Source organism: Phaethon aethereus (genome assembly GCF_964289735.1).
Source record: "Phaethon aethereus genome assembly, chromosome: 7".
Classification (NCBI taxonomy): Eukaryota; Metazoa; Chordata; class Aves; order Phaethontiformes; family Phaethontidae; genus Phaethon; species Phaethon aethereus.
The window spans coordinates 29,629,412-29,700,522 of record NC_138583.1 but is presented as its reverse complement, the minus strand read 5'-3'; the positions used below and the strand labels follow the sequence as shown (position 1 = coordinate 29,700,522).

Here is a 71,111-nt window from a genome sequence, read left to right as displayed (position 1 = left end):
TAGCTCTGTCTACTCTGCTATCAGTAGCTATCTTGATGACACACTGTCCTGGCTCCACGTTGCTTCCCTGCTCTCTGGAGGTGGCTCTTGCGTGACTAAATAGGTGCAGAGCAGGGAAGAGGGGTAGAAGGCAGAAGAAAGCAGAGGGGGATGGCCTTGGTTCGTGCCCCTGTGTTTTGGAGTGCATGCCAAGGTGCACTTAGCTGCAGTGCGATTCAGCCACAGTTTCTTCTGGGGGGGGTCTGAGCTTCCTCTATGCATCCCATCTGTCCTGGAGGAGACATCACACAACATGCTCGGGGTGGTAAAGATGGTCTAGAAACCTTCCAAGAAGGGTCCTACTGTCACAGGCATCAAGGGCAGATGGGACCTGCAGAGAGGAGAGCCAGGTCTTGGAAATGCTCTGGGATCCTGCCGATCAAGTAAGTGTCGATGTTGCTGTGTGACCTGCCCAGATGGTTTTGCCTTTTTACTAGCCAGACTTCTGTGTACGCATCTCTTCAGAAAAAGGAAAGATATTCCCAAAGAGGGCTTTGAAACCTTCTCCTGGATATATTAAGGAGTAACGCCATGTGTGGAATCACCAGCAGAGAAATTCAACTAAGACTAAAAATAGAGTTTCCTTTTGCTTTCTTATTCAAAAAAATGCTAATGCCCAGTGCTAGGTTTCTCACATTTCTTTATGTAATGGATGGTCTTCAAATGAAAGCATCCTCTGGGGCAATGTCATGTTCCCTTCACAATTGCCTGAACCAGGATTTCTCTTCTTTCTGGTCATATAATATCTCACAGCTAGCTATGGCGACTGTGGGAAAATGCCAGTAACAGTAGTAAGTTTGCAAGTAACACACTGCTAGCCTCTTTGAATATAATTTAGCTGCTGAAAAACAAATGATGGTTACAAGCATATGACCAGTCACCTGCCTGCTTCCTAGCCCAATGGCTTAAGAACTTCAAATTAGTACAAAAATATTTCACAGTTAATTAAAAGCCTTACTTTTACGAAGGTCAATAGAGATGGCTCTGCCCATGATTACACACAAAAAATTTCCGGTACAATTGGCAAATCACTTCCCGCATCTCAGTTTCCCATTTTTAAATAGTACGAAGAACTCACAGACCTGACTTTTCCACAATCCACAGCAGCTACCAGGAGAACAAACTTCCCCATAGGGCATTTGGTGGTCTCAGGTACACTACTGTACACTGTTGCTGTACTGCAAGATGCACATGATGAAATAGTCCTTCAACAGGAAAACATGAGGTCGTTTTTAGCTATTGATAGTCCATGAAAATGTAAAATGCATGGGATGTAAGTAGGAGTGGATCAGAATGCTGCTGTAGTAATCGTTTAAGAAATAGTATGCTTTTACTCACAAATCAACAGACAAGTCAACAAGTTCATCTGAGATCGTTGCATATCTATTTGAGGCACTTCAGTAGTATGTGCATTTCAAGACCCTAGTATCCCATAGCATATGTCAAAATATTGTATTGGTAGCTGAAATTAACTTAATTACCTGACTTCTTTGGCATTGATCATCTATTTTGACTCTGTGGTCCTTTGAGTAGTACTCTCTCTCCAACTCAGACCACACTGTCAACATTAACAGTGAATCATAGTCAGGAGAGAATAATCAACTTGCAGCCTCATCTCTTTTCCAGCTAACATTTTGCCATGAAGCATGTTTAAGAAGGCTGGAAATGAACATAAAATTTAAAATTAACAGAGCTACTTCATGGCTTTTACTACAGCAGCAACAATACCCGCCTCACAGAACAAATTTACCGAGAAAATGATTTTTGCTGTCAACACCATTGGGAAAAAGCCAAAGTTCCCATCCAAGCAGTACTTCCCAAGTTAAACAAATGTAAAAAAAAAGAATTTTGTGATTTTTTTTTTTTTACTCCCTCCAAAAATGTGGTGCATTTCTTGCATTACAGGCTAAGACACCCTCTTCAGCCACATTGCTTTTTAACTGAATGCTTTCCTTTACCTGCTGCTTGACCTCCTGCTCCTCCTCTGGCTCTTCTCCTCCACCTCCGTGCTCCCCTCTCCCTTCTGCTGCTGCTGCGCTGTTTAAGTTAACATTACTTTCAAAAGTTCCCTTTTAATCAGACCGCGCCTGCTGGCACGAGCTGCCAGCGGTATTCATTCCTCTAGGCTCTTGTCTTATGTTGCATTGCCTTGGCAACAAGATTTAGCAGCAAGGCAACAGCCTTGAACTTGTCAGAGTCTGTTGCAACGCGCCGAGCGTGTATTACTCTCTGGCACCTCGGGTTGCTATAACGACTGCTAACAATAAAACTCATCTCCCGGCGTTAAATACAGGAACTTTTACAGTCTGTTTCCCGGCAGGGCTGCAGCAATATTAGGTGAATCCTGGCTGCGCTTGTTTTGCCGCCTTCTTCCTTTGTGCACGGGACCGCAGCAGGAGCGAGGTGCGGAGGCACGGGAAGCAGCTCGGCAGCGGGCAGCGCGGCCCGTGGGCGCCGGCGTGGGCGCTGCCGGCGCCGGGAGTGGGGCTGGGCGAACAAAAGGCCGAGGGACCGCAGGGACAATGCGGGGCACAGAGCCCCAGCAGCAAACCCCAGGCGCTCCGGGCTGCGGCCTGCGCCCGGTGATGCTCGGCGCCTGCCTGCGCCAGGCCTTTGGCTGCGGCATTTTGTTTTTTCCCCTTCTCCAGCAAAGTACACCCTGCATGGCTGGTAACGGCGTCCGGGGGAGGCGGCTGCAGCCATCAGAGAGGCACTTTTGGTCCCTATCAGCACAAGTGTTTTCTCCCACTCCTGCAAATACTCAGCTGGCATTACTGATGAGAATAAGTGCTAGTGTGGAGAGACGTGCACGGGACTAGTGATTGTCCTCATGTCGTCCAGCCCCGCTCAGCACAGGCTGTCACGACACAAATGTCACAAATTCAGTCTGAATCATTGGTGTTAGGTATTAAAAATAACCCCTTAGCAGAGACGAGGCTTTCAGTGCCAGAGGAGCCCTTTACGAGGAACATTTTCAGTCAATGGAAATGCAGGGTGAGGATGTGAATTGAGCCAGTGCAGCATCAAGAACCGTGGAAATTTCCCAGCAGCTCACCTGCTGCCCTGTCACACCTCCTTCCTGGCTTCATTCACGAGGACAGTGCAAAGCACTCATCCTTTTCCTGTATGTCACAGCCATGAGTATATCGTGCAGACTTAACATCATTCTCACTTTTCCATAGCACAGGCCATAATTCTTCAAAGGGACAGAATTCATAACCTGCGACTCGAACAATGGGAGGGCTTGTTTAAGAATATCTCAGGATACAGCACATTTCAAGTGCGGGGAGGGATGCAAACAGGAACAGGAAAGAAGCAGCAGATCTTTCCTCCTTTATGAGCTAGGCTCAGCTCCTGCAGGCAGGAAGCCTGGTGGTGATATGGCGCGTGGTGAGAGGCGGGAGGAGGCAGAGGTCTGTCTGAGCGAAGGTCTGTTTAGACAGATTTTAAAAGGTGAAATTGGTGCTTTTCATTTTCCACAATTGATGGCAGCCAAAGGACAGTGGTTGCAGGTGGCGGGAGTGGCTGGAGGTCTGGTCTCACGCTGCTTTCCCGTGACTGTCACCCTGTGGGGCCAGAGGCTGCGATCTCTCAAGGACCCCAAGCACAGAACAGCGCCTGGACCCACAGGTCTTCCAGAAATGACCCCAAACAGGACCCACGAGGGCAATGATTTCTTGCTGACGAGAACAGAATTAAGTGTATGGCAGAAAAGTTGCAGGCAAGGAGCGTCCCTGGATATGCATCCTCTTTCGACAGGGACCCTTTTCATTGCTTCATTTGCTTTTTCAGGATCATGCTTTCTCCCGCATGGAGTTTTGAGTAAACATTCCCTGTACGGAGTTGCTAAGGGCCAAGGATCTGACAGGGATGCCCCAGCCCCCAAACTTCTCTGGAGCTCCTCACATTTCATATTTCAATCGGAAAAAAAAAGTCAGCCCAGTTTTTCTGACTCCTCATCTAGAGTTTCTGTTTCACAGATAAAACAACTAATCAAACATAACGAGCCTTTATTTTAAGGAAAACAGCTCATATGAAAAGCCCAGGGCTCAGTTCTGCAGGTAGATCTCAGGATGGCAGTGTCCCAAGACCTGAAATATCATAGATGGGGTCTCAGATGGACCCAAACCTCTCACGGATATGGGCTACAGACCCTTGGGCATGGGAATTAAAAAAATGTGGCCAGGCACCGAACTAAAGCACCCTAACAGCCTCAGAGCTCGGTGTGACGTGCAGGGCATGTGCCAGCGCCCCGGTTTGTGCCTGAGTGCTGACCACAGCCTGGGACTGCCGCACGGCAGCTGCAGGGTTTGCTCCGTAAGGCCAGCTATGGGGCCTGGGCTACATTTTTAAGGCTTACAGTTTCTACGTGGGACACACGTAGAATGTTTAATCCCAACTTTTCCTTGTTCCGTTATCTGAGACAGACAGTAACCCAATACTTTGTGTCTGGGTTCCTGCACCCACTGGAATAAACATCTGTTTCTTGCACTGATTCGTCTAATATATTGCACAGCACGGGACACCAAATTATTTCAACACGTTCAGGCCCAAGGGATTTTTCGCCAGGTGAGTGGGACTCGCTCACAAAGGCGGTGACTTCAGGTGGGAGTTGGGGCTTGTAAAATGTGGCCCTTATATATATATTTGCAAATAAATTTCTACTACACTGCAAATATTAATTAGAAACAAAACCCATGGCTGGTCCCTCACTGGCAACCCCAGATCCAGAGACTTGGGCTAGCGTTGCCCAGAGGAGATGTGCCACTAACCCAAGTCCTGGCAGGAGCACACAGGAGGGCTCCTGCTTGCCCCCTGAGCAGACGGGGAGAGGATCGGGACCTAGCAGCGTTACAGGAGGTGAAGTCACCCAGCTCCATTAATTTTATTGCTGGAGCAGATAAGGAAACCTTGTGTAATCAAAATGCTTCCCAGGTGTCGGGCAAAAACACAGGCAGGTCATTGCACCCCGTTAACGTTTGTGCTAGTGAAGACTCTGAGGAAGAATGGCATCATATGAACTGAATAAAAGTCTCTGTTGTGCAATAAGCATGATTTTAATATTTAAATATGGAATATATCCATAAATACATCCAATTCATCAGGATATACTTCCTTAGCAGAATGGATTTATGCAAGCTGAACAAATGATCTCCTAAAGCACTTAAGAGGGCACCAATGACCACCATGGTCTCTTCTGCATGCATCAGATCTAGCTTTTCTCATCTTTTCTCCTGCTAGAACAGACAAGGGAAAACGAAGAAGTCCTGGAAATGGCCATGAGGCTCACGTTTCACTTGCAAACAGGCGAGTGCAGGTGAGCAGGGGTGCGTGCGCGCTGTTTGGTGTTGAAACAGAGCCAGGCAGAGAACTCAGCAAACAGTTCATTTTCATCCTTGTCGGTAAAGGTTTACAGGCGAAGTCCTAACATCTGGTATTTAACTGAAAAGAGCAGACATGGAAGTACTCAGCTATCTACCTGGCCTGCTGCTGCCTCCTTTTCCTTTCCAAATGCAGCTGCTGGGAACCACCCAACCATGATCAACTTCCAGTGCTGGCTGGATAAATTGTCCTCCCAAGAAAAACTAAGATAAGATCTCTAGATAGGCTTACTTCTTCTCTCCCTGCTATCTTTTCCCCCAAACACACCATTTGTTGTTGCAGTTTCTAGTTTCACTGTTTCCAAACATACAAAATTTATTTTAAACCTGATCCAAAAGGACTCATGCCACATGTTTGGAACCTCCATTTAACTCAGAGCTGAGAGCTTAAAATACAGGCAATTTTCTGCTGAACCATTCTCAGGCCCTTCCTTACCCTGGCACATTACGGCGCTGCTGTTATATACTATGAAAACACCGGCATTAATTGGTGTTAGGTAATTTTCTAGAGTGGAAATAGGAAGAAAACCGGACTTAAAACATGTGTGCCTTCGTCTGGGAGGATGTGACCTTGCCGAGCCAGCACAGTGGCCAAACTCACTGCCGGGCTTTTGTGAGTTAAACAACTTGCACATGACAGTTTGCAGGACAGCCCCTGCGAAACACAGGTACAAGCGGGTCGGTTGCTGTCCTGGCAATCCCAGCGCTGTCACACGGCAGGGGGGCTCTTCGGCCATCTGGGCAACCTCCTAACAGCGTGTTTTGGCCCCGTGGTGGTGGTGAGGAAGTGATCACCCTTTCCACCTCCAGCCCCCTGCAGGTCTCCTAAGATGCTTCCCAGCTTGGAAGTGGTCCCGAGGCTTTGTCACTGTGGGACCAGGGCAATGGGAGAGCCCAACGGTGCTGGTGGCCCTGGCCCCCACAGCGGGAAGGAAGGGCTGAGAGTATCCTTTCACCTCTCCGGTGTCCAGGAGGTGGCCCAAGCCACTGGCAGGATGCCATGGTCCAACAGCCAGGCTCAGCGTGAGCTGAGCTGTAGCATCCCCCTGTCCTGGGTGAGACCTGTGCCGGTGCTCAGCCCCCTACTACAGGTCCCTGTTCCCTACTGCTGTCACCCACGGCACCCTGCACTGCAACCGGTGCTCTGGGGCAGAAGAGATGTGTCCCAGTTGCAGACCTGTCACTGGGTCAGCCTCTGACACCATGGTCTCACCAAGGCTTGCCAACAGCTCCTGCCATGAAAAGGCTGTGGACTTGCTTGAGGTGGGCAGGGGTCATCTTGGGCGATTAGATTGTTGTATTGGGTTTGCGTGGCAAGGTTTTGGTAGCAGGGGGGCTACAGGGGTGGCTTCTGGGAGAAGCTGCTAGAAGCCTCCCCCATGTCCAATAGAGCCAGTGCCAGCCGGCTCCAAGATGGACCCACCACTGGCCAAGGCCAAGCCCATCAGCAATGGTGGCAGCGCCTCTGGGAGAACAGATTTAAGAAGGGGAGAAAAAAACCAGCACAGCAATTGCAGCAGGAGAGAGAAGTGAGAATATGTGAAACAACTCTGCAGTCCCCCAGCTCAGAGCAGCAGGAGGGGCAGGAGGGCTCCAGGCGCCGGAGCAGAGGGTCCCCGGCAGCCCCTGGGGAAGCCCACGGGGAGGCCGGCTGTGCCCCTGCGGCCATGGAGCTCCACGGGGGAGCAGATCTCCACCCACACCTGGGGAGGGCCCCACGCCGGAGCAGCGGGATGCCCGAAGGAGGCTGGGACCCCGTGGGCAGCCCGCGCTGGGGCCGGCTCCTGGCAGGGCCTGTGGGGACCCGTGGGGAGAGGAGCCCAGGCTGGAGCAGGGTTGCGGGCAGGACTTGTCACCCCTTGGGGGACCCGGGCTGGAGCAGTTGGTGAAGAACTGCAGCCCGTGGGAAGGACTCACGTTGGAGAAGTTTGTGGGGAACTGTCTCCGGTGGGAGGGACCCACGGTGGGAGGGACCCCAGGCTGGAGCAAGGCAGAGTGTGAGGAGTCCTCCCCTGAGGAGGAAGGAGCGGCAGAGACCAGGTGTGATGGACTGACCACAGCCCCCATTCCCCGTCCCCCTGCGCCACTGGTGGAAAGGAGGTAGAGAAATCGGGAGTGACATTGAGACCAGGAAGAAGGGAGGGGTGGGGGAAAGGTGTTTTAAGATTTGGTTTTAGTTCTTATTATCCTGTTATGATTTTGATTGTCAATAAATTAAATTAATTTTTCCCAAGTCCGTTTTGCCCGTGACGGTAATTGGTGAGTGATCTCTCCCTGCCCTTACCTTCGACCCACAGGCCTTTCATTATATTTTCTCTCCCGTGCCCAGCTGAGGGGGGCACTGACAGAGTGGCTTCGGTGGGCACCTGGCATCTGGCCGGTGTCAACCCACCACAGTTGCAAAGCAGGAGTCTAAATTTCACAGGTGCCCAACAGGACAAGGTGAATGAAATCAAAGTTACAACCATAATAAAGGTATCATGGGTATAGGAGGGTTGATAAGATAAAGGGAGTTCTTTTACAGCTTTTTTCTTTGATCACTTGATACAGATCAAGATTACAACAGAGTTAATGGCTCTGTCACTTGGTGAGGCTGGTCTCAGGCAATTTTGGTTGCTACTTCATCAGGTCATTCTCCCTTGTCCCTCTCTTTCGTAATCTGATGCAAATACAACATTGTAAGAACATAAAAGATAGCCCAATTAGGACAATTTAATTAAAAGCAAGGTAGATGGAAGTGCTTTCATAAAACACCTTTGCAACAGAACTTGCACCGTTTTAGTTGAGATCAAACAGCCGCTTAGAAAGGACAGTTTCATCTCTTTAAACATTTCAGACTATATATCATAGACAGAACTGCCTGATAAATTAATTATTAAAGTATTTTACATTATCTACATTGGCAAGTTCATTAAGGCCACTTCAAAGCTTCCCAGAGACCCAAAATGCGCAGGAAACAAGCATCAAACATTTTGGCTTTAACCGGAAAGCTCATTTTGCTTTCTCTTATTTAACTTATTAGTCATGTATTATTCAAACGAAATGAATAGTGCTGCCTCCCATGCTCATCCAGGCAAAGCCTTTAGCAGCAATCCGCTGGCTCGTTCAGCCTGGGCATCCGCAGCCTCCACATGGGCCATGGGTCAGGCCACTGGTGGTACTGGGATGCTCGCGGTTTTTTAGACCTAGGTCTCTGCAGACAGGCAGGACACAGCCCATGTGGCACAGTCATGCTTCCACCTGTAAAATGGCTGTTTAATGCAGAGGAGTTGTCATGAGCATAATCAGGAGATGGCTGCAAAATGCCTTCTGGCCTAAATACATCTTTTCTTACAAGCCCACTCCTTTTCTGGAATGAGGTTCCTGCGTAGAATACCCATCAGTTTGTCATTATTAATTCTACCAGGAAGGGAAGGGAAGGAGAGGGAAGGGAAGGGAAATAAGTCTAAATTTTAGTGCTCAATGAGTCAGAACCGGTTAGAAGTCACCTTTGGGTGCAGAAGCCTTTACAACATGGCTCTGCAATACCAGGTGCTCAGTAGCAACTAAGAAGCCCTTGCAGACATCAATATTTTCCCTTCTATTTTCTGCTTGCTTTAGCACGTTTTTAGGAGATGGGAATGCAGCCTTTTTTTTAACCTTTATTAAATCAAGATCTTGATCAGAAAGACAGAATGGGGACACATTTTGGTCACCACACAGTGCAGTAGGGTGTTTCCAGTGGTGGCTTAATTTATTTCATTTTAAATTATGGAGAGACATCAATATCACATTGATAGTCTGCCTACAGTGGTGCTTGTTATTTCTGCCCTGAGCTGGGTCCAAAGAAGAGAAAGTTAATCAAATCCAATACTCCTGGTTTGCTCTGCTCTTGCTCCAGGGCTGTAGGGTAGCTAGAGGAGGCAGGACAGACCTGCTCTCGCGCTGTAGCTGCTCTCCTCGGACTTGCTGCAGACAGGCAGGGTGGCATCTCCAGACCTGGAGGAATTAATCAGGCAAGTTCAATGGAAATGCTGAGCTTTCCCGTGCCCTGTCCTTCCTGTGGTATGCTGGGGTCTGTGAGCAGCCTGGTTATTTCATGCTGTGGACAGTCCCCAAGTCACACTCCCACACAGGAGACGTATTTTCTTTCCTCCCTGTATTTGATTGCTGTTGCTCCCATAGTCCGTTAGCTAACCCAAACTGATTTAATAATGATTCACTGGCAAAAAATAATCAAACAAACAGTTTCACTGGCACAGGCGTTAAGATTACCTTGTGTTTAGCCACCGTCCTAAATTCAGCCAAGCCAAAAGCTCTGCAGAGCAGGAAGGGAATAGGCCAGACACCCTCAGCTCTGCCCCAGGAAGTGAGCGTGGAGCACGTGGACCATACCAAGGGGGGTTCGGAGTCTCCTGTTCCCTGGGGTACAACGTGCACAAGCTGGGAAGCACAGGGGAGGAAAAGGCATCCCTGCGGTGCAGCACTACGTGGTGAGCTGGAAAGGCACGTGACAAACATTTGAAATGTTTCGGGCTGATCCATCCCCCTTCCCTGGGCCAGTGCAGGGCTCCGGCAGGTGCAGCTCTCCACAACCCTGTATTAAGATCTGCAGCCAAATGCGAAATCTAACCCCGAATCATTATTATGAGTCAGAGGAGGCTGAAAGGACCATTTCACAACCCTGATTGGATTCAGCTGCAGAGTTTGCCATCGGCAAATGATGTCCGTGATCGTCGTGCCAATGTTGCAGTGCTTTTAAAATGTCCTGACATGTGCTTTAGTATGAGCATTGCTGGATTCTGGCTGCTTTCCAAGAAATGAATCTTCTCAGCAAGTATTCTGCAGGGTGAGCATAACGTGGTCTGTAACACAAACGCAAAACTTGGCTGTAGTTTACCCTGAGGGGGACACTGATGTGATGATCTAAACGTGCCTTTCTGTCCCGGAGTGCCAGGACTGTTTAAATCCCTTGTGGGCAAGGCTGGAAGATGGGGTGAGAATAATCGGGAAATGTCAATTGGCTTCACCCAAGGAGATTAACGAGGACAAAAAACTCTTCCTGCTGCAGCAGTCGTGGTCACCAGCCTCCCCCTCACATGTCTCCCGTCCCTCCTCAGGGACAGGCTTGCAGTCCCAGCCCCATCCAATGACCCTTCCCAATGCTGGGATGCTGGTTGCAGGACAGAACTTTTCTTCTCTTCTGTTGGATTGCAAGTTTTGCTGTGCTGTGTTATGCCCTATATTTTACTCCAGAGATGTAGGAGACAGACTCCGCAGCGTGGAGTGAGCCGCAGAGGGCAGCAGTTGCTGGCTGGGTCTGGCTGCAGGATTCGGTGCTGCAGGGGAGCTGGAATTGCTCAGCCTGGAGAATGGTGAGGGAGAAGAGGGAGCCAGACCCTTTCCAGATGTGCACAGTGAAAGAGCAAGGGGCAAACTGCAATGAGGAAATTCTGCTTGGATATCATGAATAAACCTTTCAGCTCCGGGGTGGTCAGCACTAGCACAGACTGCCCAGGAAGGCTGTGCTGCTTCTTTCTTGGAGATACTCAAAACCCAGCGGGACATTACCTAAGCAAGCTGCTCTAGCTTTGAAGCTGGACTTGCTTTTGGCAGGGGGTTGGACTAGAGACCTCCAAAAGCCTCTTCCCCCCCTGAATTATTCTACATTTCTCTCATCCTGTTTTTGCTTCATGCTTCCCCTGGAAATACATGAATAGTGTGGGAGACCCAGGTGGTTTAGTAAAAGCCTGGCTCATGTTTGCTTGTTACACACAGCAGCAAATATTTGGCAATTTGTGGGTAAAGCTCTGTGGGCCACGGCCCTGGTGTGGACTGAGGGAGAGGAAGGAGGAGGGGCAGCGTAGCTGCTGGCTGCAGTTTTTTTCCTCTGGAAAAATGCATGCAGACTGAGGCCCAGGGACTGGCTTCATGAGCTGGCCACGTGCCCACATAGTTCTCCCTTACCAGCGGGATGTGGCTGTAGGGCCCAGCCTGTGCATCTTTAGGGGCCCGATCCTGAGCACCCTGCAGCCAGCCGAGCATCTTCTCTCCTGCGGAGTCCCCAGCATGTGCAGGAGGCCTTGAACTAAGATGGCTCCCACTGAGCACCACATTTTCCTCCTCTCTGCATCCTCTGCAGAGTCACAGTTACACTGGGTGCAGTGATGAAACCCATGGGACGGGGGTGGCTGCAGCACTGCTCACAGTGTGGGGGCCGGAGGGTCCCCAGGGTTACCGACGGCTGCAAGCAAACCCCTCCAGCCTGGATGCAGTTACAAAGCAGATTTTTTTGCTTTTGTTGTAGCCTTTCTTGCTAGTGACCTCATTTCTGCATTTTTGTAACAGCCTCCTGTTTTGGCAATGGGGTTGACTTATAGCCCACCTGTAAAAAACTGCCAGGGGCAGAGGAGAGTGGTGGAAGGTATTTTCATTACGGAGCACGCACGGCAAACGGCCAGATTTTACAACAGTTGCACTCACTGTGGTTACAAATACGACCCCCTGCCCTTGCAAGCAGAAAAGTGACGGTAATTTATCTGGAAAAGTAGCTGGTGCCTTTCCTGCTGCGGCTTTAAGCGAAGTAATGGGACGTGTTCCCGGAGCTGCTCTCAGCCCCCGAGAGCAAGCTGTGGGGTGCCTAACGCCCGCCGGTTCGGTGCTGGGGGGGCTGGTGGGAGCCGAGGCGTTACCCGAGCTGTGCTTTTGGACCTCTGCGCAGATTTGTAATAAAAGCGAGTAGCTCGACTTTGTGCGTTTTTCGGCTCTCTGCACACCGGCTGGAAGAGCCCGTATTTGGGACAACACCCCGGGCCTGCCCCGGCTCCGCACCGCCCCCCCGCCTTGGTCGAAGCGGGGAGGGGGGAGGCAGCGCCTTCGCTGGGCGGCGCAGGGTCCCCTCGAGTGTTTTTGGCAGTTTACGAGCGAAGCGGATCAAAGGGCCAAGCGCAGACCCAGCTTTTGGGGATGGGGCCCCGAGGCGGTGCCAAGACGACTCGCTCTGGTTTTCCTCCTGTGCAGCCGGGCAGCCGCCCAACGCCGGCGCTTCCCGTCGGTTGCGACACACTCGGCCCGCCCCGGGTTTCACACCGGCCCACCGATCCCCCCCGGGCTCCCCCCGCGGGGGCGGCGCCGAGCACCGCGCCTGGGGCGCCCGAGGCGGGAGGACGGCGCAGCGCAGGGGCCGGCCGGCCCCGCCGCGGGCCTCAGGCGGACGGCCCCGCCGGGCAGCGCGGCTGTCGCGGGGAGCGGTGCCGAGAGCCGGTGCCGGCCCGGCAGGAGCAGGGCGGGCAATCCCGCTCTTCATCCGGCTCCGCGCGCCCCTCGCCTCGCGCCGCCGGCTCCCCCGTGACGTCCGCCGCTACGTCAGCGGCGGGTGGCCGCGATGGCCCACGTGGGCACTGACGTCGCGGCGGCGGACGGCGGGCGGGACGGCGGCAGGTGAGGAGCGGCGGGGCGGGGGCAGACCCGGGTGGGTGCTTCAGGGGTAATGGCAGAGAACGTAAATGTACGTGGGGGCGCGGCCGCGGGGGCCTCGGCACGGCCTGGGCCCGGCCTCCTCCGCCAGCCCTTTCAGGCGGGCCTGGCCGGGTGTCCACGCCCAGTCGGGGTGTCCAGGCCCGCGTCCAGGCCCTGTCCGGGTATCCCGTCGGGGTGTCCAGGCCCTGCCTGGGTGTCCAGGCCAGGTATCCAGGCGCAGTCGGGATGTCCAGGCCCAAGAGTCCCTGTCAGCCCTGTCTGGGGCTTTGGCTCAGCAGAGCAGGCCGGGCCGGGGATTTCAATGAGTTTGGGTGAGTGCTTGGGCTGCCCTGCATGTGGCCAGCCCAGGCCAGAGGCCTGGTTTTGAGGCGGTGTCACTGGTTCCTGGCAATGCAAGCCTTACAAGCTTATTTTGAACAAGTTTATTCATAAAAACGAAAACGAAGAGGAAATTATCAGAAGGACGAGTGTATCTGAAGCAAACAGGACACAAACACTCAGGGTGGTCTAAAACAGCAACCACAGGCAGACCCAGGTGCAGCCTGACCTCCTGGCCTCGCCTCCCTTCCCCGCTGTGGCACTGACGCACACCCTGACACGGTGGGCCTGGTGTCCCCAACCCTCACCATCACGGGCGCCAGGGGTTGCAGTAGCCCATCACTCTCTGTGCATGTGGGAGTCAGGAGGAGGTGTCTGGTTGCTCCAGCAGCATTTTCATGGTTGCTTTTTGCCCCGTGTGTCTGATGGAGATGCTCTCTGGTCTAGGCTCTTGGAGAACTGACTCCTGTGGTCTGAGTGAGGTGTAGATAATGTATGTCTAGACAGTGACAGATTTTGGGATCCAACTCTGTCATCATGCTGCAGTGATGCTTTGCACGTTACTTCTGCTCTGCCTTAGTTTCCCCATCTGTAAAATGGCCTCTGACAGAATGATTGCGAAACCAAATTGGCATAAAACAGCACACGCTTGCAAGATTTAATCATAAGTCTTGACAAGAAAATGCTTGGCCCTTGACGTTCCCTGCTCGCCCATGGTTCACCCTCAGTGCATCTCTAATCTTGCCAGTGGAACATAGTGTTAATGCATTTTCAGCTCTTTACTGGGGAATGAGAATGTTTTATGGGGGGCAAAGTTTGTTATCCATTTCAGTTTTGCCCTTTGCTTTCTCAGGCACAGTGGAGCTTAAGAAGGCCGAGCAAAGAGCTGAATGGTATTTTGCGTGAGCAGAGGCAAGAGGCGTCCATACGTGGGGAACTACAGAGGCAGGTAACATGGCAGTCTGATACCTTTGAAAAAGTTACGGCAGGGAATGGGACTGTTTCTTGCACTGGTAAATCCGCTACCTTCGTTTTGGCTGTGTTTGGTTTTAATCACTTGAGTGATTAAATAATGGTAGAGAAGCTATTTTAACTTTGTAGAGGTTTATAATTATGGCCAAGAAAGGAAAGGTCACCTGTTAAAAATTGTAAGGGGATCAGAGTAAATGAGTACCAAAGATCTGGGAGAAAATAGCTTCTCTTGCTCTGGAAATTGAAGACAATTTTATTAGACAGTTTGCGGAGGTTTTTTTTAAAGTGATTTACTGTAGGTGTTATCTAAAATAGATGTTCTCCTTAATATGGGTTTTCTTGCTAATCTAGCTTTGTTGTGTTTTTTTAATATTGCAAGCAAATCTTTCAACAGTGAGAATACTTTTTAAATGATTTTTTTTTTGTCCTTGAGAGAATCTCTCACTTGCTAAGAAAGCTGTGGCTTGTCAGCAAGGAGCTTTATTAAAAGGCAAAGCCTTGTCATTCTTTGCCTATTTAAAATGAGACTTTCAGGCTCCTGGAGACAAAGCACAGGTCAAGAAAGGAAGCTGTGTCCTTATGAGTTTGTAGAAACAGATCCTTTTCTGCTGGCTAGTTGCTATGTTGTTGCTCTCCCTCCTTTGTGTTTTTCCTCTGTCTGAACATAAATCGGCAGCAGTGTTACAGAATGTTACAGCAGCTTGTTACAGAGGACAGACAGAAACAATCACGGTATAATAAAGTTCAGTGTAACTTGCAAACACCGTATAAAACTATGAAATTTGACCTGGAAATAAATCTGAGGTGTAATCTAATCCCAGCCAAGGCACTGGAGTTGAGGTGCCAATTTGAGGCTTTAGCGTATGGTGCCTTTTGAGCTTGATTTGCTTCTTGTGGTCTGGGTTTTAAAACACAGTGTACCTGTGGGCAGACAGTCAGTCACACACAAGTCTGGTGTGCTCTAAACTTCCTGTGATGAGACGTGTGAATGGTGGTCTTGGGTTGAGAATTTTACACCTGAATGCATCAGATCTTCGTTTAGTTCCTGACTTGGTCACAGTGCTGCTGTGTGACCTTGGTCAAATCATGTCTTCCTATGGCTTGTGGAATGGAGGCAGCCTTTCTGCCTTCCTGTTTAAATGGCAAACAGCACAGGGCAGGGTCTGTGCCTTACTGTGGTTTGGCATAAGACAGTAATGTCGCTTGGGGCTCCTGGTAGTTACTGAGATGTAAACAGAATAAGTGCCTGGATAAGCAAAAAATGTTTGAGTCTTGCATGCTATTCACTTCTCCCATCTATGATTTGTTTGTGGGCATGGCTGTGAAATGAGCTGTGAAATGAACTGGTCAGAATAAAATACTGCATAGCATGGCATTCAAGCAGCACAGAACCTACCCACCTTGCCCTGCAAAGTGATGGCATTAAAGTTGTAAGATCCCAGCTCATTCTTAAAAGAATGAGTAGAGAACCGGGAAGGGGATTACCCCACTTTGGGCACTCTTTGGAGATGTGAGTGAAGAAAAGATGGAGAGAACCTCTGAGGAGGTTACTTGACTTTCATAGGCTTTCAGGCCAGTCCTCCCCCACAGCTTGAACATCCTCTGCAGTCAGCTGTTGCCTTCCACTGCAGCCTTCACTCGCGCCAGCACAGCAGCATGGCCTGATGCGTCACTGTGCATGGTGCTCACAGCAGGCTCCGTCTATTGATGGTTTCTGGGTAGCAAACTGAGAGGTTGGTGTTTGCTGCAATGCCAAAGACAAATCCATTGCAAAACCAAAGCAAGGGAGGGTGATTGGCCTGTGCCCTTGTTTTGCCCTCTGATCTGCTGTCTTCCATCCAGCCTGTGCCCCACCCCTGCCTGACAGCAGCTGAGATCTGCAGAACATTTTCCAAAGGTCTTTAGAGGTTTCTTTAAGCCTCCCTAGTTGTCCCCTGGCAGTTGCTTGTGAGAGCTGAACGGGCCGTTCCTCCAGTTATAGTTGTGTTCTTGCTAGGTGAACTAACATGCAGCCCAGAGGCAAATATGGCCAGTGAATGCATCCCTGTCTATGTCCTTGGGAACAATTTTCTTTTGTCTGAGTTAATCTGCTCACCAATCCACTATGAAATGTTGGGCGATAGTGAAACTTATAAAAATTGCGTTCTTAACTGGTCCATTTTCTGAGTTCGGGTGTGCGTGGCTTGCTCTCTCAGCAGCCTGTGCTCCTGTGGCATATAAACCATATAAGCTCCCAGAGTGAAAAGACTGTGCACATGATGGATGGGGCTACTTCTGATCTCTGGGTGCTTGGGACCATTGACATCACATGCCAAGACCTTTCGTGGTTGTCATAGGGCATGTCTGAGGTGCTCTGGTTCCTGGTGCTGTCCACATGCAAGAAGGGTTGGCAAGTGTGTTAAGCTCCTGTATATCACCACTGGGCATGCCGATCCTTCACCAGGTGGAAAGGTCCTTTACAGGATAGACCAGCTTTGACTCTCTGGCCTCAATCTAATCCCTCGTTCTCAAGGAACATGAGTGAAGTGACAAGACAGGAGAAATTCTGGGCTGAGAGGGATGATGTTGGCACAGTTGTCCTCAAGGGCAGTTTCCAGTAGTGACAGCCTCCAGTCTGTGCACGTGAGTGGCCTGGGATGGCTGGACAGGTCTGAAGTTTTGTGCTTTGTTTTAGTTGCAGGTAGGAAGATGAGTCCAAAAATCACAACAGAGCTGCTGAAGCAACTGCGGCAGGTGATGAAGAGTCCTAAGCATGTCCAGGAGCCTGTCCAAGCCTACATAGTGCCCTCTGGAGATGCCCACCAGGTATGGATGGATAAATTATGGGAATGATTGCACTTTCTTTGCCTGTAAAAAAGAAAAGCCAGGGATAACTAAAATCATCCTTTGTTCACTCACTTTAATGGTTCTAGCATAAAAACCTGGGTAACCTGAGAAACATCATGTTGGAAAAAGTTTCTGGAGTCTGTTCAGGAGACTGAGGTTTTTATGTTCTTGTAACAAATCAACGTGGATGTTCCACCAGCAGCTTCTCATCAGATTGCCTCCAGGGAGCTCATGCTGCAAAAAACAGAGCTTGCCAGAGCACTTGCTGTCCCCATCCTGCTATTGGGAAGAGTAGATTTACTAGGGGAGGAAAAGACATTATCTGGGCTTTACTTTCCCCATTAGCACCTCCTGATCAACACATACTCTTAATCGAGGTGGAGAAGGATTAGTTGCAGAGCTTTCCTTTTGCTAGATGCAGTTCTTGCTGGAATTTGCTGCTTTATGCTAAAGCCCTTCAGATCCCACTCAGAGGGGCCTTTGGAGAGGCAGGGAAGGAACAGGCCACAATGACACTTCCCTTTCAATGCTGCTCTGCATCAGCTTGTTCTGTGTACTAAAGACAAGAGGGAAGTCTGGGCCCAGGGTGGTAACCCGTGGCAGTACCTGTGTTGTGTGCTGCCTCCACCATTAAGATTTTTGTAGTCCATGACATTAATTTTAAATTGCTGAGCTGCCTTTTACCTCCCCTACCTGCTTATATGCTAGTTTCACTATTCTGTTCGCTCTGTTAGGGGACCCAAGAACTGCCAAGGGTTTTTTCCCTCCTCAGCCATTTTCAGGAAACAAAAGACCTGAAGCTTTCCTGGCTCACACTCAAAGCTCCCCTTTACCCCAGGGTACATAAGAGCAAAATGCAACTGAATCGGAACCTTTGCCCTTGACTTGGCACTGGGGTGAGCTGGGTTCAGACTTGCCTGTGCCCTGGGACCGTATGTGCAGCATCGTGTTTCCTCTTAGGGAGATCCAAACTTGGGCAGGTAGAGGGAAGGTTTTCTGCAGCTGCTATTGTCCGCTGCATTCCTGCCTCAAGCTGCCTCTGTCCATATATAACTCTGGTTTCATTTCACTAGACGTTAAATGCTATCATGTGAGTTGAAGAATGTGACCCTCAGGACTTCTGGGTTTTTCTGTTGCTTTCTTTTCCTTGACAGAATGCAGTTAAGCAGAGAACCCCATGTTGCTATTTCCTGCCGGGCGAGTTGGTCAGGTTTCTCTGCAGAGCGAATCTATCTGAATGGAAACGATTACTCAAAGCTGCTGATTCTAACACCTCCTGACCAGCTAGTGCAGGATTTTGTCTGTGAGGTTTGGGAATTGGTGCAATTTTAGGCATTGGAGGAAACCTATTGGTCCCAGAACACGCTTAGTGATTCCAGGTAAATTGTGATGAGCTGAGATTTGCAGCTTCCCCATGTTCCAAGCAAGGGTTTGTTTTCTGTATGCAAATAAGAACTTTACAGCCCTGTAGTCAGATTTTGCTCTTAGGCAGCTCTCTTCATGACTCAGAAGACTGCAGTTTAGCGATACCCAAGCTTTTGGTGGCTTGAGCCATTTCCTCCCCGCAGCCCAAGCTACTTATTGCTGTGCTTGCCTCTGTCAGCTGTTCCTGAGGCTGTCCTGGGATCTGCAACAGAGAACTTGTCAACAAAGAGGGCTTTCCCTCCTGTGGTGTTGACACAGGGTTTAGATTTGGGGATTCCCTTTATTCCCTTCTAGGTTGCACTGGAACCCCTGGATTGGACTCATGCTGATACACCCCAATGCTGCAACTTGCTGACTAATTTCTCTTTCTAACACTGGGAATGTTTGATCTCTGAGCTCTGTGATGCTTTTAATATTGGTTTTCCTGCCAAGGCTAGAAGGCTTAGGTCATAATACTGCCAGGAGGGTTGCCGCCAGTTGTATCCTTTGCTTGCCATGCTTAGTTGTGTAAGGAGCTGAAAGACTTGCAGAGCTTCTCAAACACAGCTGGCTCTGACTCTGGCTTAACCAAGGCTGCTAATACCTTGGTTTTGTGGCTCTTGCAGCCAGCCCTGAATGTTGGCTGCTTTGATTTTTGAAACCTTTGATGCTGGTGATAAGTCAGAAGAAACAGACTGTTTCCTTGGGGACCCAAGTGGTCCAAAGGCTGGTGAGAAAGTAGGGCAGGCCCAGCCAAAAGTGGGCCAAGCCCATACAAAAAGCCTTGCTTCCTTTCATGAGTGCTGGGTGGATCTTGTGGCTGGAGGTGTCCAACGATCATGAAGGGGTGATATGCCATGCTTTTGGGAATGAGGCATCCAAGTCCTTTGTGGTGCAGTTAAAAATGCCTGTCTGAGCTTTTGGGATGTTGCCATGGTAAATGAAGGATCCATTTTTATGTTGAGTTACCCAGTTTACATCGAATCTGGAGTTTGGCCATATGGGAATATTCAGAGATTGGAGAAGCTTTCTTCTTAATGGGAGGGAATGATGTTTGGATTAGAGCTTGGGTTTGGAGCTAGTCACAGCTTAACTGGGGCTGGCTTCCACCCACAGTGAAAACAAATTTGGTCAGATCTGGCTGTTCTTCCACAACAAGGAAGCACCTGCCCAGCTCAGGGCCCTGTGTTTGGGTTGGCAGAGATGCCGTCTTCTGCTCAGGGCTGGCTCCTCTGACACACGCTTGTTCTGAGCTGAGGAATCAGTGGAGTTACAAAGCAAGAGACGGCTTGTGCACAGGTTGCACTGACCTGTTCCAGATCCTACCAATGCAGTTAGGTTTTTGGCAGTGAATACCGACCTCCCTCCAAGTACACAGCAGTGTTTGTTCTTTAATGGCATCAGTGTTGTAGCTCTAAGGGCAGCGAGCTGCACTTTTCATTGCTATTCTTGGTGGACATTAGGATAGCATAAGCTTTAACATGTTAATAGCCCAACCATGCAGACTGTGGTGATAAGCACCACTGATTTTTTTGGGTTCTTCCTGGCTTTGCTGAGGGCTTCTGTGATGCAGCTCCCAGTTTTGTCTGCGTGTCAAGGACTGACAGGTGTGGTGGAAAGCAGACGTGAAAGGCCTGAGAAGGGCCAGGTTGAAGGCCATCGAAGCTGCAAGACAAGCCCCAGGGAAGTACCGTGTACTGACTGTGCTGTGGCCTGTACTTTGTGTGGCGTATGCAGGTGTTCCCCTTGTAATTTTAGCTTGTGCAAAACATTGGCTCATCTTTGCACAGTGGGGGTTGCTGCATGGAACAGAACAGGTCGGTGTGCAAGAATTCAGACTGACAGACGAATGAACCATCTTCCCCTCCAGATCCCTCATACTTCCTTTTAAAGCCCATCTGCCTCATTGTAAACTCTTAAAACATTCCCTGGATTTGTCTGTGAATGGGACAGCATGAGGTATTTCCCATGCGGTCAAGGTCCTTGTTAGTTTAGGTCAGCTTTTACCAGATCTAAACCAGGTAGACTTCTTTTTTTCCTTTTAGATTTTTTTTTAAATTGTTTTAATCCATTTCACTGTTCTGTGCTGTTAATGCAGCTAGCTCAGTGTTAACCCTTCCTGTGAATGTGAGATTGCTTCTCTGCACAAGCAAACTAGCCTGTAGTCTCTGCTGCATTGGTCAAGAGAAAGGGAAGAGAAATTGCTGGTCTTATTTGAGATGTACTTAGTGATATGATCTACAATGGGAAATTTCCAGCATCCCCTTCAGGTGTCAGATCGTGGGAGATGGTGTCCTAGCTTTGAGCTGAGAATTGTGGGAGAGGGCGAGTTGTAGCAGTCAATAGGCTGAATAGTCAGTAGGAAATGTTGAAATGGGGAATCCTGCTCAGGTCTGGCATTGCTCTGCCTTCATGTCCTGTCCTGCTGCTGTGAGACAGGCAGCTGGGGAAATGGGTGCTTAATTCTGTTCCCTGAATAGCGTTGCCCTCTCTATCTGCTGATGCCTCTGTTGTTATTTTAAAGGGGGTTAATGGTGATAGTGGTGCTGTGGTGGGCTGAGGCGGATCCACCCCATCAGCTAGAGGTGTGCAGAGGGCAGTCATCTCTTCCTGAGGTAGGTATCCTGACCCCTCTCCTCCCCACAGCTGCTGAGCATATGGCACAGCCCTGTGGGGTCTGTGGGGCTGGACAGGAAGAGGCAGAGGGAACGGGACTGGCTCAGAGATGGAGGCACCCATGGTCTCAAAACCTGCCCCATTTCTGCCAACTTTCATTAGTGGTTGGATAAAATAGAGCATTTCTTGGGAGCATATCCCAGGAATCTTCCCTGGAAATCAGCAGCAAAAGCTACTCAGTCAGATCCTTTTTTGGGGCATGGGTTTTGCTGTCCCAAAGCTCAGTTTCAAAACGGTGGTGGTGAATGGTTGGTAGCTGCTGCGGAGAACGTCTTCCAGGAAGGCAGAGGCATAGTGGTTCTGGAGGGGTTTTGACTGTGGGGTGATTGGGAGCAGAAATAAAGAGTTGGTCCCAGGTGCTGCAATTTGTGCTTCTCACTCAATCCTGTGCTTTGAATGCTCTGCGTTCTTCAGAGAAGTGGAGAGTAACAGATTTGAAGGGAGTATTTTTCTGAAAATCACGTGATTTTTCTTATTTTTATTGAAAATAACCCTGGACAGAGACACGGAAATGCAGTATCTATCACAGTAGTAACTGAAACCACCTGAGAATTGAGCTGTGTTTTCTCAGCTCAGTCCCTAAAATGTTTCTTTTGCCACAGCACAGCTGGGTGCAGAGAAACTTTATGGGCAGAGAAACAGATTTTGGTTTCATACCATTTGTAAGGTACAAATACAGGGGTTTTGCAGCTCAAGCATCAATGCTGTCAGCCTGGATTAAGCTGATTTGCTGAGTTGTGCTAGTTAATTAACAGGTCTACTCAGCAGTTCTGACCTCCAGACTTGCCAGAATAGGATCCCATAAAAATGGTGTGTGGGCCATTTCAAGGTACAGTTGTTCTTTTAATTTGGGCAGCTCTTGTGGATGTTGGGTATCTGTGCATTCTCAGGCTCTTCTGTAATGCTGGCAACAGGTGTGTCCACAAACACAGGTTGTGAATGGGTTTGGGATGAGGATGGACTAGTAGTCTTTGGTTCCCTCTCACCCACCAAACCATGCTCTGGTGGTTTCTGGTGTAGTTGGGTTTTGAGTAGGCAAGGAAGAAGTGAGAGGATCAGCATCTAATTATGAAAGGTTCTAAGGGTTAAAGTTTTTACAGTTTTACCACCTCAGTGATTTTCTTTCAATGTCATTGTTGTGGAAAAGAAAGTCTTAAAGGAATTCTTAGCAATGCCAGTGAGGGGACTTCACTGGAGATAGTGAATTTTACAGATTTTATGCGTCGATTACTCTGGTCTCCAAGATCAAGGGGTGCTTCTGGTTTCTTTTCCTTTCACATTGCAACCTCAAAGGCAGCATTTGTTTGTTGCCCAAAGGGGAGGCTGAGTGTGAAATAAACATCTGCGAACTCTGAAGCACTTTAGTGTTTACAGACGTTTGTGGGAGAAAAGTGCTGCAGCTTAAAAAAAAAAACAACCCAAAACAGTTGGACCTAAGTACAATATAATCACAGATGATTAAATGTTCCAGTGGAGTAGAGCCCAGGATTTTTTAACTCATTTCGTTCTCTCTGTGGTGTCCTTTAGGAGAAAAAGCTTATCAAAGTATTTGTCATCAGCTGATTTCCACCCCCCATGCTGCTATAAATAATTGTTGCCTCTTTTGTTTTCTAGAGTGAGTACATTGCACCCTGTGATTGCAGACGAGCATTCATCTCTGGTTTTGATGGCTCTGCAGGTACCTTTCCAGAACTTGGGTTCTTGCTAATGTACGTAATTCCCCTCTAAAGAAATAGTCTCATTAATGACATAGAGGCAGGATGGAAAAGGAAACCTATCCAGCTTGTTTGGACTGTTTTCTTCCCATTTCAGCATCTGCAGAATTGTGTCTTGGCTACCCACTGGAATTATGTAATATCAGCGCAATAACAAGTTTTCAGAAAATGTTTGACCCTTGAGTGAACCCCTTGTAAAGTAAAATCCTGTTAACTCTTTAACGTGGTGCTTGTAACCTGCGGTCATTTCTTCTGATGTGCAGCCAGTACGAACAGATTTTTACATTGCCTGTTTGAGCTGGGTGAATAGTAGATGGACTTTAGCTAGCCTTTCTGTTTAAACAGAGCCAGGGCCAGAAACACTGCATTTGGAAACTGAACGCTGTGGAAAAGTTTGCTTATCTTGCCGAGACAGGATGTTTTCTTGGCTGTAGGATAGGTCTGTGTTTCAAGAGACCTAGTTTTTACCCTAGCTTTACTCTCAGCTCTGCAACTTACTCTGCTGTATGCGTGTTGGAAAGTCACTTTAGTCTGTTGATGTCTTTCCCCTCCGCAAATTGTAAATCGGTTTAATAAATACTACTACCTATATGTTTGGGGGGTTTATTCATCAGTTCCTGTGAACTACTCTGGGACCTTCTGTGGAAGGTGATAAGTCCAGGGCTGTGGGCTGCTGTTAATGGGTAACGCGAATCCTGTATTAATTTCATGCTTTCTGCATGGCCTCTTCATAACCTTCCTCTCTATTTTTGGCCCTTGTTATGCACTTGGAAGGTCTGTGTTCCCAGCCTAGCGCTCAGTGAATCAGTGAGGTTTCACAAAGGGGCTCACCTTGTGTGTCTTGCTTCATCTTTTCAGGCTGAAGCAGCTTAAAATGGGGTTTGTGTTGGGGGAGTTTGGTAGAAGACAATGTATTCATATTTGGAAACTCTGCTCAGCTAATCTGGGCTTCAGTTTCTGGTGACAGAGTATGTTCAGGATGCAGAGACACAAAAGACTTGGATTCAGTTTCTGTTTGTGCCATGTTTTTCTGTTTTTTTTTTAATTGCCAAGGGCAAGGCAGCTAGAGTACCTTGCTGAGATGTCACTGCCCCTCAGCTGTCTGCTTGCATCACTCCATCTGGAGTTAGTGGAATGGGACAGACACTGAAACCTGCAGAGGTTTACGTTCATATTTCCTGTTCAGCCATCTCTGCTAGAGCTGTAACATTTAGGAAAGGGGTGCAGCTGACAGCTGGGAGTGATACCCACATCTAGCCTAGTAACAGCTGTTTCTTGTGGATGGCCAGAGCTCAGGCTTCCTCCCTGTAAGAAGATGGGATGGAGTCTGGGGATGTACAGTATGTGTTACTGTGACAACAGCCAAGTGGAGACCACAGTCTCTGTTACAGAAGGTTTGGAAAGCCTTGTTTACCCAGTTCCACTGACTGGCTGAGATGTGCTTTAGTTGAATGCATCTGAGGCAATCCATTAAGCTGCATCCTTGTGCATAGTGTCTCTGATAGGATTTGGAAGGTCGTAGTGTAGGGGAAACAGTGAATATCTCCACTTAAACTGGACTAACTTTTGAACAGTGGGCAGAGCTGCTTTTTGGGGAATTGGGGTCCATTTCAAACACTCTCCTTGCCGTCTGTGTCTCTGCATGGTGGCTGCCCACCTCTAAATCTCTAAACCTCTAATTGAGGCTGCACCTTGAATACTGTGTTCAGTTTTGGGCCCCTCACTACAAGAAGGATGTTGAGGTCCTGGAGCATGTCCAAAAAAGGGCAACAAAGCTGGTGAGAGGTCTGGAGAACAAGTCTTATGAGGAGTGGCTGAGGGAATGGGGATTGTTTAGCCTGCAGAAAAGGAGGCTGAGGGGAGACCTTATCGCTCTCTTACAACTACCTGAAAGGGCGTTGTGGTGAGGTGGGTGTTGGTCTCTTCTCCCAAGTAACTAGTGATAGGACAAGAGGGAATGGCCTCAAGTTGCACCAGGGGAGGTTTAGACTAGATATTAGGAAAAATTTCTTTGCTTGAGAGAGTGGTCAAACATTGGAACAGGCTTTCCAGGGAGATGATGGAGTCACCATCACTGGAAGTGTTCAAAAAATGTGTGGACATGGCACTTTGGGACATGATTTAGGGGGCATGGTGGTGTTGGGTTGATGGTTGGACTTGATGATCTTGAAGGTCTTTTCCTGCCTTAATGAATCTTTGATTCTGTGAAATAATCACACCTTTCTGCCTTCCTGCCTAGGTACTGCCATAGTAACTGAACAGCATGCAGCCATGTGGACAGATGGACGCTACTTCCTCCAAGCCGCACATCAAATGGATAACAACTGGACACTCATGAAAATGGGTATGCAGCAGGCTGGGATACTGCTCCTGATGAACAGAGAACAATCACAGGCTATTTGTGATTGTTAGAGCTTGGGCCATAGCAGGGGCTTATGGACATCTTGGAAACACTGCTGCTCCTGCTTTAGTGTCCTGTGCCCATGGGTCTAAATATACATAATCTGATGTGTTAGCTTGGACTTTTTGGGTAGTATGGGAACACCTCAGTACGACTTCTTCTTTGAACCTCTTTTTCTCTTTTTTTTTTAAATACGTGGAGGTCTAAAAGATACACCAACTCAGGAGGACTGGCTGGTGAGTGTCCTTCCAGAAGGCTCGAAGGTGGGAGTGGACCCTTTCATAATTCCGGCTGGTTGGTTTTACTTTATTTTGTAACTTTGGGTTGGGCCACTAGATTTTGCTTCCTTGCTTCTCTGTCTAAGCTGTTGTGTGATGATATGTAGCTAACCATCTTTCAGCCCAGATGGGGTGGTGGGTTAAACTGTTATGCAAAACAGGATGGGTTTTGGTTTTAGGCATGTATCATGAGAGCTCCACAGCAGTGCATTGACTCCAAAACACAAGGAATGAGAACTTCTGTCTGGGCTTGCAGTGACCTTACTTGAAAAACAGAGTCCCGATCCACCTCCTTTTGTCTGTGCTGTGACTTGTCATGGGTACTTCAGTACAAAGTTGCTGAATGTCTTGGCTAGCATGTGAGCCAGAACACCCAGGCAGAACTCACACTGCTACTCCTGCTTGGTGGACTCCTCATCTCTGCAGCTCTCCCTGTAGGAAGCACATTCCTGGAGAGGTACCATTTATATCAGATGAACGCATAGCTGTCTACTCATGCTTCAGAACATGGGGCCCAATCCAAATGTCACTGGAGGCAAGGGGAGGCGTTTCATTGATTCACATGGGCTAAGGATCAGTCTTGTGGCTGTGTGGAAGCCCATCTCATCTCTCATCTAGCTTAGATCTAGCATGGTTCTGTACTGGGGTAGAGGGCATCCTTACAGCAGCGTCTGGGGTGGCTTCTTCCAGTGACTTCTGTCTCCCAGCTGGAACAGTTCTTCTTCAGCTGAAGCATGAGGCCCCAGGGCTGTCAGGTTCTGTACCTGCTGCTGACTGTAGTGGCTGCATTTATGGAACTGTAGTTGCAATAGCTTTTGCTTTGTTTTTTTTATGGGAATGGGAAGAAGGAGAGGCTGTAAGGAAAGGAGACTCAGATTCTTGAGTTTGCCCCCTGCAAACAGGGCCATTGTTCAGTCAGTGTGTGTTCTGTAAAGCCATCGCTCTTGACTCTTTTCCTTTTGGCAGACCAGTGGAAGAGGATGTCCAAAGCCTTGAGAAGTGCTGGCCACGACCTTGTGCCTGTCAAAGAAAACCTGATCGATACGATATGGACAGACTGTCCTCAGCGCCCCTGCAAGCCTCTCATCACGCTTGACCTGAGTTACACAGGTGAGAAGCTTCCAATAGACAGGGACTGTTTCTACTGCCCTATCCCCCTTTGCTTTTCTCTTACAAAGTAGTGAGAAAAACGCTACTGCAGTGCAATGTCATCCACTGTGAATAGGTCAAGAAGGTGATAGGACCTCAGCTAATGACTCCTTTGTTCTCAAACTTTAAATAACCATTTGCTAGAGGCTAGATAACTTCAAAACAAATCCATAGATCTCTGGAGGGCAGCTTGTTTGAGGTATTTCATACCAGTTATTAGAAAGGAGTGAGGAGCACAAGCACAGCGTGTTTTGGGTACCTCCAAAATCCAGTGCATTGGTCTGTGTTTATGTTATTGTCTTCCATAAAGTTGGTGACTGTAGCTTTTTGTACTGTGTTTTGCAGGGGTCAGCTGGAGAGACAAAATTGTAACCCTCCGTTCAAAAATGGCTGAGAGGAAAGTCGTGTGGTTTGTGGTAACAGCCTTGGATGAAGTAGCATGTAAGTCTTTGCATCGCTTTTCTCAGTTCTTCCTACAAAATAAATGTCCTTCCTGCTTTGGAAAGGAAGAACCCTGCTAGGGTACGAGGCACTCATGACAGCCAACGTATTTGTTAGAGGTCAATTAACTTGTATCAAGTGCAGTGGCGATACCAGGTCACAAACAGCAAGCCTGTACTTCTACACAGTGTCTTATTACATCAGTACAGCTCCTGAGTACATTTTTGGCCCACAAAATGCAGCAAATCACAACCTTTGAAATACAGCCCATGCAAAGGGAAAGGAAAGGTTATATATAAAGCATGAGGCAGTTTGAAGAAGACCCGTGAGATTTTCTGGCTGTAAAATACCCGATGTTGCCTAACCCTATGGGAAGATGAAAACTGTTTTCTGCTCTGGAGGCTGGGCTATAAACAAAGCAATGCAACATGTGGCTTTGTATACATAAGGCAAGGGTGGGGTACATGGCATTCACAGTAATCTTCCTAGCTGTCATGACTTTTTAAGTCAGTCTCTACCTCTCCAGTGCTTGGCAAATGCTTTGGTTAAAACAAGTAGGACAGGGCTCAACTTGTATTTCCAGATAATTTCAACACAAGGTCCCACTAGAGGGTCCCTTCTATGTTTGGGGCCCCAGGATAACGAGGTCTCCACACCTGGCCTCGCAGCCCAGTGCGTGGGAAGGGAGAATGGCGAGAAACAGCAGTGGTGCCCCCGGGACTGTTGTTACTAGTGCTATGTATCCTTTGTGCAGAAATCACCAGTGTGCAGACTGGTGCAGTGGGAACATCATGCTGGCAGGGTGTGGGTGCTGCTAATGCATGTGCCCTGTGTCTGATCTGAAAAGGTAGAAATGAAGGTTGTGTGTTCCTAGCTCCAGCGTTGCCAGCGCAATGTCTCTGGTGCTGGGGGAAATCAGCTTGGTGAGGTCTGCAGGCTCTCCTGGATCTGGGACACGGAGCAAAGAGCTTGTTTCATGAAAGTGCATCTGAGAGTGGTGATCTGACTTCTCCCTGGGGAGGCCTGCGTGAGCAGAGATTGCATGTCTCACCTTTTCAGGCGCATCTCCAATTAAATTAATGATAAATTGGTGCCCTGAGGTGGTTTGAGATTAAATGTCTCCAGCAAAGCCAAGCTTGGTTATGAATCAAGGGTTTTAAGATGGACCAGAGGAGGTCATGAGAGAAGCTGATTGCTGGGTGCCTGGTTGATTTTCTCCTAAAGGGGGAAGGGGAGAAGTTGTCTTTAATTTTATCTAATGCAACTCACTGTATTAAACTCCAGACAAGTTTCTGGGGACAGAAAGAGCCACAGAGGAGACTGTTGCCTCCTTACTGCATTGGAAATTGGCTGAGTGAGGAAGTTTGTACCCATGCGGTAAAGAGTTCTTTGTGGCTCTTTCCTGCTTTCAAATGACCTACTCCTTCCCTGGGGAGAATCAAACTCTATTTTTACTTTCGTGGCAGAATTTGCACAGTTCGATGAATACAGTGCTGGGTTGTGATTTAGGGCATGTTGGTTCTTTTCCCAGCTGTCCTGCTGGCTGGCCTTATTGCCTTGAATAACTCATTTCAGCTAATTGGATACCCTGGGGTTTTTATTTGACCCTAAAATCAGGAGTTTGGAGATGCTGAACATCTACTTCCCCTCTTGACTTTGTCTGGAGTTGTGAGGGATAAAATCTTTTGGAAAAAACCTAAGACTATGCAGTCTGAATCTGAGATGTTGGAGGCACCCAAATGAGAGGCTTTTTTGGACTGTTTTAGTCTTGCCTATTCTGTCTGCCTCTTCCCTCAAGCATCAAAAGAAGGATTGGAATGAAATGATAACTTGTAACTTTGAAGTCTTCTGGCTATTAAGAAGTGAGCTTTTATTGCATTGTACAGACCAGAAAGGGCAAACACTACTTTTTTTTACATGTGTCCTTATCCTTTTGGCCTGTACCTGCTTTCTTACAAGCCAGCCCTCCTTCAAAAGTTAAACCCCAATTTCCTTCCCCGATGGGAGTGTTGAAACTGCAGTTCTGGTGCCATCTCCTGGCAAAAATACAGGATTGCTGGAAAAGGAGCAGGATGTGGGACAGCTCGGTGGGAGCTGGACTCATGGCCTGCACCCATGACGACTCATTGCTTGACTGTGTTTTGCTGAGATTATTTTTGGCTTTCTCTAGTGTTGCAAAAGATGAACCAGGACTGTGATTCTTGGCGTTCTTATTTTCCAGGGCTTTTCAACCTCCGAGGCTCTGACGTTGAGTACAATCCTGTGTTTTTTGCATATGCCGTCATAGGAATGAACACAATCAGGTGCTCGTATTCCTCTCTTCAGTCCTCCATGATGCATTTTTCTGTAGGAGAGCTGTTCTAGCAAAGCATTTGTCTTTTTAAAACACTTATGCTCGAGTGCTTTAATGTCCCTCCTGAGCACTTTTGTCTTCAACGTTAATTACTCTCCTCCCCTGATCAGAGCTAGAGAGGCAGCCAAGATCTCTGCTGCGCTCCTCAGCACCTCAGCTGTGTTGCTGGGTGACCTTGGGCAGGATGGCTGGCCCCTCTGTGTGTCACCCCAAGATAACGTGGAGGGCCTTCGGAGCCCTGAGTGAAATGTGGGTAAGAGCCAACGCTGGCCTCAACATTGGAAAACTTTGCTCTAATGTCATTGATGAGTCACTTCAAAACTGCAGGGACTGTGTAGAAAAGTTTCAGGGATGGTTTATGACAGAAGGCTTCCTGCCTGCGACTGCCCCATATATAATGAGCCGCAGCAAGCACAAGTCTTTTAGAAGCATCTCCAAGCTGCTAGCTAGATGCATCTGAGGTAAAACCTGGCTGGGTGAGTACAGGTTGTATGTGAAGGTTGAGCTGAACTTTCCATTTCAGTGAAAGCAAGAACAATGTGGTACTTAGAACAACACTAGCTTTTCCATTTCCAGATACTGCCCTTAAAAATAGAGAATGGCCATTATTTGCCTCTGTTACTCTCTCCTGCCTGAAGTGCAGTGATAGAATGCAGGCATTTTGAATGGGTCATACAAACAAAAATGCTATAAGCTCCTTTCCTCTCAGCAGGGTGGTACATCTTAATTTCAAAGCAGGATTTAAGTGTATGAAGTCCAGTGGTTAAAACAATATAGAACAAAGTATAGCACATAATTCACAGAATCATAGAGTAGTTTGGGTTAGAAGGGACCTTTAAAGGTCATCTAGTCCAACCCCCGTAATTAATGAACTCCTTTCTCTCTGAAATGTCACCAGAATGGTTTCTCCTTCCCTGCTTTACTCCAACCACTGTCAGATCTGGTCCCACCTACTCACTCTGATTTGTTTCTCAGGCTCTTCATCGATGGTGACCGGATGATAGACCCAGCTGTAAGGGAGCACTTACAGCTTGACTCCACCCTGGAGCCTGAGTTTAAAATCCAGGTGATGCCCTATGGATCTATCCTGTCAGAGCTGCAGGCTGTTGGTGCAAGCCTCTCACCCAAGGAGAAAGTGTGGCTCAGTGACAAAGCCAGCTATGCTCTGACTGAGGCCATTCCCAAGGTTAGTGGCCCTTGCAAAGCAAAATACTTTTTTCCTTTCTGCTCAGCGTGGTCAGGAATGGTGTTAATGAGGGCAGCTGGCTTCAGCTTCCCCTTTGCAGAGCATGATGCAGGCTGGAGCTTGTGTGGAAAGGATCCAGCTGTGCTGAGATATCAAGGGGTTGTTAATCCTGGGGTTCCTCTCACTGGAGCTGCCCTTCCAACTTGCTAAGCCGATTTACCCAAAGAATTGTCAGCTTAAGATAAGACAAGTACAGTGAGAGAGGGGAGGGAGCGAGGGAGCAGGGTGAACTTAGGTCACTGTGCCCATGGCTGGAGCATTGGCTTTATGCGGACCAGCAGTAAGAGCTGGAAACTTGCAGAAACTGAAGCAGGAGAGTTGAGCAGGACTTGGGAGGTGGCATTGGGCTTGATCTGAGTGTCTGAAGATGGTTGTCCTTGTTTATTTCAGTGGCTTGAGGATATCGGGCAATATGTGACGTCTTGTACCGAAGACAGGAGGGACAGGGTGACAGAGTTGTTGAAGCAGGGAACCTTATGAGGACATGGATAACTTGCAGGCAGTGATTGTCCATGCAGTGAGTGCATCTGCTGAGGGACAGTTGTAGCATCAGAATAGTTACTGTACAGCTGTGCTCGCTATATCTTACCCTTGTACTTGAACTTGGCTGTCTGTGAGTCCTGCAGTCCACCTAATATTCCAACAGTCATAAAGGAGATACTTGGGTAAGGACACAGCAGGAACTACAGACAGATAAGCCAGTTTCCATGTGTCTTGTGTACATCTCCTGTTTGCTAGAGATCGCATTCTTATGAGTGCCATCCAGTTTACAGAGATACCTAGTACCTAACAGATTCTGTGAGTAAATATGGCTGGGAATCAGGGACCAGATGTTGCCTTGGAAGACCAGGCCTGTTGAACAGAATCTGAGCTTGTGCTGGGTTACTAAACAGTTCAGGCTTCCCACCTGAGAATCACAAGACTCAGATGAAGGGATTGCTGAAGGAAGAACTGAATTGTAAAAGTGTTTGGCAGCAAGTCTGCATTCACCCACCAGCAGGTTTCTGCCTCGACCAGGCAGGCAGATACCTCCTGCAAGTTTCATGTAATGCATGGTTGTGCTGCAGGTGTGCATATGATACAGCCCTACCTGTGGCAACAGAGCTAACTCATGGGGCCTGAAGGCTTTTTCTGTATACAGGAATTTTAAGAATGGCCTCAGCTTTGTGTCTCCCAAAAGACAAAATCCTAAGAACAGGAGCAGGGTGCCACAATTTGATACCAGCACAAATCTCTGCTTAAACTCTCCATCTGTCATGGCCAAAATAGCAGGAATCATGCATTATTTTTTTCCAGTGATGACATTCACTTAATACCTTCATTATACGTGGTGCATCAGGACAGACAGTAAAACCAAAGGCCTGGAAAGTTTTGTTGCTTCCAACATATCCCTTTAATGCAGGATGTGGTGCTCTCTGCCTTTGCACTGACTCGAGGGAAATGTGCAGTTTGCCTCGTGCGTTTTTTTTGTTTGTTTGTTTGTTTAAAAACCAACAAGACATGTACATGAGCAAGATAGACAGTTTTTTGCCCCTGCCCAGTGTTAAATCTTCTGACACCATCAATCCATTTCTAGGTGCAAATGACCTCTTAATATAGAATACTGACATTTTGCCCAGTCTCTTTTGTTCAGGATAGCAGAAAGCATAGAGTCTATGGAGCATTCAGGGTAAATCATTGTTGATCTTTTGGCTTTAGAGTAGAAAACCCCTTGTATTGTAGTTGGAGTCAATGGACTAACCCCTGTTTGGGTGAGTTGCTGTAGATGATTTACGCAGAGCACCCATATGGAGAAGTACAGCAGGTCTGTCCTAGATTAAGGAATGTAGTGAGTTGTTGATAGATTATTTACCCCTTTAGCACTGGAAGTTTTACCTGATACTGAGTCATTACAGTGCCACATGCCTTCTGTGTGCAATGGGAGAGTCCCTCCCTCAAGGACCTCTGTGCGTTAGAAAGCAGGAGAGGAAGGACTGAAATGTTTTGATTAAAAACCACTTCTAGAGTCACTGAAGGAGCCAAAGGTTTCCCAGTTCCTTATGCTGGGCGTTTTTCTCCAGCTCTACATCACTTTACACCAGCTGAGCAACTGGCCTGGGGTGCTTTGAAGAACCCCAGTGCTGGAAATGCATGTAATGACTGTCTCCATCAAAGCCAAATATTGACATTGGCAAAAATCCAGTCCATTACTAAACACAGATCTGCAAACCCTTTACAGTTTGCCTACGGCTGCATGTAAATATGTTTTTCACAGAAGATTAATAGAAGCTACCAGTATCTGTAAAAGGCAAGCTGATCTAAGAATGTGACCATTGAGAAGTTTTGTCCTGACTCTGATAAAAGGACTTGCCTGACTTTCTTGTGGCTTCTTCAGTACTTTAGTCTTGCTTTGGAAGACTTTGGAAACTGTTAGCCGGTAGCATTTGTGTGAAATTGGTCTTTGCTGAGGATTTTCCAGGCCTTTCCCATGAATTTGAGTGGTGTTTATTTGTATGCTGGTGCATTGAGAATAGGAAAATAACATGTTGCTTGAGCTGTGATTGTGTGGGTGCTCATCCCACCTCCTGATATATAATGGGTAGAGAAGAGAACTGTGGGGCAAAAGACTTTGGTTTTGTTCCTTCTTCTGATGCCAAGTATGATGAGACTTGGGCAAGTCACCTCAGTTGGTGAATTTCTGAAGACATGCTCAGAACCAGCCGAGCGTTCCTGCTAATCTAAGGACAGCTGATTGGGAAAGTGCACAGTGGTAAGGGATCAGTTACTAGTTCTTAATGCAGGGCCACCCTGACCAGGCACAGGAAAACTTTCTCTCAAACCGCTAATATAAACTCCTTTCAGAAGCAGAGAGCAGCTAAAGCTCAGGTTTGCAAAGGCCTTTCATGTTTTCACAGGCCTTCAGTGTATAGCAGTAACAGGAAACCCATAGCTCAGACATTGATATATATGCTATTTAGGATATCCAAATCTTCACCCTGCTTCATGACAAGCTGTTGACACTTTAGGTCCTTGGATTTCCCTGTGGCTGTTCTTCCTTCAGTCAGGGACTGTTTCTCCTCTTTTTTCCCCAAGTGCATTTAAGTGACTACTGGCAACCAGTATCTCACAGCACTGAAGGTTGAGAGAGACTACTGAAGTACGAATTGTGGCCAGGCTGAGTTATTAAACCTGTAGGATTATGTAGTCTGACTAATCCCCAAGTAATCCTTGTCCTTCTGCTGCAGGCTTACCGATACCTCACCCCATATACCCCCATCTGCATTGCAAAAGCTGTGAAGAACACATCGGAAACAGAAGGCATGAGGAGAGCACATGTAAGTGAAGCCTTGAGAGCCTCCTTGCACATGGCAGGAGGTTTGTTTTATGTTTAGGGAAAGAAATTACATTTTCCTTTCAGTTTTAGTGTTTTGGATTAAAAAGCAAATAATTTGGATGGCAGGATAAAAATCATTTTCTGTCAGACCTTTACTGCTGTTGAAGCAGTTTTTTTGCTTGTTTATCATTCCCTTGGGGTGAAGAATGACATTTGTAGTAGTGTGAGGAACCAGCCTTGCTCTATTGGAAGACCGTGCAGACTTGAGAAGTGTTGTTTAGAGTATGGGCCCTCAAAGGGATATTCTCTCCCCTTTGCTAGTTCTGTTGTTTTTCTCAGTGGAGTCTTCAAATTGTTATCACTTGAATAAACACAGCCTAAAGAACACCGAGAAATTCTTTGACACATGGTGCAAAACACCGGCCAAGATGTTCAGAAGCAGCCAGTGTCCTCAAAGCACTCTGTTTTTGTGTCATCATCATGACTCTGGAAATGAGGCTGATTTCCCAGGAAGCTTCATATTTTCAATCAAAGCAGCTGCCTGTGAAACAGGTTCGTGGTGGGGCTGAAGTTTTCTCTTCTTTATTTCCTGTTAATTTTCAAGGAGCAGTTTTCACAACAGGAGAAATATGCCAGTTGAAGCCGGGCTGGCAATTCTGGGCTTGTCCCATATTTTCTGCTAGCTTCTTGGGAACTGCTACTTTCTATTTCAAGGCTTTTCTTTTCCTGTTAGTTAAGGGGAAGTAAAAATACTTGTACTGAGCAGAGACACTTTGTTACCTGCCACCTTGAGGGCAAAATTGTGTCTTGTTCCTGTATACTTGTGTCCTGCTTCTTGCCCCTGCGTGCTGCAAGCATATAGAAAAAGGGAAGAAAAAGGGGCACCACCAGGCAAGAGAGGAGCAGGAAGCTGTGTGACAGAGTCCGTGTGGTGCCTGTGTGCCTGAAGGGCATGTTCCCCTGTTGCATCGCCAGATGTGTTGTGTGGTTACCTTCCACAATCTGAAATGCAAGATCTTGTGTGTTGAAGCAAAAGAGACTTGAAAGCCACATGTTGGGTAAAGCCAGTCTTTGCTGAGTTCTTGGTAATTCTTCACAGTAAGATAATTCCCAGCACTAAACCTTTATTAATGGTTATTTAATTGTCCAGATACATTTCCAGTGCTGGTATTAATTACAGGATTCAGAACCTGGAAAGACCTCTTCAATCATATCTTAGTTTGTGTTTCTGAAACTTGCAGGTCGAATTGTTTTGCATCAAAAACAGTTTATACTGAGGCTTGGTATATCTTTTTTCTTCTCAATTCCCCTTTTCTTGTGCCTTTTTTAACATAGATTAAAGATGCTGTTGCCCTGTGTGAGCTCTTTAACTGGCTGGAGAAAGAGGTAGTGTATTATTTTTTTTTAACTTGGAGATTTTATTGATATGTGAAATTCTTCATTAGCATAAACCTTTTGATAGTCTTCACAGTGCCTTTGCTAAAAGTGGGAAAGCAGTTGGGGTTTTATCTGTTTTTTGGGGTGGATTTCAATCATACTTCCATCCATGGCTGAATGAATTTCTTTGAAAACATAGTCTCATTCATTTTACACAGACCAAAGCCAGAGCAGGTGAGAAATAACCTGGACAGGCTTAATACAGTATTAATACTGTCTTGTGCTGGTTTGGTAGTGTAAATAATGAAATCCATTTTTGTGCAATACTTTGGGATTATTCTCATGATAATCAGTGTTGTCTGGCAGTATGGACAGATTTGGCATTTATGAAGGCAGAGGTGCGGTCATGCCCATGTGCAGTGAAAATGGGATGAAGACAAATTACTCATGTTTTTTAGAAGTAGACAGCGAAGGTGCAGAGTGCCAGGTGTTACACAGCAGCTTACTAAGCTGTGCTCCTTCTATGTTACTGCATGTCTGAGTCCATTGACTTTACCTATGGAGGTGGCTTGATGACTTTCAGAAGGTGCCTTTTTACATGTCTGAGTACCTCAAGAAGTCTGCCTCAGGGGTTACGAAACCTAGCTCTTGCTCCCCTTTGTCTGTTGTCACAGGTTTTAGTTTATCAGATGCCTAAAGTAAAATTTGATGTCCTTTATTTTTCCTGCAACTGCTTCCATTTCTAATTTAAAAGCACAAAAATTTTTCTAATACCAATGGGCTGTTGGAGAGAACTATTTAAGCTTAGTGTAACCTGTCTGGGAAGAGATGTTGCCTTGTGAGATGTTACGTCTGCACACATCAGTGAAATTAATACCGCACAAACTGCTCCCTAGTCAGGGTTCAGCAATCCTGCTGTGACCGTCTCTTCCTGCTTCTCAGATGCCCACATGTCCTGCACAATATTGCTAAGTTTGTGTTTGTCATTACTGAGGAATAAGGAAATGTGGAAAGAGGTCACTTCAAGACTGAGTTTCATAATGCACAGACGAGGCCCAGTGCTTAAGCATATAGCATTTTCTTTGCTTGTTGGTGTACTAACTCAACCTACGTCTTTGTCCACTAGGTTCCAAAGGGGACAGTAACAGAAATAATTGCTGCAGACAAAGCAGAGGAGTTTCGCAGGTAAAAAGTAAATCCCCTGTGAGGATGTTTTCTGAGTGGCGTTTTTATCCTTTGTTTTTATTTTATTCTTTAGAAATCCAGCTCACTCGCAGATATATTTTACCTGAGGACAAACCAGGATTTCTTTGAACACTTGAAAGAGTTGGGGAAGAATTGGGTCTCTTGGGAGATACAAGTCCCAGCCCACTGGATCCTATCCGCTTTCCTTTTGAGATAGCAATGAGGAGTGCTGCAGGTTAGGACACTTAAATATGAGACAGTTGCTTTCTTACCACAGAGGAGTTGATGTAAGAGTTAGTTTTCCTCCTCTTCTGATGGAGAATGAACCTCATTTGTATTGAGAGATACTCCCATGTGTACATCAACAAGACCTCTAAAAATGCCTTTGAGTAAGTAAGTAACAAAGAAGAAATTGTTCAGGACATGTCTTCCCCAGGTGGTCTGGGTGGTGAATTTTCTGCTTGTAAGGAAAAGGTAGGGATGAAAAACAGGTTTTCACATGGTTGGGAGGATAGGGCTTTGATCTGTACAGTTCTCCTACCCAAGTGCACTTGCCCAGATGACTTTCAAGGCTAAGGGGAAGGCTGAGGTGATGTGAAATTGAGGATGGGGCATTGCAGGTGCCCCAGGTGCCTGGTGTGCTCCTCTTGCTTGTGCTGTGGTGATCAGAATCTTTTCTTTCAGGCAACAGAAAGACTTTGTTGAATTGAGTTTTGCTACCATATCAAGCACAGGTCCAAATGGAGCCATCATTCACTACAAGTAAGAGAAACACAGCTTCTCCTTTCATCCTTCAGCAAATATAGTTGGAATCAGCTGTCTAGCTTCTTTGTGGAGTCACAACAGAGTACTCCAGGGAGATGTAATCACTGTTGATTGCCATCTTGCTTTATTCCACCAGAGCTTCTACACTTACTAAATAAAGATCTCTCCCTGCTGGCAGCATGCATGTATTATGATGCTGATCTGCTCGGGGACCATAGAAAAGGGCTATTTTGGGGGTAGAGTCTGGGAAGGACAAGCATGAAGTGCAAACTGTTCTGAAATATGTCCAGGAACAGATGTTGAGGGCTTTGCTGGAAGCAACAAAGCTATTCTCTGTACTGTAGTGCTATTTACTGTAGACAAATACACGCCTCAGTATGATTCCTGGCTCAGCATATGTGGGATTTCCATCACTGCCACAAGAAATCAGAGCTGACACATCCAAGCTTGCACTTAATATGGTTTCTGGACTGCAGATGTGAGCTGGACACCCTAAAATTGTGGAACAAAAAACTTTGTGTTTAACTGAACAGGCCAGTTCCTGAGACCAACAGAACGCTGTCTGTGAACGAGATCTACCTCCTGGACTCAGGAGCACAGTACAAGTGAGTGGGATGAATGGTGCTGAACTGCTATGTTTTCTGCTCCCAATGACCACCTGCAGGGTCAGCTCACAGTTGCTATGGCAAGCACGGCAAAGTGTAGTTTTGAGCACAGTGCCATTTCACAGCCAGCCTGCTTGTTGTATCCTCTCTGGAGGGAGTTTGTGGAATTCTGAATATTCAACAGGAGACCCTGAGTTAGGCTCAGGGCAGCAGACTAGGGCTGCTGACAAGCCTCATCTGGGGTAGGGGATAGATCTAAAAGTACAGTTCCCGCCTGAGTCCCAATACAGGTGTGATGGTAGCTGTGCTGTAATTGCTAGTGCGTGTTTCTGTCTGTTGCAGCTCTGCTCACCTGGCGCATTAGTATTAGAGCTGCAGGGAACAAGGAGCAGGCCTGACTGCCCTGGTTTAGTTTTGGGCTGCCTGCACAGCAGCCTGCACAGCTGAGTGTGGCACCTACCCTGCCAGGATCGGCCCTGTGGGCAGATTTGACTGATGTTGAGGTCAGAACAAGGTGGGGCAAAGGAGCAGGACAGCACTGCTCTGTGGTGGTCTCTGTCTTTCCAGAGAGAGACTCAGAGGCGGGGTTTCTCATCCTGGTGGCCACTTGGGTCTCAGGTGTGTTTTTGGGAAGGCGTCATGTCTGTTGACTCACTCAGTGCTGTTTTGACAGTGCCATTTAGTGGCCTCAGTCTCTGCAGCTGTTTACTGTGGAACTCTGACTCCATGGAAAAGGAAAGAAATAATGTTTTTAACTAATGTAAATAAATGAGAAGTGGCTTTTTCAGAAAGATGCAGGATAGGCCTGGCTGCTTCTTTGAGATGAGCTTTGTCTTTAGAGCTATGCCTTTTTGTTATGTCAGTCAGGAAGAGCTTTGAAAAAGAACCATACAGACATCCTTTGATAAGATTTTTACAAGGAGATCTTTTTTTCCTCCCCTCTGATGGCCTAATTAATGATTTCCTTAGTGCAACTATGAAAAGCAGCCCTTTGAATACAATATAAGCTGGACATCAGTGGCACCACAGCATTGTGACAGGGATGCTCCTCTTGTCCCTGCTGAGAAGTTAAACCGTGAGTTCTTTGTGACCATGGCCTGTGTGTGCTGGGGAAGAGCGTAGGCACAGGAGTGAGCGTTTCAAAGGGAACTCATTATTTCAAGAGCCTCTGTGTTTTTGACAGCAGGCTCAAAATGATATTTGTAGAAGGAATTTAGAGCCAGTTTCTGATGTCTCAGACGAACCCCTATCCAAATGCTGGGTAACTTCGAGAAATTGTAGCACAAGGCATCCTGAGGATGAAAGAGACACTATACCCCCTTACACTTCCCCTTTCTGAGCTGGTAGCTGTCATTTGTGCATAAGTATATATTTTTAAGCTGCTAATGAATCATCTTCTATACAAATAGAGTAAATTTGGCCATCTGTTCTGTTCTCGGTGGGCAGGTACCAGTTGCTAAACCTCCAATTAGCATAATTTTTATGAGTAGTTTAGATTCTAATTTGCGAAGAGCTTTGGGATGCTTATGGATGAAAGATAACATTTTGATTTGTAAATCATTGCTACATCTGGGGCATGTGTGTTCAGGAATTTTTGAGATTAGGAAGTGTTACATCATCAGTCTTGTGTAGCACAGAGCAGATGACTTTACCTAGTTATGAGTGTGGTTGGTTTGCTGCAGTGTGAATGGGTTTTCTGTGCATTCTCACTTTCATCTTTCTTTTTCTCTCATCCCTTTGCTTCCTGAATCTTTGTTTGCCTCTGAAGAGATGGTACAACAGATGTGACCAGGACAATGCATTTTGGCACACCGTCAGCCTATGAAAAGGTAAGTTGGCATCTTAATGTGATTTTCCATTTGACCCTTATTATTTAGGGATACTTAAACAAATTCGTTATGTGCCCTATTGCTATATAGTCAAAGTGCTCTATCAAGTATCATTTATTTAATAATACATGATAGCATTTTGATAAAGACTGAAAAGGAGTCTGTCAGACTTCAGACTTCCAAAATACAAACTAAGTGATTTAGAGAATAACACCTTTCTATCTTAAAATGCACACCTCTCATCTGCAAAGTGATATGTCTCCTCTAAGAAATAATGAAATCAGAGGGCTGAGGATAAACATTACTGGCTTGTCCGACATGGGAGTTAGCGGGGTTTCATTTAGTGCAAAGCCCAGTATCTAATGCAAGGCTGCAGTAGTGGTTTGTGGCTAGTGTACCACATCAAAAACCAGTCTCAGACTTGCCTGAGAAGGTCCGTGTTGGAAATTCAGCAATGTAATTTTGTTTATTTTAAATTACTTCTTTAATTAAAACTAATTTCATCATTATAGTTCACTTAGTAATGAAAATATGCTGTAGGGTATGCTCAGGAAGTAAAACTACAGACACAATGAAAATCAATCATGTAGGTCAGGTGAATCCTGCTTCTAAACCTGTGGTCTGGGTTTGTGACACACGCTCCATAATTAGCAGAGAAGGATCTTCAGAGTAATTTAAACTCTTTCTGCTCATGGTTTGCTTTGGCATTGCCAGCCATAGGAGAGCATGAGCAAGTCTTTCCAGATCCTCTGCAATGTGCTGCAAGGTGCAGTCTTTCTTTCCATTCCTGAGGAAGACAAAATTTTGCCTCTCCCTGTTTACTTATGGCACACATTTCTCTGACAGGAATGCTTCACCTATGTCCTGAAAGGACATATAGCTGTGAGTGCAGCCATTTTCCCAAATGGAACCAAAGGTAGGTTGGTAAGTTGGAGTGTTTTGACCACAGCAGTGACCTCTGAAAAACCATGAAGTGGTCTGAGGGCGACATTATAGTTGACAGATCCAGATGTGTTAGACAGATAATTGATGTAACTGGCTGTGTCTGTTTCCATCACAAGATTTTGGATTCTGGATTAGTGATGACTTCTCTCTCAGCATCAACTAGTACTAAAGATTCTGAGGGGAGCAGTCTGAAAGGGTGTTCAAAGTGCTCTGGATCTAGGGTGATAGTGACTTTCGTCAGTCAATGGTATTCTAACACATCTGTGGCCTTTCTGTGCTTGGAGGTTTTCTTTATGCTTTACTCATGGCCCTATCAAAGCAAGGGGTCACTTTCCAGCTTCAAAAGGTCTGGCTAATTCACTTCCAGTTAATGCAGAATCTCTTTTATCAGTGAGCAGCATGGGAAAATGACACACAAAGGAGCTGTTTTGATTTTGTGCAGGAGAAGCTGTGACCTACATTCACCCCTAGTGAATTTGTAGCAGAACTATTTTCGCCCTGATCAGACACCTTACACCAAGATGCCTCTTTTTAGAGTTTTGTCCTTTGCATTCTTGGGTAGGTGAGGAAAAAGCAGCTGCATAGTGGTATGAGAAACCATAACTGAAATTGGAGGGTGTCTGAACTGGACATAAGGGCTTGGTGTTCATATGCAGACAACAGAAATTATCTGCCTTCTGGTTGAAAAAATCTGAAATGGGTGGCCATTCAGGCAAGAAGCCTGGCTGATTAGTTCAGCAAACACAATGGGCAGGATTTCTACTTTGAGTTCACTTAGTGCAGCTACCTTTAAGAAAGGTACTGAGTTCTCTGTGGGACGTTTAACCACTAGATTATTTCCTGAAAACCCTAGTGGAGCAAGGAGCAGTGCAATGTTTCTGTTACAGACCATCTTCCGAAGGGCTGTGTATCAGGAGAGGGGGGCTCTTTGGATGGGGAAGGGCTTGAATGTCAGACTTGCCAAATCTGCCCTGTTACTTCAAACAATCCAATGACTTGCTTTCTTTGGCTGTTGGTGGTTGTTTTTTCTGGGGGGGGTGGTGGTGGGGTTTTTTGTTTGCTTGTTGGGGGTTTGGTTGGTTGCATGTTTTCCAGGTTTGAGCCTTCAATGTGATTACCAGTGTCTCTGGGGGAGCCTGACTTACCAGATTCTCTCTCCATGTCTTCTCTTTCCCTTGGCCTGCAGGTCACCTTCTAGATTCCTTTGCCCGCTCTGCCTTATGGGATTGTGGTTTGGATTACCTGCATGGGACAGGACATGGAGTTGGCTCTTTCCTAAATGTACATGAGGGTCCTTGTGGCATTAGCTACAAAACCTTTGCAGATGAGCCCTTGGAGGCTGGCATGATCGTCTCCGATGGTATTTAGCATTGGTGATCCTTTCTGGTTACTGGGCGAGGGACCAAGCTTTTTAAGATGTGAGGGAATGAAGAATCTGACAATGGTGTAAAGTAAAGGTGGGATCATAAGCTCTGGCCCTGCATCCTTGGTTTGTTATTTTTAAATGTCATTTAAACTCTCTAGGTGAAGACCCTCACTTGAGCTCTTTCACCTTCCATAAAGCATCTTTGCAGTCGGGTGCTGCAGGCCTGCTTCCTGCTCTCTACAGTGCAAACCTCAGCAGAGCTGTGCTTTTGACCAGCCCAGCTCAGGCATGCTGCCTCCCATTCTGCAGTGGAAGAGGTGGCTACAGTACAAGGTGGACACCAAGCTTTCAGGAGCTAATCCTGTCTTTGGTATGGGCTATTTGAGGCAGCTGTTAAATCTTTATATGCCCTATTCTTCCAATAGTAAATTAACAGCCTGCTGGGGTTTGCTGAGAGAGTTACATTCCTTCAGGGCTGCAAAGTCCTCTCGACGAGTCAGGGGAGCACTCTCTAAAATAAGTGTTTTAGGGAAGAGGTTACGGACCTGCCTTTCATAAAGACAATATTTTCAGAGTTTTTGGTATTTGGAACACATGTACTCTATGCTCTCTCTTGACTTGCAAGGTGACTGTCTGAGCTCAAGGGCTGTCTGTCTTGTTTCTCCTCTCTTTGAGAACTTTTGCTGTCACCTTGCTCGGGGCTTCTGTGCAGATTAAGTACAGTTAGAAATTTGTTTGCCTCTATGGATGTCTGATGTCAAGATTGCTTAGTGACTTCAGTGAAGTAAAGCCGTGGAGGGGAAGTTTGGCCATAGGGAATAAGTATTTGCAGTCTAGCTATGTGGCTTAGTTAATTACTGTCTGTTTCTACAGAGCCTGGGTATTATGAAGATGGGTCCTTTGGGGTCCGAATAGAAAATGTTGTCCTTGTGATCCCTGCTGAAACCAAGGTGAATGACCTGCTCAGGATGCACCTTCTCCATGACTCACTGGTTGTAAAACTTAGAGTACTGTAACTTGAAGTGGGACCATGCTGCAGACAGCTGAATCCTACTCAAGACTCCTGGTCTCCAAAACCCTGCTTTGGTGAAGACTGATTCTCAGTCTTCCTTGCTAATGGGGGCACAGAAGACAGTTCTGCTTCTGCAGAGTTTCCGTAGGTTGAAATGTGTATGTGAGAGTTGTTTTAAAATGTTTTCTGTCTGGATGTCAAAGACCAGAAGCATCTTTATTCAGCCCCTTGAAGCCATTGATGTAGAGTTGGTTGATCTTCTCAAGTCAGGATTTTCGTCTCTGATAGTCTTCAGGGGCAGTAGAAACAAAACTACAGACACGTTTTGATATTATAATTGCCAGTCTGGCTGGGTTATGCTTTTAGAAATGGCAAACTGAAAATGACCATGTAGTCATCAAGCCGAGTCCTGTACAATTGTGACCTGGGACATGGCCTTTAAAAAGCGACCATTGAAAGAAATAACTAAGGTTTATATTGAGATTCTTTGCTTAAGCTATAAGAAAAATGTTATTGTAAGTTGCTGCCCTCTCATCCGAATGTTACATGGGTTGTTCTGTAGCAATGACATGAACCAAGGAGTAAGTGTGATTTGGCTAGAGAGGTTTCTAAAAATTTACAACCCCGTTTGTCTTTCTGCTGCAGTACAATTTCAAAAACAGAGGGAGCCTGACTTTTGAACCCTTAACCCTGGTTCCTATCCAGATGAAAATGATTGACGTTAATTTGCTGACACAAAAAGAGGTAAGTGAAACAGTAGGTTTGCATTGCCTTCTTTGTAATAGAACCAGCTTATTCTGTTTTTTTTACAAGAACCACTGGCCTCTGTTCCATTTCATAGATCCAGAGAGCAATCTTGAGCAGTTTGACTTAATTTTAAACTGGATCCAGCTTTGAATGGGAGGGTGGGCTAGATGAGCTCTCCTGGGGTACTTCCAATCTAAATTATTCCGTGATGAAGGCAGCGAGGACCACTCCAATGATGTTTTGGTAGTTCCCTTGATATGATATTTGCCGCTATCTTCTATTCTCTTTTCCTGCTCCTGCCTTAATTTGCTTCTGTCAGACTATCATGCTGTCTCCTCAGAGACTTATGCTAACGACTGTCCCATGTTGTTGTCTCTATCTACTTGTGACCAGTCCCATTCAGCCACACCACATTCTGCAGTGCATATGGACTGTGAGCAGACATCAATGATACCTGCTCAGCAGCATTTATTTCCTGAATAGCTTCATACTTGAAACTTTCTGTTTAGGTCTTCCACTACCTTCACTGTGATGTGTTTTATCCTGTTTTTCTACCATGCTCTTTGTCTTGACTCAACCCACCCTTCTTTTCTGAATGATAATCCTATTTGCATGTCCTTTTTCTGAAGAGGACTATGAAGAGTACCAAGATCTGCTGTAAGGTTACCTGTTCAGATCACTAGGACAACTTGGGTCTCAGGACTGCATTGTTCAGTTACAAATTTGCAAAGCTATTTACTAGACTGTGCCAAGGCAGCTATTCTGACTTGCTGGAGGCAGTGATTTGCAGAGACTTTAAATACTTGTCAGCTGAACTGAACCTTGGCTCCTCTGAAAATGTGGGACGAATTGCTTCAGTTCCTACCCTCATCAAATTTACAAGCCACTTCCATATATTAGAGGTCTGTCTCTTTGGGACAGGATCCCATCCCAGCCTAACAGCTCAGTCCCAAAGAGCACAATGGCCTATAAAAAATGTGTATAACTTGTAAGGGCACCAGCTCTTCTGTGTTTATGCTGAATGTCCTACCCCTCCCTTTCTCTAGTGTAACTGGGTGAACGACTACCATCAGAAGTGCAGGGAAGTAATTGGAGCAGAACTGGAGAGGCAAGGCCGGCACGAAGCTCTTCGGTGGCTCATCCGGGAGACGGAGCCTCTCATCAGAGTTCAGTAGCACCACAGTTGTCTGTGGTGTGTAGAACATCAGGACCACTTGGTGTCATGATAATCTATGTCTTCTCGGCCCTTGACACTGCTGGGAGAACATCCTTCAATAAACCCTTGGAAATCAGGAGCGGGATTTCATGTAGTGTTTCTCTCCCCCCACCATGTGTGGGTAATGTGAGGGTAAGGAGGGTTACTGTCTGAACAGTTTTTTGGGCAGGGGGAGGGGTTGAGAATAGAAAGCAAACAAAATAAATAAGCATGTTGCCTTTGAAATAGGGATCTTCTTGAAATAATGGTTCTAAGAGGCAATACTGGAATATTTTATACTGCCTGTTTTTTCACTGTGAAAACTCAGTATTTTTGCATACTTGGGTTCCAGTTGCTAAGATGCTACCCACACAGCAGGACTGATTACTGAATAAAAGTTTCCAACCTGCTGTTTGCTCTGTCTGCCTTCTCTTGCAGTCAGTGATGTGTTGGGTTTGACAGCTTGAAGAAGGGCAAGAACCAGATAATTCCCCCTTTATGTGTGCATCCAGCTTAGACAGTAAAGAAATACATATAGGACTGCCCTGTGCTAGGCACAGGGCACATGTTTTGAGGAGGCCTGACAGGAGCGGTAAGTTCTGCCTGTGCTTTGTGACAGATGGTGGAAGGGATGTGGTGACACTCGGCAGAGGTTTATGTGTTCAGAGCACCCAGGCCAGTACATCTTCTGTCTATTGTTAGCACTTACTGACTACTTTTATAACCCTTGGCAGTGCAGGATGCATGGGCAGTATCATGGAATTACAGCTCTTCCTGGACACAAAGCGATTATTAAGTTAAAAAAATGCATACAATGGACAAAAGAAGGCCTCTGTGCAACTTTGGTTCAAAATCAGCCTGGCCTTGGCCTCCAGGAACTGTGCTCTGGATTGCCCGGCAGTGCACAAAGACATCTAGTGTCTAAACCAGCTACTGCAAGTTAAACACAGGTAGGAGAGCTTCCCACCACCCCCCTGGAGGGGGAGTTCTCTGCTCTGTGGTGTTCTGAAAATCGCTGTGTGCAGGTGCATCAAAGCATTGTCCATCATGTTACGTGATGGGGTAAGAATATGTATACTAAAAGAAGTAATCATTCTTAACATTTACACTGAAAGTGTTTTGATCAAACTCAAGTTCAATATTAGATCTAAAAAGAGCAATCAGGTAACTCAAATTCCTGATATTTTAAAGAAATGCTCTCTACAAATGGAAATGTTTGTATACATAATTTGCTTCCCTCCCATCCCTCAAGAAATTCTGAGAACGAAATATTAATCTCTGTTAAATGGCTTGAAATTAGTATTTCCCTCAGGAGTTCTGGAAATTGGAAGCAGTATCATGTAGCCAAATAGAAAAGGACCAGGAAGAGAAACAAAAGTTGCCTGGTCTCCTAGCTATGTTGTCCAATAAGGGGCTAAAACACAAGTGCAATTGGTGCTTTAAAAGGTCATTTTCACACCTTGGCCTCTGCAGCTAGGTATATGTATTTATGTATGGAAGCGTTAGCTTTCATCTCAGCTCTGTCTGTGGGAAACCCGGCTCCCAAACACATCAGCCAGTCTCGTGAGCGTGTGCTATCGGCTGAAACAGACTGGGAAGAACATTTCTTCCAAAGGTGCCCATTGCCTCTATAGGTACTGGCTGTGCCACGGGATCAAAGGACAAGTGGGGGATCTCTGAACAGGTTCTGCTGTGACAAATCGGGGCTTTCCCAGTAAAATCACTGTGCATGCTGTGAGGCTGAGCACTTGGGGAGCTCTCGGCCGAACGCCGCAGCCTCACCCGGCCGGGAGACCTGCGAGGCTGGAAGGCAGCTGCTCTCCAGCATGATGATGGAAGTTCGAGCAGATGACTCCGCTGGTCGGCGTAGACCCAGGGAGGGATGCGCTGCTGACCACAGATGTTCCTGAGAATGGCATCCGGGATGTCCTGGCAAAGACCCAGCCTGGGTAGGTCTCTCCTCAAACTCAGGAGCAAGTGTTTCCCACGGGAAGGCAGAAGAGGAGGATTTCTACCAAAAGGTGAAAAACAACAGCCAAGGAAACTTTTCTCTTCTTGACCCAAAGCCACCGCGGTTGGCTCAGGCACCTCAGTGGGGAGGGGGGACATGACACCGAAGGCAATTTGCTAGATTTGGCCTTATTGGACCTTTTCCCCACCTTGATTCCCTCTTTACAGTCAGAAACCAACCATCCCACACAGATCTCTTGGCCCTTTCCTGTCCCAGAGTCTCCTCCGGTGCACATGGAGAGAGGTGGGGCAATCCAGACTTGTCTTCTCCTCAAGGCACCAGCTCAGGGAACTTCAGCAGATACCTCCTGCCCTTCTCTCCCCAGCTCATCCGTTCATCCACCTCAACCCTAGGGACTTTTGTTGCAGGGAGTCTGCCACTGCGTCTTGATCACAGCTCAGAGATCTTTACCCCTTTCTTGGATTTTGGCACCTCAGCAGAGGGAGATGGGGTGTTTCTACGGGGAGGGGGCTGGCTGACAAGCATTCGTAACTCCAAGGCATTTGTATCTCTCGCTATTCACTCCTTGAAAACACAACTACATTTTACGCCCTTTCCTGTCTGAGCTTCAGGGTTCCAATGGAAACTAAACTTGGCTGGTTTTTTTTCCTTCTTCTTCCAGGTTTTGATTTATTTTGTCAGTGCCTGCTTTCCCTTCGTGGTCTTTCCCTTTCCCTCTCCTGGTGGAAGGAAAAAATTAAGGAAGAGAGGAACAAGGAAAAGAATGAATGGAACCCAAGTTTCTGTCAAGTTTGGGTTTTATTTTTGCATGAATGCCACTCACAGAAATGACCATACAATTATGCTGCTCAAGTTAAAAATGGAATTTTATTTGATTTTTTGAAAAAAAATTTCTTTCCCTAGGGGCTTTTTTTATTGTTGTTGTGGGAAGGAAGGGGCATTTTCAATAACAATATGCTTAATGGTCTATTTTCAAGCCATTCAGTTTTGCAGTATTTTTAACCCAGTGGGTGTCTCACAGGTTTAGATGATGCTGCAAAGCACATTTCTGCTCCTTATGCAGCCTCTCTTACGCAGGGGTGCTTGCTGGGGTAAGCCCGTCCGGTCCTATTGCTTCATTCAACCCAGGAGCTTGGCGGGTAATTGTACCTCACCACCGCTGCCACCACGGCTTCTGCCCATGGGGCAGGACTTCACCAAATGCAAACCATACCCAAGGTCCCTGTGGCCACCCTGATGTATGTCACCAGAGCACTTCCTTCACTGTCCCCTGCCCAGTTTGGGGGCCAAATGGGCAAATGTTTGGTAACATTTGTGCTAGAAGTCTCCAGCTATGCTATTGATGTGTTCGGGGGCTATGAAATTCTTTGTTTCCCTTGGAATAAAAATGTTACAGCAGGAGACAAGACCCTATCTTTCAGTGAGGAAAATCCACATCGGCTTTGCCGTTCAATCACAGATCGTGATGTGTGCATTGGCAATGTGCCTGTTGGTGTACAAGGCTTTTGAGGCAAATAATAGACCATTTCTCCTTGAGCAGAAGGATTCATGTTCATTCATCACCAGCAACAAATGCTCTTTCCCTCCATAAGCCAGGTGACTGCTTGGCATCTCCACAGTCACCCCTCCTTCCTCAGTCTGTGGGTATTACCTTAAGTGTGCCTCGCAGCAGTAAAATCCAGTTGTTTTTTAACTTAAATGGCTCATAATTCACCTGTAATGGAAATCCCACTACTATGACTATTAAACCCATCACTTTCCACAACAGCAACTGGAACAAGTTGTGATTTACCCCAGCCCAACCTTGGAAAGAAAAAGAAAATTTCTGAGAACATCGTTGCTGAGGACCTTCTCAGCAAAGCCATCAAACCAGCCTGATGTTCAGGCTGCACACAGTGAATTAGTTGCCCAGTAATGGTGAGGGGCTGGGGTGTGTGGTGGGACATGGATGCTTATTCCTGTGGTTCCTTCAGCAGATAGCGACAGTGAGAGCTAGGTGGTTGGACCAGCCAAATATTAAAGCTCTCCTGGGGATCAGGAGATGTTGTCTTCTTTCCTTTGCTGCTTCTTCTCTTTCCTGTCCCATGGTGCTCTGGGGGGTCTCCTCTGGGTGGTGTGTGGCTGAGGACAGCATGGAGGACACCTGCATTTTGGAATATGCTCATGAGAGGCTGAATAAGGCTCCTCAGTCATTCAGGGAACTGTCTAAAAAAACACCTGCTTGTTGGCACCGGATGCCTGGAGAGGACCTGTCTTTGCCCAACACCACCTCCTTTTTGCACTCAGTGGGGGTGATTTGGCTGCTGGTGTTAAGGATTATTACCACTTATTTTTGCTGACTTGTAGCAATGCACACCTCATTCCTAGAGTCCTCCATCTTTTTGGGGAAGAAACTGCAGGCCTGGGCATCTGGCAGAGGTGCCTGGAGATTAGGAGTTAAATAAGTTGCCTGGTGTCACTGCCCTCAGCTTGTTTTACATGATTAGGACAGAACTCCCCATGGCTTTGGATGTAATAAGGAAAAAAGATGAAACAAGAGCCTCTGGAGGGTAGAAATATGAACTGGGTTAGTGCTTAATTAAGTTGCCTATTAACAGTTGTGTAGTGGCCTGGAAGAATTTTAATGTACCAATTAAAGCAAGGAGCTATCTCCTCGGCTTTCCACCACCTCTGGGGATGCTGTCAAGAACAGGGAGCTTGCAGATCAAGTGCTGTTTATTTTGCTCTTTCCAGCATGTTAAAAATCATTCTAAATTTGGGATGTGGCAGATGCCCACGGACATGTTTGCTTCTGCAAGGCAGTGGAGTGATGTCTGTCTGATGAAGATTAGCATGAGAAAGAAATGGGACCGTAATGCCATCTCACCCCATAAAACCCCTCCTGTTCCTTGCAGGTTCTCTGCATTGCTCGGTGAGAAGGAAGGGGTTTGGTGGCTGTAGGGTGGCTCCATGCTGATGGTGGGGTGCGTTGGTTTGGCACATACAGTCTGGGCAGCCGGTGTGGGCTCACAGCCAGTGTTTGGAAGGGACATGCCGAATTACCCTGCCTGTTCACTGGCTGTCCCGTCACTGTGTCGCATCACCCCTCAGGAGCTTGCTCGGCTCCACGAGAAGCAGCAGAGATGGGGATCCCCCTCCAAACGCACCTTGTGCGAGGTGGTCAGAGAGCATTGCTGCCCTGATGACTATGAACCTTCTGAGTTACAGCCAGAAGGTACTTACAGCCATCTGAGAGCCATTTGCTCAAGTTGCTCTTTCTCCCTGGTTCTTTACCCTCCCGAATGTGCTGCTGAGGAGTGGTTGTACCTCCTGCCTCTAGCCAGCCCGAACAAGCTTACCTTGTCTGATCGCTATGCCCAAGCCCCTTCTCATCCTTCTTGCTCCAGGAAGAACTTGTGAGAGGACTCATTAGCAAAACCAGATGGGCTTTAACCATCACATTCCTTGAGAGCTGGCTTTTTGGAAGAAGAGGAAAAAATTTAACCCCAGGGTTGGTATGTCATATAATGTTCTCACTCACGTGTAATGTATCTTGAATTTGGACAAGCCAAACTCAGCACAATGTACTAAAAGGAAAAGACTGGACAGAAAGGGTGGATGAAAGGGGCTTAAGGACAACAGGAACCATCGGCCTCCCCTCATCCAAACAGCACCGGCTCTGGACCCTTGGATGGTGTTTCCCACAGGGCAGAAGGTTGCAGGGATAAATGGCTCAGGAGCTTGGCCAGGAGGAGGGGAAGGGCAGCCGGATAACTTCAGCCCTCAGCAAGATGGTGAGGTGATGGGGCCTCTGGGCATGTGTCCCTGGCACTTTGGGTGGGAAATGAACAACTTTCCAGCCACAGCCCACAGGGGGACAGGGACACTGGTGGAAGGGTCTGAGGGAAATTCATGATGAACATCCCTGCTGATGGACAAGTTGGTCTGTGCGATCATCTCTTTTCTGCTGGCTGATGAAGAGAGGACCCTGCGTCTCCCCACTCCCATCTCAGCTTGATCAAGGGGTAAACGTTCATGCACATAATACTGACAGTGATTCTGACCATAAACACGCAGGGAGCATGCAGAGCCAGCAGAGAGCAGCCTAAGTTGTGTCAACAGACAGAGAGAAACCCTTTTTTAAATTTAAATGGCTTTTTTTTTACCGGCCTGTGGGCTGGTGAAGGCTGCAGGGGAATTTGTTTCCTCGGGGCTGCCCATCGCCAGCTCTGCCGGGAGCACAGGCTCCTGGCGCATGATACTGCCCTGCTCCCGTCACGCACCGTCTGCAGAGCAATTTCCACGTTCAGGTGGCATTTGAAGAAAAAAAATCCAATCCCGTCCATTTTTCAAGTACCTGCCAGCGGCTTGCTCTGGCTCCTGGCTTCACGCGAGCCTTTTGCCCACAGAGCCTGAAGGTGGGTGCCCTCCCGTGCGCACCCTCAGCCGTGAGCCTTTTCTTGCAGCAGCCTCTGGGCCGGCAACCAGGCGAACAGAGAGCCTGGTCCCTGCGGCTGCCACGCGCAGAGCTGCCTTGGACTGAACCTGCTTAAAAACCAGTCTGGGGCCAGCATGTTGGAAATGGCTCCCAAAACGGATCATTAACCAACTGGAGAGGGTCTACCATGAGCCTTCAATGTCTACCCCATCACCCCAGCATCATGTCAAGCAGCCCTGGCCGCGTGTCTCCGGAGCTGCAGCAAGCCCCGGCTTGCTGCCAGCGTCCCTCTGCGCATCCTCTCTCCCACGCAGGTGCTGCTCTCCCCGCTGCGGTGGCAGGGGACTCGGCAAGCGTCCTTCGCTTCCATCCGCATTTGGAGCACATCTTCCCATAAACACCGCCACGTTCCTCTTGAGGTTTGAATACAAAATGAGCTGGGGAATTTCAGATGAAGGTAGCATTAGTTCAGAGCAGCACGGTCTTTCTAGGAGGGGGTTTAAGGAGCTTGGAGTGGGTGTGAGAATATCTCTGCTCAAATCCAAACAGGCGGCTCGGTAAGTGCAAAGTTGAGGAAAGTGTCCTCTTCCCCTTGTATGCTATTAATATTTAGGGCTGGGCTTCAATTATTCATTCCTTCAGGGTGTGCTTTTATCATCTCAGTGCTACAGGATTATTTTGTGCACCTTCTCCGGGCACTCAGAAAAGACCTTTTCATAGGATTTGTGAAATTTCATATCTGAGAGGACTTTTGCAAGCAAAATATATGCCATGCCATCAGTCAGAAAAAGCAAATCTTCCCCATCCCCACCCGCAGCTTCTTTACGACCACACAGAGCTGAGCCTTAGTAGATGTACAGGATCTGGCCTTGGCTGGAGATGGGATAATCCAGCATGGCTTGATGAGAGGTTGGGTCCGTTATTTCTTTTTTTATACGAGAACGAGGAGATATCTAATGATCTTAGATAGACCCAGACCAGCTCCATATGCATCCATGACTCCTGGCACAGCCAGCTCATTTGTCTGAGCTGTGGACAAATCGAAGTACGCTGTGATTAAATACTCCAAATTATTGACATCTGCACTATAAATACCTGATTTATTAATAGCCCGTCTTCCTGCTGGGTTGCAAAGCCTGACAGTCAGTTTGCTAAAACAAAGATGATCAGATTGCACGTTTCTGAGCACAGCTTGATCAGGGCAGGGTCTTGGAAGAATTGTATTTTATTTGCCCACATATTCTTTTTACTTAATTAAGTAAAGCCAACCATGGAATTAACATTCCCTTTCTCAGGAGCCTGAGCACCTGTGGGAGCTCAACACTGCAGCAATCACTGCAATTTCAGAGCTGGACAAAACAAGAGGCAAAGAAGAAATCTTTTTTCTGCTTTTTGAAAAGGTTTTGTAGTGTTATTCTGTTCTGGGGTGAGATGATAAGGCCACGATAAGACCATAAAAAGTTTTGCTAACCTAAAGCCTGGAAAAATTACTGAGCCAAAAAAGTGACATCCATCAAATCATTTAGTTTTCATTGTTTTAGAAGATGTTTTGTAAATACTGGCAATTCTAATGAAACTTAAAAGATTGGATTAATTTTTAAAGAACAACAAAAGAAATTAAGTAGAAGTTGTGAGTTTTCCATTTAGAGCTTGTTCCAACAAGCTAATCTGACAATTTTTTGAAACTGTATTAAAATATTTTTGACATAAACCTGATGAAACCTGGCCCTAATCCGCTGTGCAGATTGAATTTTGAAGAACTTGAGTTTTTCAGGTAAGAAACATAAAACCATAAAAAACCCCGAAGTCAAACATTTTGCTGAAAAATTCCTGCTGCAGTGATTACACTACTCCCGAGAAACAGGAGTAGCACCGAAGACGCATTGAGCTGAGCATTCATCCTGTCAAACAGAGCTAATACCTTATGTTTGCTTCCCGTAGTCAGTGGAGAGAGGTAGGCAACCCCAGAAATGATGCACCATACTTGTGAGTTGAAGCGTCCTTTGGGGTTATTGCCTTCTCTGCTGACTTGACAAGCAGACAAGGCTTCTTCCTCAGCCGTCCCAGGCGCATGGTTACAGCTAGGTGGAACAAACAAACCTGTGTTCGAGTGACAAGACTCGGGATTGACGTGCAAACCTTTGGGTGATGCTTCCCACTTAAGACCTTCACCAACTCCCGCCCTGGGAGCATAGCGATGTTACCATTTCCAAAGTTCTCGCATCATTTACAAAGTTTTCAACTATTCAGATCTTAAAAATGTTTCAAATCCAGACCAACGGCACTGGGCGACTCTGAATCAGATTTTGAAAACAGCTGGATGAGAAATGCCGTGGTAAGCGTGGGCTGAGCCTGGTGAGCAGCTTGGTGGACCACACTTGTGGCCAGGGACCAGTTGGACAGGCTTACTGATGCTGGGACTTGCCGTGGCATCCATGGGCGGGCAGCCCCCTGTGCCAGTACAGACTAGTGAGCAAACTGCACCCCACCTCTGCCACCCCACAGCCGAGCTACGGTAACACATGTTTCCTCCAGCCTCTCGTCTGGATTAGGGCAAGGCGGTTTAAAAGGGCTCACCCACCTGTAGTCTTCATCCTGAGTGGTGTGATCCATCTTAGGAAGAGCTGGGACACCCATCTTCTCCTGAGCCTGAAGATACGAAGTTATCTTCCAACATGTGTGATCACAGGCTGTTGTGCATGATCTGGATAAATGGTAAAGCTCCTGAAAAAGTGGGAGGCTTTTCGGCAAGAGCAGAAAACTACTAATAATAGTACGGAGGAGGGTCTCTAGAAGAAGGCATTCTGGCTCCACTTATTCAGTTCTCTCTGTATAGAGGGACATCACTCACTTGGTCACAGGTCAGATGATAGTCTTTGTAGGTTGAAATATCTGGGACACAGTTAGACCTACAGCAGAAGAGGATGGGTTCCCAAAGTAGGGTGGAAGAATTGTAAAAATCCAGAAAAGATCCAGCTGCTGAATCAGGAGATTCACCAGGAAAGCAGCAGAGTCACAACTGACCTGGTAATGACCCTGCAATGGAGCAGGTTCCCATCACCTTTAAAGAACAAAGCGAGTGAGCTTTATGCTGCTATGGTCAAGCATTTAAAAGTACATTTCATAATCATAGAATTTATAATACAAGCCATCCCACCATTAATAAAAGCCTGCCTAGCATTAAAAATTGTACTGCAGATGCATGATTTTGCCAGATTTGAAACATGAGCAAATTTGGTTTTAATCTGCTGTAGAGCTAGAGATAGTCACTGTAAGGATGATATTTTGCATTCAGTGCATTTATTGACATGAGTAAATCAACAGGCATTAATTTAAAGTGACTAATTCAGGAACATGCAATTGCGAAGGCTGGAGGGAAGCACAGAAATCACGTGTTGCAGAACCAGAGTTTGGTTCCTTGGTTTCTCTGAGTTCACCACCTCCCAGCAAGCCTTCTGTGCCCAGGGGCAGAGAAAACAGTCTGAAGCAAAAGTTCTGGTACCAATGAAGGATCCAGGATGGGTTTTGGGCTGGCACTCGGCTACCTGGGTGACAGAAACCCAGCAAGGAAGGAGACCTACAGGTGGTGGTGGGCAGTGAGTTGGACATGAGAGCCTGGCCGGGTGGGTCAGTGTGGTCCAGAGACTTCACAAGCAAGAGGCCTGAAACAAATCCTACCAAAGAGAGTGCAGAGGAGCTCCTTGTACGAGCAAGGCAGCATGACCTGCTCTGTACATTGCATATTGAATAAGACTCTCAGCTATCCATGACATTTTCACACCACTTGACAGTGTGAAAGTGCTTATAAAAGAGAGGAAACAGCCCAGGGGCAAGAGCCTTACCCCAGTCCTCCTCATTTGCTGGAGGACGATCAAGGGACCCACATGAGCTCTGTCCTGGTGAACGGGGCAGGAGCAGGTTCAAGCCCAGCACAAATTGCCCTCAATTAGCACCCGTCCCCCAGGCTCAGGATGACTTTTGGGAAGATGACAGCCATAAGGCTCCTCCATCGCACTGGGGAGCCCCACAACGTTGCAATAAAGAAGCCACTGTAGTGATTTGCTCTCTCCTTTTGAGAACCAAGCATTGGCTTGGTCTGTAACACACACATCCCAGCTGGCAAAGACAAACTAGATCATTAAGACAACAGAAACAGTGAGTGTGCAGAGGGACAAGAAAAAATGCCTCTCAGATGCATTCGTATTTTATGCATTTACTGGGGTAAAACCTCACATCTATAAAATGAAATCAGAATGTCAAAGAGATAGCTTATGCTAATTTAATTAAGGGCAGCATCCTGGTGCGCACGGATGAAGACCTGAATTAATATTGTGTGCCACCCACTAATTTTGCCTGCCATGGGTGTGCTTAGTCTGGAACATCCTGATGTGCTCATAGCTATATTTGGTTTTTTTGACAGGATGTGTATCCCCCCACCATTCTACCAAAATTAGGCAGGGTCAAATTTTGTGCTTTTCAGTCCCAAAGCTGACAAACTGTGTGTAAATGCCACCTCTGGGCACCTGGGCACCAGTTCACCCATCTGTGCTGCAAAAGTGGGAGCCCTTACCTGCCTTTGCTTCCCATGGGGAGATAAAGAGAGTGGTTTCTCAAAGAAGCCTGAAGTGAAGTGCTGTGAACACCCCCCACCCCTTTCCTAAGTACGAAACAGGACTGAACTCTTCTAGAAAACAAACCAACTTGTTAGTGGAGTTTAAGGCATCATGAGCCTTCAACTTCACACTTCATATATTTATATCCTAATTTTGTTTTGGGCGTATTCTCCTCCCTCATGTGTGTGGGAAAATCATCCTCCAAGAGCTATAGTAGGGTGTGACTTTGAAAAGCTTGCCTTTACCTGGGTGCCACAAAGGAGCTTTGCCAGCGGGCTGGCAGGGCCGGGGGATGGCGAGATCTGTCTGCTGTTTGCGTGGAGAGACACATCCAGCCGCTGCTTCCCTCCCTTCCGGCCGTGTCCTCCCATTCCTGGCAATTAGGGTGGGTGTTGCAGGTATTTATACAACAGGAACGTCTTAAATCCTCAAAGCAGAAAGAAACACCTGACGTCCTTACCTGCTGGACCTTGGCAAAAGCTAGCTGACTCTTCAGGAACTTGCCTCTGGGCCCAACTCAAACCTCAGCCAAGCTAATGGCAGAGTTTTGGTGGATGTGAAGGGGGCATGGATCAAATGTTTTGCTTGTCTGAATCAGATGCAGAAAAGAGTTTACGGCTTCTTTGTGCAACCCATTGTGATGTGCTGAACTTGGCGAATGTGTTGAAGTGCCTTGGAGTTTCTTGGTAACATCAAAGCTGCCAGACAGCTTCTGAAATGCTAGATCCTCACTGCTTCATCTTTGGCAAGGCAGTGCTTGTGAAAGAAACTTCAGTTCTTCTTTCCCAGCTTGGGCTGGGAAGAGAGAGAACAGGCAATTAAAACATTGTTGGGTAAAAGCTGGTATCGGTCCATAATATTGATTTCACACTTAGATCTTCAAATCTTCTTGCAAGAAGCTGTGTGGATGCTTTTGCCTTCTGCAAATCAGGCAAGGAGCCTGGGTCCGTCACAGATGAGCTACACAGTTCAGGGCTGAACCTGTAGCCTAATTTGAGCCCATCAGAATCAAAATCAGTCTGTCTGTCTGTTTACTTCAGTGTCACGGACTCCTCCAAAGTGCTTGGTGGTTAAAGGTGCCAAGAAAGTGGGGAGTTTCATTGCTAATTGTGAGAATTGTGGAGGGAAGTGCATCTCTAAGGGTATGGGGATTGCCTTGCCAGGGAATAAGGCTGTCATTATAAGCAGGATTGGATGCAGTTTTAATGTGAAGAAAGTAAAATAGGAATAAATTGCAGCATAAAATTTCTTCTTAATGGTCTTTTTCCAGGCAGAGGAAGCACTAAGCATGAGAGCTCTGAATGGGCAGCAGAGCTCTAAGGCTGCAGTAATACCTTCTCCCGGTAAGTAATGAGAAGAGCAAAGCATTCGCTGGATGGCACCTGTAACTGCTCGCTGTAAGGCTAAAAATGGCATATGGAGTGTGTGAGTGCCTTTGCAAAGAAAACTGCTTGAGGCAGAGATGTCTGCGTTCTGCAGCAGACCCAGACACTTGGTGACGAGGCCAGCTCTGCCCATTAGCTATGAACATACTGAAAATAGTTATCGAGGAGCAAAAGTATCCAGTTCCACATGAGGTGACAGGACTGGGCTCTTAGAGAGTCCAGGTGTCAGTGAGACAGAAGGAGCATTGCTGCCAGCCGGGATGTGCAGACAGGACCTTTCTAGAGTGCGTCAGTGCTGGAACACAAGCAGCCCTGTTTGTGTGGTCTGCATAAGAGATGCTTCAACAGAGTTTCCTGAGCCACCATCCCCACCGGTTTATAAAACACCTTGCTGCTGCCTCGTGGCACTGGCGGAAAGCTAGCACACTGCCCTCTGAAAGCGTGCAGCTGGAAACTTCTGTATTCTGCAAACAGGGGCACTGAGAGGCAGACTTTTCTTCTTCCTTTTATGCAGAGCTTCCCAGATGATAAACATCTACTTATGAGAGCTGGAAAAAATAAGGTGCCAAACTAGGCATAAAATTTGCAATAGTTAGGACTTGGATTTGCACTTAGTTCTGCTTCCCACTAAAGGGCATGAATGAAGCAAGTTAATAACTTACTTGCCCAAGGAATGTGTAATGTCAGACCCCCAGAGGAGCTGGAAGGGACTTCTCTCATCCCTTTAAATTTCCCGCTCTCTACCAGGTATTCTTTTATCATCACAGTTTAAAGTGAAAACATACTACATTTTTCTCTATGACTGTATTTCCGAACACGGCTTGGGAATGGCCTGAATAGGAAGGTCTGACAGATTGCTCTTTTTAAAGGCTCTTTAGGGAAAAAAGCAGACATGACCCTCTGCTAAATTACACCAGTGTTAAAAGTAATGCATTGCCACTGCTCTTAACAGCATCACACCTGGCTAAATGAGTGTGAAAGGAGGACTGGGACCAGCATGACATTATTTTCCACTTAGCAGAGCTGCTACGGTCTCCCCTGAGCCCAGGGGGCCCTAGAAAAACCTCCATGGATCTGACCCCCTTCGCCCAGGTTTGGCAGGTTGTTAGAGATGGTGAATCAGTCATATCTTCACTCAAGCGGTTTGGGGCACTTGGAATGTAAATAGTGTCTGGATTTTGATTTATAAAGCAAATTTCATTATTTTGGACTACATCAGTGGGAACATGCTGTAGATGACTTGTGTGAAAGGTATTTGAAGCTAATTCATTGGATGCTAGCTGCTGAACTGCAGTGATCAGAAAAATCACTTTTGGTCCATCCTCTGCCCACTAACCTAAGATGATCCATCTTTTCCCTGTTCTGCCTTTTCTCCCCAAAATGCTGCCCGTGTGGGAGTTTGGGCGATGTGACTGTGTCCCTGCTTTCCATGTTGAGGGGAGCTCAATGAACTACTGGTTCATTTCCTTACGCCCAGGGAGGAATAGCGTTCCTTGTTCGTAAGAGTTCTGGCTCCGGTAAAAGACAGATTATCGGGCAGGGCGTCAGCGCCTCGTTTGCCTTTGGGATGTGACCTGCTGCCCTGCGCTGGGGTGGAGGGGAGGGACGGATGCCGTGGGGCTGCGCCGCATCCCGCGTCGCTACGGGGGCCGTGATCCACGTCCCCCGGCGTGGGGTTTATGAGCACCGGCTGGCGCGATGCTGCCCGCCCCAGGCGGCCGCGCAGCGCCGTGGGAGCCGCGCCCGCGCGGCTGCCGGGGCTGTCTGGCTCCCCGGGCAAGGCCGGCCCGCGGGCTCCCCGGCGGGCAGGCGGGCCCGGAGCCGGCCGCGGAGCTCTCCGGGAGGCCCTGCGCCCAGCCGCCGCCGCTTCCCGTCACCAGAGGGACCCCTCGGACCGGCTTTGGGGTCCCCCAGCACGGCTCGGCGAGAGAAGCCGGGGGAAGTGGGGGAGAGCGCTGCGTGGGCGCCGGCGCTGCCAGCCCCGCAGCCGGGCTTGCCTGTGCTCCCCAGAAACCCCTGTAAGCTCGGGCTTAAAAATAAAAAAGAGGATAGACTTATAGAATTATATAATCGTTTGTGTTGGAGGGGACCTTTTAAGGTCATCTAGTCCAATCCCTCTGCAGTGAGCAGGGACATCTTCAACTAGGTCAGGTTGCTCAGAGCCCCGTCCAACCTGGTCTGGAATGTTTCCAGGGATGCGGCATCTACCACCTCTCTGGGCAACCTGTGCCAGGGTTTCACCACTTTTCTTCCTTATATCCAGTCTAAATCTATGCTCTTTTAGTTTAAAACCGTTACCCCTTGTCCTATTGCTACAGACCCTGCTAAAAAGCCTGTCCCCATCTTTCTTACAGGCCCCCTTTAAGTCCTGGAAGGCTGCAAGAAGGTCTCCCTGGAGCCTTCTATTCTCCAGGCTGAACAACCCCAACTCTCTCAGCCTGTCCTTATAGGAGAGGTGTTCCATCCCTCTGATCATTTTGGTGGCCTCCTCTGGACCCTCTCCAATAGGTCGATGTCTTTCCTGCGCTGAGGGCTCAGAGCTGGATGCAGCACTGCAGGTGGGGTCTCAGGATGACATGAGCAAATAGAAAACAGCAGCCTTGGCACGGAGATGTCAAACAAGCTGGATTCACGTCCGTTCCTCCAGCCCTGCGCCAGTGTGTGTCCATTAGGAAAATCTTCTGATAATTACGCAGCAATGCTATGTGTCCGAGCCCTTTGCAGGGACCCAGCATGAATCACCTGCTCTCTAACATGGTGAGTTAGTGTAGAAAAGAGCTATGGCTAAAGGAAAAAAAAATGGGGGGGGAAAAGGGAGGAAGAGAATAATCAAGTCTTTCCTGTCACCTGCAGTTTGCTTGACACTGTTTTGCTGCTGACAAGTATTTGAAATTATGAAGGTAAGGGAGCCTTGGTAAATTAAGGCCTGTTGCTACCAAACTTGTTCTGTAATAGTCTTGTTCATGATTTTGTGGGCACGAAGACACAAATAGGGGGTGATTATGTGTGGTTTTAGGTGGGAGCATGAGTTTGGTCTCTTGGAGGACATCATACGCCTCTACATATGCTGGTGGCTCAGCATTAGAGGGTGAGTGTCACCCCCCCTTCCATCCTCCCCCTCCAAAAAGAAAGAAATGCCCCATGGATTTTTCTTGACAGAGTCATGAGGGTAATAAATTAGCAATAGGAAAACAGCAGAGCAACCAAAGGGCAACTGCTATGTCCTAAGAAACTGCTGGGCTCCAGTGTGCTACAAGCTGCAATTATTAATGTAACAGACAACAGGCTTGATTTGAAACCTTCGTGAAATCAACTGAAGCATTTTTTTCACCCTTATCACCCAATTTGGATTGGGGCCTTGCAGAGAACGGTTTTCCTTGAAGCGAGAGCAGCTCTTGGGTTTGAAGTAGGACACGAACTCCCCGGCCTCAGCTCGCTCGAAGGGCTTGGCCCTTCGGAGATGAGTTCGCTGAGCATCTGCGCTTGCAGTGCAGCGCGACCGCCGTGTGCTCAGGCTGCACCAAGAGCTCCCTGGGCACCCCTATGAATTCTGCAGTTGAAAATGCTTCGGAAAGTTCTTGTCTTTCTGCTGTCCTTCAGAAACTGCCAGCTGGAGGGGGAGGACTTTTTAGTGCATTGATCAAGATTTTTTCGGGAAATCAAACACTTTTTTTGTGTTTGTTACGCTTTTCTTTTTGCAAAGGATTTCTTTCCTTTCATAATTACCAAATGCAGTGCTGTGGGAGCCTCTAGCAGATGCCAAATACGGGTAGACAGACCTCAGGCCAGAAGCTTTATACCCAGCTGAAGTGGAAGGATGGGTCCCTGCCCTGGCTGCTTCCATCATCTGTATTCATCTTTGCTACAATAATCCTTCCTGCAAAGCCAGCCATATGCCTTCGGTACAGCTGCGTGACTAATCCTTAAGTAATCGTTTATTTGGGGAATGTCACCTCTGGGTGTGCTATTTGTTGGTCCATAACGGTACATTTTGAAGGGAGCAGGTTGAAATAATCCAATCAGCATTTCCTGAAGGGGGATATGACCCCTTCCCCTTTTCTCCTTGTCCCCAGCAGAGTACAAGAAACACATGGTGTGCGTGTGAAGAGATAGGAATGTGAGTCTGAAGGAGATGAGGGGCGTCTGAATGCTGATTGCGGTGTGAAGGGTAGACTTGGGAGGAAACACGGGGTAAAACAATGTGGGAAAAGCTGCTTTCCCTGGCTGTTGGAGCTGCCTGCTGTAGGGCAGTGGAGTCCTAGAGCGCTCTTCGAAGACGTGGTGGGAGCCATAACACTGTGCCTCATGGTGGGATACTCTGTGGCTGGAGAACATCTGGGCTTCTGTGTCTGAGGCCATGTCATGCCCACAGTGTGGTGTATGAGTTACAAACAGCACAAGCATTTCTCGTACTTCTGAAATGTCCAGGTCATTGATCCTCCAGGGTGAGCACCTCTAGTGCTGGTCCCTCATGAGCTTTAGTGGGCTGGAGGAGTGTAGTTGAGGCTGGATGTTTCTCTCCTCTTACAAGGGGGTATGCTGTGAAGGTCACAGCACAGCCAGCAATTCTTCAAGGGTGTTGGCAAGACTGACAGCTAGGAAGAATGTTGTGTCTGGAGCCAGATCCCATCCCAGCAACTCCCATGGAGTGGACAACCTGCCTTCTCAATGGTTGGCTCTTGAACATAATTCTTCAACTTTTGTGTACTGCTTAACTCCAGTAGAAAGAACATTTTCAGTCCAAATTCCTCCTGGTTTTTCACTTAAAGTCTTTTTTCCTCATATAAGTCAACCCAGAAACTTGGAAGCTTGAAGAGAAGGGTGCCAGCAGTCCCTGGGGCTGGTTTCTCGCTCCAGCCTGCATCCCAAGACGTAATTTGAGTTGTTGGCATAACTCAAGGGAAATTCAGCCCCTTGCAGGACTGGTTGCTACGACACTTTGTAGATCACCATATTGGGAGCTATTGGTGCAAGAATAACCTACATTCTGCCTGTGTGATGCCTTTTTGGCAGGAACTCTATGTGTTTGGATTGAAGATGTATGATTTGGGCTTTGCAAACCAGAAAAATCTCTATTCATCCAGTGGTGACAAAAGATAACTCCTGTGGGACAGCTCTGGGGTACGTTTTAAAGGGGTAAGTTAAAAATAAACCTATTTGTTATTCATGTGTTGCTTCCTTTGGTGATAATACTCATCCCTTGCATTTTGGTATAGCTGTGAAGAATTTCTAGGTGAAAATTTGATTTGGAAAATCAGAGGAAACATTTCTAAAGAAACTGATTCCCACAAAATTAATGAAGTCAAAACTGGGCATTTCCAGACAAAGCTGAAGGTACGTTCCTGCCCTGCTCACTAAAAACTGGAGATGCTCAGTGGACCATTGGTCAGTTGTCCCTGGGGCATTATATGTAGGACATGTTTGATAACTTTCAGTCAAATTCCTTAACACTGCTGCAGTGAAGGAAAAAAAAGCTGGTTCAAATTTTTTTGACCAGGATCTGGATGTCTGGTTCCAGGCGTGTTTTTAAGGCAATGCAAATGTTTCTTAAGGCTATTTTCTTGCATTCTAGTTCAAACTGCTGTCTAATCCTGTCTAGCATCTGGTGCTTCAGCAAAAGAAAAAGAAGAATGAAACAAAACCTCCCTGTAGACCCAGAACATTCAAGTAAACTGCAGTTTTTCTTGTCTTAAACAAGATTAGCAATCATTAAAAAAACAACTCACAGAACAGTGCTGGGTTATGGTCATTTCCATGAAGTTATCAATATGTTCTTAGGCATGAAGTCTCCGTTTTCAATGACTTCTATTAAACACCAGCTCAACAGGGTCATCATGGGTTCACTGAGATTATGTGAATTGGTTACTTTTCCCAGCTGATGCTGCTACCTATTTTTGGCTTTGCCCTTTGGCTTGCCTTTGGCACTTGAACTGTACTAACCGCTAGCAATATGAATCAGTGCACAGGACTGACAGTCTTACAGCCACTCAGGCAAGCTGGGGATGTGCCAAATAAATAATCAAAGCTACTAATGAGGCTGCATAACGCTAGGGGCTTGCAGGGAACTTTCTTGCAATGTAGCTGTGAGTGTCACAGTTGTTTGAGAAGAAGAGGGGAAACACAGTATTTGTTAGAGCAGAGAGGAAATCCGACTAGAATATTTTGAGTAGCAGCTTCGGTGTTGTTTAGGTTTGCTTGCCACATGGTTGAGTATGTTCATTATTTATGATAGCATTGTTGGAGCTGCAGTGGTGTAAGGAGAACGGCAAAATGATTTTTGTAAGGAGAAGTAATAGCTTTTAGTCATAACAAAAGCTACTGCTGCTATCGAAAAAACCTTTTTCCATCGTTGCCACATAGGTGTCCACATGTGGGGAGTGGTCGTGCAAGCTGCAAGCTCTGCTTTTTTGGCAAAAGGAATTGTTCACCAGAGTGTTTGCAAGCCGTAGGCTTAGCTTCTCCAGGAGATGCCACCTGTTAATCTGCTGGGACTCGTGGCAACCTCCTGACTGCCAGGTCCACTGAGGAAACTGCTGCCTCTGTGCTTCAGGTTTTCCGCGAGGGAGGAAAGAAAGGAGGTGCAGAGCCCGCATGCAGCACTGGGAGCAAACTGTAGCAACCCTCAGCAACCCTCGATGCTGGAACCTGATCTACAGCTTTCCAGATGTGTCGGCTTAATTAATGTAGGGCAACCGTTGCCAAGTCTTGCTATCACAAACGATCCCTAGCACATCTTTCCTCATCTGGCCAGCTGTTCTCTGCCTGTCCTCGGTTTTGTGCAGTCTTGCTGCAGGTCATGGCTGGGGAAGAGGTGTGAGTAGGGGGCTTGTCCATTTCTGGCCTGTGCTGTAATATATATTTTAAACCTCTTGGTCTCTCTCTCCCTGAGAACTAAAGGGGAGCGTGGAAAATCTGATTTGATAGAGATAACTGGAACAGTTTGTCAGGTAAAAGCCTGTGGGATCTAAGAGAGAACAGGAACACTTGACCATTTCTCTGCAGGAACTTCTCATCACATTTTGAGTATTTCCGAGAATCCTTTCCTCCTTCCTCACCTTTCTAAATGCTGCATTTGGAATCTTTAACATCCCCTCCCCCACCCCCCCCCAAAAAAGATGTGTGATATTGTTCCTTCTCTCAACCTCTTTTATTTTGCAAAATTTTCCTTCAGTCACAAGGGACATCATCCCTCCTCGCCCGCCCTGCTGGGAGCCTGCTGCAGTGCTGTGACTGCTAAACCCGCCTTGGTGTCTCCGTGTATGGGGAGGGGACGGAGAATGCGGCATCTGGGACAGCGTCCCTGGTCCCTCGCAGTCCTGGCCTTGGAGGACCTGGATATATTTTGCCTGGCTGCCCCAGGACACGTTGCTTTTGGGAACACCTTGCATAGCCAGACAGATGAGGCAGATCTACTGATCACTTTAAAATCCTCAGGCGTCTTATGTAGAACTCAATACATAGTGCCCCAGCCTCCAAAATCATTACTCAGCAGTGGCCATTTTTTTCAATTATGGGGTTTAAGGGATTATTGTGAGTCATTACCCTGAGGCACTAATATCTGCATCGCTTCTGAAGCCGTTCAGGCAAGGAGGTGGTACGGCGGCTGCACCCGGGACGGCCGGGAGCTGGGCGTGCGACACTTTCTTTTAGTCTCCAGAGCAGAACCGAAAGCAAAACGTGCCTTTGTGTTAAAAATTCAACAAATTCCACAAGCTTTTCGCTTTGTCTCTCGAGGGGTCAATTAAAGCTCCACAGTTTTTCCTGCCACACCGGCAAAAAAAGGTCTTCATCTCCTCTTCCTTTGATTAACTATGTTATAAACAGACGATGCAGCGCAAGCAGGGGAATCTAATATGCTTTCCCCCTTCGCCAAGGTCCTCTTAAATGAATCAATTAATTTGACCCAGTGCACCCTTGTGCTTGAAAAGGTGCAAGGCTGGCACGCAGCTAAAATCCTGCTGAAGTCTTGGTGTCCTGGGGGACGAGTGGCCTGAGATATGGGAAGCCACCCCCGTGCAGATGGACTTCACGTATGCGCTTGGGCATGGGCTTGCTGAAGCTGTTTACTGCTGCAGATCCCTCCCCAGTTTAAGAGTCTTTCTTGGCCTCTTAGTTCCACGAAAAAGATGCTTGTAGCAGGCATTTAAATTTTTATGAAGTGCTTGCTTTATTATCTTAATAAATCCTTGTTTGGTTTGCAGAATGCATCCCCATTGAAGTTAAGAGTTTATATGAAAATTAAAACACCACTATATCTTCTTAATTAGACAAATGTATAGATAAAAAGCAACAAATGTCAGCTGACAGTGGAATTTAGCTTTGCTGGGAGGGCTCTTTTTTCTTTCTCTCTCAAGACGCTTGCAGAGGTTTATGCTGGTGCTGCAGGCATTCAAAGGGACAGCAAAACTGTCCCTTATCAGTAGGCAAAACACAGGCACAGCCCATTCTTCTGTGTTGTGCATTTCATCCTTGCTGAATTAGTTACTTCCAAAAATAAGTTACATAATTATTATCACATAAAAATTAAACGGATTTTATTTTTCACAGGTGAGCAGCAAAGGCTGAGCCTATGAAGTCTTTGCTCTGGTGTATTTTTAAGCTACACTAACAGGTTTAATTGGTAAAAAATGGTGGGAGAATATTGATCAATGAATTTTTTATTCAGATTGTTTTTGGCTTTCAGAAGCAAGACATTTCAGAAGCAGATCATTATTATTTCTTACATCTCCTAAACACTGTAGCTGTATATCAAGGCGAGTCATCTGATGTTCCCAACAAGACAGCTATTTTTTTTTGTTTTGAAAGGACAAGAAACAAATTTTAGCTAATTGTGGGAATAGTTTTGTTCTAGCTCAGAGCTGGCTGCAGGGTGAACCTCAGGCTGCATTTACTTTGTTAGCTACACGTGGCAGAAGAGTTTCTGGTTCTCATAATGAAATCTAATGGGAGAAATTACTGGGAAAAACCCACCTCTTGCAGTTGGTGGCTCTGATGTCCAGCGTTTTGGTAAGGGGTTTTTTTCCATGTAATAGGTTGATATAAGTGCTGCTTTGCAGCAGATCTAGTGCAGCAGAGATGGTCCTGGCTGCAGGGCTCCTCATCTCCTTTCCTGAGGTGGATGGAGACTTGGCAGGAGGCATCAGTCTGACATGTCCTATCAGAATGATCCAAGATAGATCCTATTTCTTTTGCAGTATTGCTGGCTGCAGCAGCTACCTCCTCTCTTTTCTGAAGCAGGCCAGTACATGTAAGAAAGTACTTGCTTTGGCTTTGCAAGAAGAGCACTGGTTTCATAACTCTGCCCTGCAGTGTGATGGCTGAGACCTGGCAAAGCTGTCACTGCAGTGGCTGGGATAGGGGCAGAAAGCAGAGAAGAAAAAATGCAAAGCAGAGTTTAAGGATCTCTTCGTAAAGCAGATGGGATAATTTCCGTTCACTGTACAGCTTAAAGCGCTATTGCCAACGAACTCTGCTTAAAAGGTTTTTCATCTTGACTTCTCATGCTCCTTTTAAAACTTTTTACATTAGGGAATTTGTTCTGCTTTTTAAAGGAAAATGACAGACTCGAAGAGACTTTCACAGTTATTGAACAAAAACAAGACCATCAAAGCAAAATCCTAGGTTGGGGCAGTCTTTTAGTCTATGGGAAATCGCATATGGGAAGCTTAAAGCAGTGCTGGTACTGGCAGGGCAGGAGGAGACCAGCTGATCTTCAGAGGTCCCTTCCAGCCCCTACCATTCTGTGATGCCGTGACTCTGTGACTCGCAAACTTCACAGTGCCGCCAGGTGCATTGGTAAATGATGGTATTTTGGGAACTGGAACCAGTTCCATGGGGGCTGTGGATCTGCGGGCGCATCTCATTAATCTGCTGGTGTCTGGGTGCCCCTTGCTCTGCCGGTGAGCTTGGTCGCCGCGCAGTGGGTGAGCAGGGGCTGGTTCCGGCTGCGCGTCGGTGGAGTCCTGCCGCGGGACGCGTGGCTAGGCTTGGCTGCCGTTGGGCCAAGCGACAGCATGAGTGTGCTCGAGGAGCAGCCCTGCTCAAATTTTGAAGCACTGAGCTGTGACCGCTTTTGTTGGGGCTGAGCAGGAGCTGAAGGTATTTACTGCCTGGGTTGCCTGACCTTCATCTCCCCTGGGAAAGGCAGGATGGGACCAGCAGCCTTCCTAGGGAGAACAGCCTTTTGGGGGAGAATTCCTCTCTCCCAGGCACACAGCAGCAGCCGTCATTAGTTATGTTGTGAGTGTATCTTCCAAATGCAGAAATCAATTCTGAATATTTTATAGCTTTAATTACACCACCCTGCATGTGCTGCGGAGAATGGGTTATTAGGCTGCCGGATGCCAATTTCCTTCTAGGATGAGGGTTTTTTTTCTCATGCTTTTCCTGCTTTGGATAGCAAAATATTGCATGCAAGAAGGCAAAAGTTCATGGCAGCATTGAACTAGCAGTTAGGCTCTAAGCAAGAACTCACAGAGCAAAAGGTCTCCACTCTTCCAATAAGACTCAATAGCCGGTATCAGCAGCATATGGATTTCAAAGGGCAGGGAGAGAGTATTTATCAGAAAGTCATTCATATCTGCTGCCAGAGAGATGCTTCTGCAGTTCGATCAAAAAGTCCTTGGAGTCACCGGATTTTGGTCTAACACCCAAGATACATGGATGGGTACTCAAGAGCAGGTAATTCAGGCCAGGGCTGTTGCCTGGCCCTTTCATGTCTAGTTCAAAGAAAGGGACCAAACTTACTGTTGTGATGTGCCACTAGACTCACTCCTAGTGAGCACAAAACCTGGTTCTTGGAGCTAAATGTGGGGCTTAGTTTCTACCAGTGAAACAACAGTAGTGATACTACAGCTCTCACCGACAGGGCCTGGACTATCTCTTCATGCTTTCTAAGCTCACCTACAGGCAGGTCTGTCTATGTAGGCAGGTCTGTGAATCTTTGAAAAGTCAGGTTTAAGGAAACAACCAAGAGACTATGAGCACAAATAAAAGCCCTGATGAAGAGTTTGGCTTTTCCCATCTAAGCCATCTGTCTGCCTCTCCCCTGGTATCTTTTACCAGTATTGATCTTTCCAAGTCATTTATTTTGACAGTCTGCACAATGACATGATATAACAGATGCTTTCTGCTCCAGCAAGTAATAAGTTCAGATATTTTGCTTCATATATGGATGTAAATGTCTTCTTATAACCTGCTCTCAGGTTATAAGGCCTTGGCCTATCATCACATCAAATCTCATAAATGAAACAGGATTGAGCTGACTTTATCTTAGCATCTTCCAAGGGAGTGGGTCTGGTGATTGAAGGAACCATGTAATTTGTGATGAGGTCCTGGGCAGCCTGAGAGAGGCTATGCAAGCACTTGCTTTTGTTCTGAGATTTCCAGATGTTAAAACACATCCATACATTGTTGGGCAATCACGGGCTAAGGGATGAACCAGGCAATGGTACATGCTCTTTGCCAATGTGTGAGTGCTTGAGCTGCTCGCATCTCTAAAGCAGGTTATACTGCTGTACCTTGGTGTTTAAAGGATCCATGTGCTGCCAAGGCAGAGGCTACGTTTCAGAGGGTGTTGCTTTCAGCCATGAGTTGCACTTGGCTGCATTCAAAGGAACTGGTTACGGCTGGAAAATAGCTCTCCTCAGTTCCATCATTTATCAATGACAGAAAGTAGACACATTGCACTTACCTTCCTTGGGACTGGATTTATAGTCTGATAAAGTCAATGGCAACCTCTTCATTGACTTAAGAGGGTTTTTGTGTTAGTTTCTCAGTTACCACCCAGTACAGTGAAAGTATACTGCCTTTGCAAGTCAAGGAAAAATAATCCATGTTACGCCAGATTTTACTCTCCTAATGGGTCGGCATTCCTTTTATGGCACTATTTCCCATAACTATGCTGTCTTAGGAAGTCTCTTTTGTTATGGTGCAGAAGAGAGAGTTCTGTTCTCCAAATAACTTCCAAATACACCTTTCAGTTTTGTTTTTTTCTCTTCATTCAATGCAGCTGAAGGCTTAATACATGTCAGCCTTTAGCAGATCTACCTTTTTAAGACCTGTCTGGCTTCCTTTGTGACTATTCTTTGTGGGGCAAGGAAATGACACTTTTCTTACATCCCATGCCATAGCAGGCATTTCTCTGAAGTGCGGGGTTCCTTTCCCTTCCCATTAAACCTGTGTGTCCTTATAGACCCCCGTGAACACTGAGAAATTCTGTGTGTAAATCAGGCATTTCTCGTTCACCTCTTAAAAATCCTCAGCCTTTTCCCAAATGGTATTTTTTTTGAGGGGTTCTTGACACTCATGTGTGAATTTGCTGTGCATTCGGAAGGTGAGTTGAAAAGCTTTTAGTGAATAAATCTCTAACAACTCCCAGTCTGAGGTTCTCATCATGGTAACAGTGCCAGTGGGGGAAAGATTACAAAGAGTGTTAGCAGAAACCTGGGAAGTTTTCTGAGAAGGAGCCTGAACCAGTCTCTTCTTCCCATCCTTCATCTTACCTCCATAGGGCTTGCTACTTTGGTGTCCATGGGAAAGCCCTGGTTGTTATTCCTTACAAACAGGACATCAAGGCAAGAGGGTGGTCTGGCAGCGTTCCTCATTCCCAGAATCATGTAATCTCTCTTGCGTGTAAAATAAAAGGTTGTATCTCCCCATAACTCTTCCCCTCTGTTCATTGATCTCCTGTTGCGGTACAGCCAAAGGAGAGGAACAGCTGCAGTTGCATTACTACAGATCATCTTCTCATACCTTGAAAATTTTCCCATCTCAGCAGAAGAGATGATCTCCAACTATGTTTATCTTTAATCTCATTCCATTGCCTATGCTTCTTTATGTGATTTCATTAAGTGTCCCTTATGTTTATCTTGGAGAAATTTAGAAAAGCACGGAAAGAGCCGTGTGATGAGAAGGTGATGAGAAAGTGTGCTCTCAGATGTACATAGCAGGTAGGAAAGAAATAATGTTTGCAAGATACGTGAATGCTATTGCTATGGGGGTCAGAGTTAAGGTTAATTAAATGTCTTCATTGTGCATTGTCTTCCCCTTAAGGTGTTTGAGAGCCTTTTAAGAGAACCATTAAGTCTGAACAGCCAAGGTTTTTAATGAATATTTTTATCGATTTTGTTTGCAACAGGTTTGCTTTTAACTTACCTACATGTACTCTTCATGTATTTTGCCTTGAAATTATTCAGTGTTACTAACTGGTAAATTTTTAATCAGATATGGAATGTAAATATTCCTACTTTTTAAAGACAAAGCCATCAAATTGCATAATTTTGTTCAGCAATTTTTTGCAGTCTTTCTACAAACAGAATATGAATAAAATAAATAGTCTGAAAATTACATGCAGCTAACTAATGTGGCTCCTACTGAACTAGGCAATTAAACCACCTGAATATGAATGTCTGGGTTATATGCAAAAGTATATGTTTTAGCATTTCATACATTATACAGCATTTAAGATGAAAAAGAACATTTTTTGCATCTAGATAAAGATCTGAAAATTGTTAGGTCTCTTGTTTATAACCTGCATGTCAGTGTGAGAGATTTAAATAGATATTAAGTATGAGCATTCGTGAGACATTCCTTCTATATGTATGAGCATTTCCTTTCTACATGCCTGCTTCTCAGCTTGCATGAAAACTACTGTTTCACTGCCATGGAAATGAGAAATTGTGAGAGTTAATGGAATGATGAATCTCCGTTGCTTGAAGACTTTCAATC

General features: G+C 46.7%; 1 protein-coding gene across 2 annotated transcripts; it reads left to right on the top strand.

The window, feature by feature from the left end:
* Positions 1–16,856: 16,856 nt before the first annotated feature.
* XPNPEP1 (X-prolyl aminopeptidase 1) lies at positions 16,857–45,035 on the top strand (the record flags this gene model as incomplete). Of its 2 annotated transcripts, XM_082002228.1 has the most annotated exons (19): positions 16,857–16,973; positions 22,689–22,752; positions 25,029–25,133; positions 25,392–25,484; positions 26,435–26,578; positions 26,963–27,058; positions 29,280–29,361; positions 30,387–30,597; positions 33,882–33,971; positions 35,306–35,356; positions 36,474–36,532; positions 37,217–37,294; positions 37,831–37,902; positions 39,671–39,731; positions 40,578–40,647; positions 41,863–42,036; positions 42,916–42,992; positions 43,700–43,798; positions 44,848–45,035. In XM_082002228.1, 19 exons carry the CDS (start codon positions 16,857–16,859, stop codon positions 44,974–44,976), a joined length of 1,872 nt encoding a protein of 623 aa, XP_081858354.1. In that variant the 3' UTR covers positions 44,977–45,035. The 2 variants fall into 2 exon arrangements, with proteins under 2 accessions (XP_081858354.1, XP_081858355.1); XM_082002229.1 differs by lacking the exons at positions 16,857–16,973; positions 22,689–22,752; positions 35,306–35,356 and having other exon boundaries at positions 25,061–25,133.
* Between the last annotated feature and the right edge of the window lie 26,076 nt (positions 45,036–71,111).